Raw genomic sequence first — 72,089 nt, 5'->3', positions numbered from 1 at the left:
GTCCCCTGCTGGTCTCGGAGCGCTCACAGCGTATGTCCCCAGGCAGCACTCCAGTGTCTCGGCGTGTGCGTCCTCGCTCTCTAGGGCGCGCGCGCTCCGGGACTCTTAGATTCAAAGGACCAGTGCACCAGTGATTGGTGCCTGGTCCAAAGGGGTTATTAAGGGTTAAGGTTGTGAGAGGCAGTGCTGACTTAATTAGGCTGCACCTGTGCACTGCCCATTTATACCTTCTCCCACAGCCTTCTGCCGGATCTTTGTGCCTCAGAGAAAGCGTTCCCTATGATGTTAGTTTGCCTTACCTGTTGCCGTACCCGTTGCTACCGTCCACTCGCCTTTGAACCTTTGCCGCCTGCCCTGGCCGCTGCTTCGTCCGACTACGCTCTTGCCTTCTCCCTGTGTACCACGCCTTATCAGTTGCCAGAGAGGTTGAGTTGTTACTAGGGGACACGACCTGGTAGTTACCGCCGCGGCAAATCCATCCCGCTTTGCGGCGGGCTCTGGTGAAGACCAGTAACTGCTTAGAACCGGTCCTCTAGTACAACCCGCGCCATCGCCTCTCTGGTGCAGAGGATTCACTACCTGTCCTGCCGGTTCATGACACATGTCTTCTACCGGGGACGGTGACCGGGAGCCCACCAGAAAAAGTTCTGCCAAGAGGCGTCATCTCCAGTGCCATGATTGCCAGATTGTGCTGGAGGACAGCTACGCTTTTTCCAGATGCCCACCCTGTAGGGCCAAAGCACTCCCCCAGCAGGAACCGACGGTCCATGACATCGTCGACTTGGTCAAGGGCTACATGGAAACAAACCTTAGTCAAATAAACGCTTCTATAGAGGAATTGAAGCATGCCTTTGGCTCCAAACGCCGACGTCCTTCCTCTCCTCATCGGGCGATGGACATATCGGGGGCTCAGGATGTAAGAGGACGAGGATGGCTTTGCTTATTTTTTCCCTCCTGATAAAGCTCAGCGGCTGCTAAGATCCATCCGGTCCGGGGACCAGGACGTTGATCCGGGGGAAGCCTCATCGTCTGCCTTTAAGGGGCCCAGGGCCTTTAAAGCGGATAGTTCCCTACTTTCAGTAATGAAGACTGAATGGAAAAAAAAGATTCAAGGCGGTTTTTCCTTTAAAGGAGGATCAGGTATCATCCTGGGGGCCTGTCCCAAAGGTGGACATGGCTATTTCCAAGCTGTCAAGGAGGACTTTAATCCCATCGGACTACGGATCAAGCCTCCAAGATCCGATGGATCGGAAGGCGGATAGCGCCCTTAGGCGAGTTTATTCTTCAGCGTCTGCCTCTGCCTCAATCACTATTGCATCATCAGAAGTGGCAAATTTTCTTAGATCAAGGTTCGCCCAGATACAGTCTGACCTGGACCAGGGGGTTTCCAGGGATGACATCTTGGCCTCCTGTAAGACGGCCAGTTTAGCCATCAACTTCTTGTGTGACTCGGCTCCGCAACAATTGAAGTTGGCGTCCAAGTCCATGGCGCTTTCAACCGCGGGCAGGCGTCCGCTCTGGTTGAAGCCTTGGAAGGCCGATACTACCTCTAAGCATAACCTGTGCGCTATGGCTTATGAACCCGGCAAGCTTTTTGGAACAGAGCTAGACCAGATAATGGAGGGGCTGTCGGACAAGAAGGGCAAGTCCCTTCCCCAGCAGTCCTTTCGTGGTCGGGGCAAGAGGTATGGTTCCAGGCCAGAACCTCAACCTAGAACCCAGAGAGATTGGGGTTCCCGTAGAGGAGGAAAATCCTCTAGGGGATCTAGACCCCCCAAGAAGTCCTCGTCGCTCTGATTGCGGGCCTCCTCGAGGCTCTTGGTATTTAGCCGGTCTGACTGGATGTCCAATGCTCCCTGCTCCCCACATTCCTGTAGGCGGGCGCCTACAACATTTTCTAGATTTTTGGCAGGATCATATCCAGGACCAATGGGTCCTTCGCATTATTTCTCAAGGTTACCTTGTGGACTTGAGCAGTCCGTCCGCGGACAAGTTCGTCCAGACAAGGTTACTTCCCTGCAGCAAGCAAAGAGTTCTAGAGAGCTATGTTCTAGAATATCTTCAGAAGGGGGCTCAAGAGGAGGTCCGCCCCCTCCAAGAGAGGGGAGCAGGTATCTATTCCCCAGTGTTTCTGGTACCCAAGAATACCAGAGGATGGAGGATGATTATAGATCTGAGGTACTTCAATCGTTTTATCAAACGAAAGAAATTCCGTATGGAGACTATCCAGTCAGTGACCAATCTTCTCGTGCCGGGGGATTTCCTGGCAACCTTGGACCTCAAGGATGCTTATCTCCATATTCCCATCCACCCTGGGTCCAGAAGATTCTTAAGGATCGCGGTACAGATCGGGGGGGGGGGGGGGGGGTCTTAATACATTTCCAGTTTGTGGCCCTCCCGTTTGGGATTTCTTCAGCCCCACACACCTTTACCAAGGTGGTGGTGGCCGCTCTAAGGCTTCAGGGTCTGAGAATAGTTCCTTACCTGGACGATTGGCTCCTCAGAGCCCCTTCCCAAGCGTTCCTATCCCAACACATTCAACAGGCTGTCGCCTTCCTTCATCAGCTAGGATGGATAATCAACTGGGACAAGTCCCAACTTCTGCCAGCCACCTCGGTAAGGTTCCTGGGGTTCGTGGTGGATTCAATAAAGATTACTATTCATCTCACTCCCGAGAGAAGGCGATCCGTTCAACTAACAGCCCGTTCTCTCTCAGTACCACGAGAGGTAACAATTCGAACATTGATGAAGATGTTGGGACTAATGTCATCAACCGCAGAGGCGGTTCCTTGGGCATTATGGCATCTGCATCCGCTTCAGTCGGAGGTACTAGCCAAGTGGAATCACAGTCCGGGGGGACTCAATTCCGTGCACTCCCTGTCTTACCATGCCCGATCCTCTCTAAGATGGTGGTCTCACCTCGAGGACGGCAAGTCCTTAATCCAGCCCTCTTGGATCATACTTACTTCAGATGCATCCCTAGTAGGCTGGGGAGCTAATTTTCTGGACAAGACAGTCCAAGGAACTTGGACACCACAGGAGAAATCCTTGTCATCGAATCTCCTGGAGGTCAGAGCGATCAGACTAGCTCTTTTTCACTTTGCTCCCTTCATTCGACGGAAAGCAGTGAAGGTACAGTCAGACAGCATGACCTCTGTGCTGTATATCAACAAGCAGGGAGGCACGAGGTCACAAAGTCTCCTGAGAGAGATAGGGGTGATATTGGATTGGGCAGAACTGAACCTCACCCACTTATCAGTCGTTTGCGGATCGCCTGAGCCGAGGTCTTCCAACCGGAGAATGGTCACTTCATCCAGAGGTCTTCAAGGAGATAACGCTCAGGTGGGGCATGCCAGAGATCTATCTCATGGCAACGAGGTTCAACACCAAGGTGGAGAGGTATTGCTCCCTTTACAGGGAGGACAACCCGGTGGCAATAGATGCACTGTCAATCCCATGGAGGTTCAGGCTGGTCTACATCTTCCCTCCAATTTCCTTGATACCAAGGGTCTCGGTGAAAATCAGGCAGGACCAAACGTCAGTCATCGCCATCATTCCATACTGGCCAAAGAGAGCTTGGTTTACCCAACTCTTCCAGATGAGTCGGGGTCAATTTTGGAGGCTTCCCCCAGAGAGAGTACTGGTGTCGGGGGACACTCAGATCTCCTCAAATCTTCAAATGTTCAACCTGACGGCCTGGAGGTTGATCAGTCCCTTCCAAGGATAGAAGGGCTTTCAGGGTCTGTCTTGAGAACCTTAGAGCACTCCAGATCGGAAGCTACTAATAAGTCCTACTCAAGGATTTGGAGGATTTTTTTCATCATGGTGTTTGTTCTATGCATCAGCAGTCATCCACTGAAGCTTCCATTCCGGCAATTCTTCAGTTTTTGCAAGACGGGCTGGACAAGGGGCTGTCCCCTTCTACCCTCAAAGTGCAGGTTTCAGCAATTTCAGCCTGTCTCAACAGGTCTATTTCTCAAGAGCCCCTTATTAAGAGGTTCCTGAAGGGAGCTTCAAGATTAAAGCCTACAGTGATTAGACCGGTCCCTGTTTGGGATTTATCGTCGTGCTCAGGGGGTTATCATCTCCCCCCTTTGAGCCCCTAGAGGAGGTGGAATTCAAGTTCCTTACCTGGAAGATCACCTTTTTGTTGGCCATTACCTCTGCAAAGCGAGTTGGGGAACTCCAAGCTTTTTCCGCGTTTGAACCTTATACTAGGTTCCTCCAAGATCGGGTACTACTCAGATTTCTGCCTACCTTTATTCCAAAGGTGCCTTCTTTTGATAACATTAACCAGGTGATTTCCCTGCCGACTTTGGCTCCACCCCTCTCCTCTGAGGAAAGAGGGCTTCATACCCTCAACATTTCGAGATGTCTTAGGATTTACCTGGAACGCTCCAAGGTATTTAGGAGAGATGAAAAGCTCCTTTATCCTCTTTTCCGGTACCCACAAGGGGAGGAAAGCCTCTAAGCCCTCCATCAGTCGATGGATTAAAGAGGCAATTCGGGAGTCCTATATGTCTCAGGGCTCGGAGCCTCCTGAGTTTGTAAGGGCCCACTCCACTCAGGCAGTGGCCACTTCATTTGCAGAGAGAAGCTCGATTCCATTGCATGTGATCTGTAAGTCGGCTTCTTGTAGTTCTCACTCCACCTTTATCTCACACTATAGAGTGGATTCTAGAATTCATAGCTATTCCTGATTTGGCCGGACAGTACAAACTTCCGCCAGGCATGAGGACCCTTCTTCTTGCTAAATCCCCATCTGTGCCACTGGTTAGGACGTAAGGGAATCGTTAATTTCTAACGATAATTTGTTTTCCCTTAGTCCTAACAGTGGCACACAAATATCCCCCCCTTAGTTATACTTTAAAGTTGTTATTTTTCTACTTGTAATTACACAAGGGCCTGGGGGTCACGCCCCCTCTTTATTGGGGGAGGGAGGGTGTGTGTATGTGTTTGCTTAAATTATTAAAACTTCCACCTCTCCTAACCAGTCCACAGGGGCAGAATACCCCATCTGTGCCACTGTTAGGACTAAGGGAAAACAAATTATCGTTAGAAATTAACGATTCACCTCTCCAGCAGAACGAAATGGCCCAGATTTACTAATCCTATACTGGCTGACAGTGTCCAGCCCTGCAGCAGATTTATCACAGGGTTCTCAGGCTGGATGAGCAATGTGCTGCAGGAGGAGACACTTTACACTGATTGTACAGGAGCCATTGGTTGGCTTATTTTGAGACAGATTTTTATGCCAGAATTTTTGTGCAATTTTGGGCCAAAATGGCACCGTTTAGACCCCACTCATTTCCCACAAAGCTCCGCCCCATGTCAGAAAAGAGTGTAGAACCCTTGAGGCACCAAATTGTGCCGCTTTTTTAGGCAGATTTTTGGGATAGACACATTAGTAAATCTGGGCTATTGTCTTTAGTCTGTCATCCAAAAAAATGTTTGTTGTTTTTCAATTTAGTAGATTGATTGGCAGAACTGAAGACGAGGTCTGTCATGCAGCGTGTGGCAATCGTTTTCAGGCCTTGGAGCTCGCAAAAAAGGGCTCTCTGTTGCCTTAAAGGGATTCTGTCCTTAGGATTTCTGTCGTCGGAACTGCCTGCCGGATCCGCCGATCTGGATGTGACTGAAAGCATTTGTGAGACCTATCCGGATGCGGATCCGTCTCACAAATGCATTGCAAGAACGGATCCGTCTCTCCGCTTGTCATGCGGACAGACGGATCCGTCTTGTATCTTTTTTCAAATTTTAGACCGGAAGGTCGGATCTGGCATTCCGGTATTTTGAATGCCGGATCCGGCACTAATACATTCCTATGGGGAAAAATGCTGGATCCGGCATTCCGGCAAGTCTTCAGTTTTTTTCGCCGGAGATAAAACCGTAGCATGCGACGGTTTGATCTTTTGCCTGATCAGTCAAAAAGACTGAACTGAAGACATCCTGATGCATCCTGAACGGATTACTCTCCATTCAGAATCCATAACGTAATTCAATGCCGACCTGCCTAACGGAAAGCCATTAGAGGCATTCCGTTTTGCATGCTGTCATAATACAAGTGTATGGCCAGCAGAACAGAAACCTCGGGGCTGGCCGTACACTTGTATTATGCAGCATGCCGCCATTAAATTACGTGATGGATTCCGTGAGAACGGAATCCATTACGTAATTCACTTAAAACCCGAACTGGAACCTGCCAAAAGGCAGGTTTGCTCAACTTTAGTTTCCATAAAGTGGTTGCTGATGGAGCGCCATGTGACCAGACAAACAGCTCGGGCTACTACATATGCGTTTTGCATTCTGATTTTGAGATCCGGCAGAGGATCTCTAAACAGGGGCAAAATCCTTTCGTTTTGTCCCCATTCATTGTCAATGGAGACAAAACCGAACAGGGTGCATTCTGTACCTGTTTGTTCAGTTTTTGACCGGACAGAAAACCGCTGCAAGCTGCGATTTTCTGTCCGGTCTGCAAAACTGAACAAACCAGATCTGGCATGAAAATCAATGTAAGTCAATGTTGCCGGATCCAATCCAGCACCCACTGACTTAGGCCTCATGCACACGAACGTTGTTTTGGTCCGCATCCGAGACGCAGTTTTTGCGGCTTGGATGCGGACCCATTCATTTCAATGGGGTCGCAAAAGATGCGGACAGCACTCGCATCCGTTGCTCCGTTCCGTGGTCTGCAAAAAAATAATAACCTGTCCTATTCTTGTTCGTTTTGCGGACAAGAATAAGCAGTTGTCTTAATGGCTGTCCGTGCCGTTCAGCAAATTTCGGAACGCAAACAGACGCCATCCGTGTTTTGCGGATCCGCAATTTGCGGACAGCAAAACACACAACGGTCGTGTGCATGAGGCCTTACAATGATTTTCATGCCGGATCTGGTTTGTTCTGTTTCTATTTAATACAACCGGATCTGGACAAAATGGAAGCATTTTATTCAGGTTTTGGAACCTGTGCTGGATCTTAAAACCTGAATGAAAAACGCTGATGTGAAAGTGGCCTCAGTCTCCTCCATTCAAATGCACCGCATCTGCCATCTTCACTTGCATCCTTGGAAGTTCAGTGTTTAGAATGGAGGAGACTGAGTGATGTGTCTGGTCACATGACTATCAGTGACCATCTTAGACCTCATGCACACAACCGTATCCTTATTGCAGTCCGTAAACCACAGATCCGCAAAATACGTATACCATCCGTGTGCATTCCGCAGTTTTCTAGCTCCTATCAGTAGAAATGGCTACTCTTAGGCTACTTTCACACTTGCGGCAGGACAGATCCGACATGCTGTTCACCATGTCGGATCCGTCCTGCGGCTATTTCGCCGTACCTCCGCTCCGTCCCCATTGACTATAATGGGGACGGGGGCGGAGCTCCGGGCAGCACGGCAAAAGGCCGCCGGACTAAAATTACTGCATGTCAGGCTTTTTAGTCCGGCGTCAATGGGGACGGAGCGGCGGTCCGGCGAAATAGCCGCAGGACGGATCCGACATGGTGAACAGCATGTCGGATCCATCCTGCCGCAAGTGTGAAAGTAGCCTTATCCACAAAAAGAATAGGGCATGTTCTATATCTTTTGGAACGGTCGCCCAGCTTTGGCACAGATGAAACACTTTTTAAATTATCTTTAGTTTAATTTCAGCAAAATAGGGGTGATCTGAACTTTTAGACTTTTTAAAAAGATTTTTTTTTTACTTTTTTAAGTCACCTTAGGTGTCTATAACATCAAATTACTTTTTATGTTTAACAATGGGACTTAAACCATCGCCAAATGGTGAAATCAGTATATTCTAATGCACTGCTGCCACCTGCAGGCCTACACTGGTATATACCAGTGTTAGGCAAGTTTCGCACTAGCAGCAAGGAACTCCGGCAGGTTGTTTCGGCAGGTGAACAGCTTGTCGGATCCGTGCTGCCGCTAGTGCACGCGTGCCCCAGAACTGATTGTGCATGAGCAGACTTGCAAAATCATGAATCTATATACCCTATTTTTCTCCCATAAGACGCACCTAGGTTTTTGGGGGGAAAATAAGAAAAAAAATTTTTTTTAACCAAAAGGTGTGCTTTTGGTGGGTTTTAAACTAATGGTGGTCTGTGGATGACACTATTATGGGGGATCTGTGGATGACACCGTTATGGGGGCATCTTTGGATGACACTTATGGAGGGTGGATCTGTGGATGACCATGCTATGGGTGATCTGTGGATGACGGTGTTATGGGAAGGTGGATCTGTGGATGACACTGATGCCGGCGCATTAACCCTTCATGTGCTGACCGCGGCACGGGCGGGGATCGGAGCTGCCATCGGGTCCCCGTGCTGCTGTGACGGGGACCCGATGGCATGGAAGGCAGCCCGATGCATTCCTTATGCATCGGGGCTGCCTTCCGGTGGAGAGCCTGTGAGATCCAGCCCCCTGGATCTCACAGGCAGGAAGCTGTATGTGTAATACACACTGTATTACCCATACAGCCAATGCATTCCAATACAGAAGTATTGGAATGCATTGTAAAGGGGATCAGACCCCCAAAAGTTGAAGCCCCAAAGTGGGACAAATAATAAAGTAAAAAAATAAATAAAAAAAACTACAGGTTTCAGAATGTGGAGACACTAAAACATATTTTTTTTCTTCAAAAATGCTTAGTTATGTAAAACGGACATAACCAAAAAAGTAGTCATATTTGGTATTGTCGCATCCGTAACAACGTGCTCTATAAAAATACCACATGCCATCTCTCCCACGCCCTCCCCGATGTTCCCTGTCTCGGGACATCCGGACTTCCCGGCGGGTAGCTCCGGGGGACCGTTTGCACAATGGAGATCGAGCGGCAGGTGTCGGGCACCATTCTTTAGAACCTCCGGTAGGTGGCTCACTTACTCGGAACTATTAGGACAGACGGATCCTTGCCCTGTAGGTCCTTGGAGATCCAGGCAGCTCCACCACTTCCTTTCTTCTATCCCTCCCTCTCAGGGGTCTGATAGGGCACTCACTCCTTTTGAAAAAACATGTATTGGATCCGGACTTTATCGGCACTCTCTCTCAGAATTATACAAGGCATTGGCAACGCCGGGGTCGGACTATCTCCCCTCTTACTCAGCCAAATGGGCTCAGGACTTGCAGAAGGATATCTCCTCCGACCAGTGGCTTAGGATTTTCCAATTTACCCATAAATCATCCATTGCCAGTAAGTATCAGGAGGCCAGTTACAAGTTGCTGTCGAGATGGTATTATGTTCCAAATCGTCTCCAGAGAATGTTCCCGTCGGCATCTCCTCTATGTTGGCGATGCGACTCCCATCTAGGTTCACTTCTGCATATTTTCTGGCAATGTGACAAAATCAAACCTTTCTGGGAATCTGTTCATGAGACCCTGGCTTCCATTTTCCCCTTTTCAATACCTAACACACCAGAGTTTTTTTTACTCTTTCTCTCGGACTTACCGTTGATCTTATTCCGACGATCCTGTTTGCGCCACCTGGTTATAGCGGCTAGATCTTGTGTCCCTGCGAGGTGGAAGTCTGTCTCTCCTCCCTCCATGGGAATGTGGGTTCAGAAGGTTGAAGAGATATGGAGGAACGCACAGCCTCTTTGAAAGGTAGTAACAGAGCTTTTATTGCTATGTGGTCCCCCTGGTTCACCTTCCAAGATTCCTCGGAGCATCGGAATTTGCTGGCTTGAGAATCTCGTCTGGACATTCCTGTACACTTCACTTCCCCCCCCCCCCCGCTACCTTAATCCTTTGTCCCATTATTCCCTTTTGTATCCTTGTCCTGTGCTTCCCCCCCCCCATTCATGCTGTTGATTGTTGATTTTTTTTTTTATTTCATGCTGAGGCCATGTCTTCTTGGCCCTGTGATTTTTATATGATTTTTGTCAGATGAATCAAGGTGCTTTATTGTCACTGCAGGCTGAATATCAAACACGGACTTATGTGTTGTAATTGTTTGTGTATTGTTGGATTATGCTCCATGATGTCAGTCGGCTTGGGTCCGACTATTATTTCCTACTGTATGTGATTCAATATGCAATAATTTTGTTACTTTTGCAAAATAGAAATAAAGAATTAAAAAAAAAATAAAAAAAATACCACATGATCTAGCCTGTCAGATGAATGTTGTAAATAATAAAAAAATTAAACCGGTGCCAAAACAGCTATTTCTTGTTACCTTGCCTCACAAAAAGTGTAATATGTAGATTGTAGGCCCTCTCTCCTTCTGTACCAGTTTGTAACTCGTCTTGTTTATGATTAGTGCAATTTTCTGTATTATGTATGTATACCTCTTCAAATATGTACAGCGCTATGGAATGAATGGCGCTTTAATAATATAGACCAAAAATCATATGTACTCTAAAATAGTACCAACAAAACTGCCACCTTATCCCGTAGTTCTAAAATAGGGTCACTTTTTTGGAGTTTCTACTCTAGAAGTGCATCAGGGGGGCTTCAAATGGGACATGGTCTCAAAAAACCAGTCCAGCAAAATCTGCCTTCCAAAAACCGTATGGCGTTCCTTTCCTTCTGCACAATGCCGTGTGCCCGTACAGCCGTTTACAACCACATATGGGGTGTTTCTGTAAACTACAGAATCAGAGCGATAAATATTGAGTTTTGTTTGGCTGTTAACCCTTGCTTTGTAACTGGAAAAAAATGGATTAAAATGGAAAATCTGCCAAAAAAGTCAAATTCTGAAATTTCATCTCTATTTTCCATTCATTCTTGTGGAACACAAAGTTTGTAAAATCAGTTTTGTATACCTTGACGGGTGTAGTTTCTAAAATTGGGTCACTTTTTTGGAGTTTCTACTCTAGGGGTGCATTAGGGGGGTTTCAAATGTGACATGGCAGCTTAAAATTATCCCAGTGATATATGCTTTCCAAAAACCATATGGCGTTCCTTTCCTTCTGCGCAATACCGTGTGCCCGCACGGCAGTTTACAACCACATATGGGGTTTTTCTGTAAACTACAGAATCAGGGCAATAAATATTAACCCTTGCTTTTTAACTGGAAAAAATGGATTCAAATGAAAAATCTGCCAAAAAAGTGAAATTTTAAATCCATTTTCCATTCATTCTTGTGGAACACCTAAAGGGTTAACAGTTTGTAAAATCAGTTTTGAATACCTTGAGGGGTGTAGTTTGTAAAATGGGGTCATTTTTGGGTGGTTTCTATTATGTAAGCCTCACAAAGTGACTTCAGACCTGAACTAGTCCTGAAAAAGTGGGTTTGGGAAATTTTCTGAAAAATTTCACGATTTGCTTCTAAACTTTCAAGCCTTCTAACGTCCCCAAAAAATAAAATGGCATTCACAAAATGATCCAAACATGAAGTAGACATATGGGGAATGTAAAGTAATTACTTTTGGAGGTATTACCATCTATTATAAAAGTAGAAAAATAGAAATTTGGAAAAGAAAGACATATATGTGTGTATGTACGTTCTGCAATCACTCAAAAACGCAACCATCGATTTCAACGAAACTTGGTATACACATCCCTTGCTACCTGGAAAGAAATCTTGTGGGGGGGGAAGGGGGGCTGTCATAGCTCTCTAGGACGTACCGTTCCTGAGATATTCCCAAAAAATGACCTGCATTAGCCAATACAAGCCTGCAAGTCTCTCTTTTCATATCCCAACAGCCGTACGGTCACGTCCCTTATCAGCCAATAGAATCTTGCAGGCCCTTAGTCTCCACATACACACAGTTTTACTCCAGGTTTCCATAACAACCCAGCCATTTTTCTTCATTGCTACATAACGACAATAAGTCACAAGACACATAGGGCACAACTATACTGCTACATGTGTTGCGCGACAATTTTTATAATGATAGGTCTATGGTGTTGCACTGCGACATGTGACATGCTGCGACATTCGCAGAAAAATCCATCTTGGATGCATTTATTTGCAACTCTCGTGTCGCTGTCACAGCATGTCACAGTGCAACACCATAGCCTATCATTATAAAAATTGGAGAGAAAATGTTGCGCGGCACAGGTCGTCGTGTAGCCCTAGCATTAAAGTGGCAGGCCGCTGTGGGGATCACTGTTAAAGGAGTGAACATTGTGGAGATCACTGTTAAGGCTACTTTCACACCTGCGGCAGAGTGATGCGGCAAGCAGTTCCGTCGCTGGAACTGCCTGCCGAATCCTGCAAAACGATGGCATTTGTAAGGGTACTTTCACACTTGCGTTTTTCTTTTCCGGCACCGAGTTCAGTCAAAAGGGCTCAATGCCGGAAAAGAACTGATCAGTTATATCCCCGTGCATTCTGAATGGAGAGCATTCCGTTCAGGAATGCGCAGACCGAAAAAAAGGTGAATAAATAAATGCCGGATCCGTTTTGCCGGATGACAGATCTGGCATTTCAATGCATTTTTCTGACTGATCAAGATCCGGATCAGTCTTAGGCTACTTTCACACTAGCGTTGTTTTAATCCGGCGTTCAATTCCGACAGCGGAACTGCCCGCCGGATCCGGAAAAACATGTGAAAACGGATTACATTTGAATCCTGATCAGGATTTTGATCACAATGAAAAAATGCATTGGAAAAAACGGATCCGCCATTTATGGACTTTAACCACTTAAGGACCACAGGTTTATACCCCCCTAGTGACCAGGCCCTTTTTTCCAAATCGGCACTTCACAACTTTAACGGTTTATTGCTCGGTCATGCAACTTACCACCCAAATGAATTTTACCTCCTTTTCTTCTCACTAATAGAGCTTTCATTTGGTGGTATTTCATTGCTGCTGACATTTTTACTTTTTTTGTTATTAATCGAAATTTAACGATTTATTTGAAAAAAAATGACATTTTTCACTTTCAGTTGTAAAATTTTGCAAAAAAAACGACATCCATATATAAATTTTTCTCTAAATTTATTGTTCTACATGTCTTTGATAAAAAAAAAATGTTTGGGTAAAAAAAAAAAAATGGTTTGGGTAAAAGTTATAGCGTTTACAAACTATGGTACAAAAATGTGAATTTCCGCTTTTTGAAGGAGCTCTGACTTTCTGAGCACCGGTCATGTTTCCTGAGGTTCTACAATGGCCAGACAGTACAAACACCTCACAAATGACCCCATTTCGGAAAGTAGACACCCTAAGGTATTCGCTGATGGGCATAGTGAGTTCATAGAACTTTTTATTTTTTGTCACAAGTTAGCAGAAAATGATGAATTTTTTTATTTTATTTTTTTCCTTACAAAGTCTCATATTCCACTAACTTGTGACAAAAAATAAAAACTTCCATGAACTCACTATGCCCATCATGAAATACCTTGGGGTGTCTTCTTTCCAAAATAGGGTCACTTGTGGGGTAGTTATACTGCCCTGGCATTTTAGGGGCCCAAATGCGTGCGAAGTAGTTTGAAATCAAAATCTGTAAAAAATGGCCGGTGAAATCCGAAAGGTGCTCTTTGGAATGTGGACCCCTTTGCCCACCTAGGCTGCAAAAAAGTGTCACAGATGTGGTATCGCCGTACTCAGGAGAAGTTGGGGAATGTGTTTTGGGGTGTCATTTTACATATTCCCATGCTGGGTGAGATAAATATCTTGGTCAAATGCCAACTTTGTATTAAAAAATGGGAAAAGTTGTCTTTTGCCGAGATATTTCTCTCACCCAGCATGGGTATGTGTAAAAAGACACCCCAAAACACATTGCCCAACTTCTCCTGAGTACGGCGATACCACATGTGTGACACTTTTTTGCAGCCTAGGTGGGCAAAGGGGCCCACATTCCAAAGAGCACCTTTCGGATTACACAGGCCATTTTTTACACATTTTGATTTCAAACTACTTTGCACGAATTTGGGCCCCTAGAATGCCAGGGCAGTATAACTACCCCACAAGTGACCCCATTTTGGAAAGAAGACACCCCAAGGTATTTCATGATGGGCATAGTGAGTTCATGGAAGTTTTTATTTTTTGTCACAAGTTAGTGGAATATGAGACTTTGTAAGAAAAAAAAAAAAAACATCATTTTCCGCTAACTTGTGACAAAAAATAAAACATTCTAGGAACTCGCCATGCCCCTCACGGAATACCTTGGGGTGTCTTCTTTCCAAAATGGGGTCACTTGTGGGGTAGTTATACTGCCCTGGCATTTTAGGGGCCCTAATGCGTGCAAAGTAGTTTGAAATTAAAATCTGTAAAAAATGGCCTGTGAAATCCGAAAGGTGCTCTTTGGAATGTGGGCCCATTTGCCCACCTTGGCTGCAAAAAAGTGTCACACATGTGGTATCGCCGTACTCAGAAGAAGTTGGGCAATGTGTTTTGGGGTGTCTTTTTACATATACCCATGCTGGGTGAGAGAAATATCTCGGCAAAAGACAACTTTTCCCATTTTTTTTTATACAAAGTTGGCATTTGACCAAGATATTTATCTCACCCAGCATGGATATATGTAAAATGACACCCCAAAACACATTCCCTAACTTCTCCTGAGTACGGCGATACCACATGTGTGACACTTTTTTGCAGCCTAGATGCGCAAAGGGGCCCACATTCCTTTTAGGAGGGCATTTTTAGACATTTGGATCCCAGACTTCTTCGCACGCTTTAGGGCCCCTAAAATGCCAGGGCAGTATAAATACCCCACATGTGACCCCATTTTGGAAAGAAGACACCCCAAGGTATTCAATGAGGGGCATGGCGAGTTCATAGAATTTTTATTTTTTTTGGCACAAGTTAGCGAAAATTGATTTTTTTTGTTTTTTCTCACAAAGTCTCCCTTTCCGCTAACTTGGGACAAAAATTTAAATCTTTCATGGACTCAATATGCCCCTCAGCGAATACCTTGGGGTGTCTTCTTTCCAAAATGGTGTCATTTGTGGGGTGTTTGTACTGCCCTGGCATTTGAGGGTCTCCGCAGTCATTACATGTATGGCCAGCATTAGGAGTTTCTGCTATTCTCCTTATATTGAGCATACGGGTAATGAGATTTTTTTTTTTCGTTCAGCCTCTGGGCTGAAAGAAAAAATGAACGGCACAGATTTCTTCATTCGCATCGATCAATGTGGATGAAAAAATCTCTGCCCAAAAAAAAAGGAGGGGAAAAGCGTCTGCCAGGACATAGGAGCTCCGCCCAACATCCATACCCACTTAGCTCGTATGCCCTGGCAAACCAGATTTTTCCATTCACATCAATCGATGTGGATGAATAAATCATTGCCGTTTTTTTTTTATATATATATACAAAGTATTTGCCAAAGCATATGAACACCGCCGCCTCCTCAGCTCATATGCCTCGGCAAACGTATCTTTTACTGCAGAGGAGAAATCTCGTCTTGCAGCGCCGCATACACCAACTTTTGTGTAATCTGACAGCAGCGCAATGCTTCTGTCCGAATGCACATCAGTGCTGCAGCTAGTCGATCGGTTGGTCCACCTAGAAGGTAAAAAAAAAAAAAAACAACAGGCCGCAACGCAATAAATTTATTAACATTAACTTTAGAGAACATTAACTTTTATAAACTTTTGAAACAGAATAACTTTTTCGCTTACCGGCGATTTTTTTTTTTTTTTACCTTTATAGGAGAAACCTCTTCTTCCCCATGGGACAATGTGCAAAGCGCAAATCGCCCAGAGATGTGGCGAAGTACATTATGAACTTTGTCCCAGGTGAAAGGAGAGGTTTGTGGCAGCTCTGTGTGAAAGGGCCCTAAGACCCCTGTGTGCCTGTCCTGTGTACGCAATCCCTATGCTAATAGTGTACCTGAGTGTGGAACTTGCGGAAACACTCCCCTATGCATAGGGCAGGCTGGTCAGGACAGTCAGGACAAAAAAAAAGGTGGTGTCACACCTTATTCCACCCCTGCTACAGACACGACATCTTTTTCTTGGGGAACGTTGAGTTGGGGTACCAGGATAGACAGACGGGAAGTGTCTGCCATGTAGCCGGCTCACTACATCAGGGCCTTGGGGCACGGACCCTCCTGGATACAGGATTTCCGACAATATCTTTTCCTGGAATTTTAGGAAGGATCCTGTTCTCCCAGCCTTACTGTAGAGAACAAAAGTATTATACATCGCCAATTGAATTAAATAAACAGACACCTTCTTATACCAGCGTCTGGTGCGTCGGGAAACTAAATAGGGAGCCAACATCTGGTCATTGAAGTCCACCCCTCCCATGTGAAGGTTATAGTCGTGGACAGAGAGGGGTTTCACAATGACTCCAGTTGCCCGTTCAATTTGGACAGTCGTGTCTGCGTGAATGGTGGACAGAAGGTAAACGTCCCTCTTGTCCCTCCACTTCACCGCGAGCAGTTCTTGGTCACACAAGGCAGCCCTCTCTCCCCGTGCAAGTCGGGTACTAACAAGCCGTTGGGGGAAGCCCCGGCGACTAGGTCGCGCGGTGCCACAGCATTGAATTCCGACTAGATGTAAGTGCCGAAAGAGGGCCACGCTTGAGTAAAAATTGTCCACGTATAAGTGGTACCCCTTGTGGAGTAAGGGTGACACCAAGTCCCAGACAATCTTGCCACTGCTCCCCAGGTAGTCAGGACATCCGACCGGCTCCAGTTTTGAGTCTTTTCCCTCATAGACCCTAAAACGATATGTATAGCCTGTGGCCCTTTCACAGAGCTTATACAGTTTGACCCCATACCGGGCGCGCTTGCTGGGGATGTACTGTTTTATGCCAAGGCGCCCGGTAAAATGTACTAGGGACTCGTCTATGCAGATGTTTTGATTAGGGGTATACGCATCTGCAAATCTGGATGACAAATGGTCTATGAGGGGCTGAATTTTGTGGAGCCGGTCATAAGCAGGGTGGCCTCTTGGATGACAGGTGCTATTGTCCGTAAAATGCATAAAGCACGTGATGACCTCAAAACGTGACCTAGACATTGCAGCAGAGAACATGGGTATGTAATGTATTGGGTCTTTAGACCAATATGACCGCAATACATTTTTTTTTAGTTAGACCCATGCTGAGGATAAGGCCCCAAAAAATTTTTAACTCGGAAACTGTGACTGGTTTCCACCGGAAAGGCTGGGCATAGTAGCTTTCCGGATTGGCGGTAATAAACTGTGTGGCGTAGCGGTTGGTTTCTGCCACAACTAGGTCTTAGAGATCCGCGGTGAAGAACAGCTAAAAAAACTGAAGGGCCGATCCTAAATGAGCCGTCTCCACGCGAACTCCAGACTGGGCGGTGAAAGGGGGCAATACGGGTGCGGCGGAAGCAGGGGAGTGCCAATTAGGATTTGCCAGCACCTCTGGGAGACTAGGGGTTCTACGGGCCTGTGAACGCGGTGGCTGCGACAGGGGAGTTATTGCACGTGCCACCGTACCAGCTGGAACTGCCCTTCTGGTGCTCGCCACTTCACCAGGGAATACGGCAGTGCTGGTAGAAGGTCCAGGATGTGCTGCGCTGCTGGTGTATGTCGCACCATAAAAAAGATCAGCGCTAGCACCGCTCTGCTGCAAATGAGGCTCATCATGCGGGGTAGGCAGAACACTGACATGGGATCGGGTACGCCTGACCATAGCAGGGACCTCAACCTCGTCATCTTCGCTAGCAGTTAGAGTGCCACTGCTGTCTACAGGTTCATATTCTGAACCACTGGATTCAGCGGATGAGACGTCCCCATCACTTTCATCCATCACGGCCAGAATCCTGTAGGCCTCTTCAGTGGAATACCCCTTGTTTGACATTTTGGGTTCACAAAATTTAGGGGGTATTCCTCTGAGACTACCCGGGAAAAAGAGCAAACCTACCTAGTAAAAAGGAGTGCTTGCGAAGTAAAGCTGCGATCGCTTATAAAGATCCAAAAAGCTCAAAAGTGATCTTTATAGCGGCGCAGCGATTTTACCGTGTTTTTGCAGTGATCAGAAAAAAAAAATTTCTGTCACTGCGGTGGGGCGGACTGAACGCAAGTGTGCGCAAAAGATCAGGCCTGATCGGGCAAACACTGCGTTTTGTAGAGCCTAAGGTGACCCTAATGTACTTATATAGATCTGAATGCGATCAGTATTGATCACTTACAGATACTATATAGTACAAGTGACTGCGGTGCGGTGGGCTGGCCGCTAAACTAACTAGCAAGTAGCTAGGGGGGTGGACAAGGGGGTGATCAGGTGCTAAATAAGGGGTTAATAAATGACAGGGTAATGTGTAGTGTGGTGTTTGGTGCTACTTACAGAGCTGCCTGTGTCCTCTGGTGGTCGATCCAAGCGAAAGGGACCACCAGAGGACCAGGCAGCAGTTATATCAGACGATATTTTCAAAATAGCGTATGACATAACCATTTCATTAGTCGATTCAAAAATCTACAGCCTGCCAGCCAATGATCGCGGCCGGCAGGCTGTAGAAGAACTTGTGCAGTACGCGACCCTGTGAACTCGCGCTCCTGTGTGCGCGCGTTCACAGGAAATCTCGGCTCACACGAGATGACGCCAATCGGCGTTAGTGTGACCTGGGAGCGCCGCAGCGATGACGCCTTTCGGCGTTAGTGTGACGGTAAGTGGTTAACTTTTTTTTTACATTTTTCGGGTTTAACATGCAAAAGCCGGATCCGGTTTGACTGAACACACAGCGCCGGATCCGGCGTTAATGCAAGTCAATGGGAAAAAGACCGGATCCGGCGTTCAGTCAAAGTGTTCAGGATTTTTGGCCAGAGGTAAAAATACAGCATGCTACGTTTTTCTGAAAAGCCTGATCAGTCAAAAAGACTGAAGTGAAGACATCCTGATGCATCCTGAACGGATTACTCTCCATTCAGAATGCATTAGGATAAAACTGATCAGTTCTTTTCCGGATTTGAGCCCCTAGGATGGAACTCAGCGCCGGAAAAGAAAAACGCTGGTGTGAAAGTACCCTTACAAATGCCATCTGTTGGCATACGTTTTGCCGGATCACTCTGCTGCAAGTGTGAAAGTAGCCCAAGACTTATCAGGATCCTGATCAGTCTTAAAAATGCCTGATCAGTCAGAAAAATGCATTGAAATGCCAGATCAGTCTTTCCGGTGTCATCCGGAAAAACGGATCCAGCATTTGTTATTTTTCACCTTTTTTTGGTCTGCGCATGCGCAGACCAGAAGGATGCTTTCGGCATTCCGGTATTTTGAATGCCGGACCTGGAACAATTACATTCCTATGGGAAAAAAATGCAAGTCTTCAGTTTTTTTGGGCCGGAGATAAAACCGTAGCATGCTGCGGTTTTATCTTTGTCCTGATCAGTCAAAAAGATTGAACTGAATACATCCTGAACGGAATGCTCTCCATTCAGAATGCACGGGGATAAAACTAGGACGGAACTCTATGCCGGAAAAGAAAAACGCAAGTGTGAAAGTACCCTAAGGGGGCATGGGCCACCATTAAAGAGGCAACTGCTGTGGAGGTCACTGTTAAGGCAGCAGAATACTGTGGAGGGGGCAGGCCCCTGAGGAGGTCACTGTCAAGGGAGTGGGTTGCTGTGAAACTCACTGTTAAAGGGGCGGGCTGCTATGAAGGTCAAAGTTAAGGGGATATGCTGCTGTGGAGGTCCCATTTTAAAGTGGCGGGGCACTGTGGGGGGGGGTCAGTGTTATGGGTGAGGGACCGTGGAGTTCACTGTTAAAGGGGCGGACTGTAGAGGTCACTGTTATGGGGGATACTGTCGATATCTTTTAACGACACACACAAACATTAAATGAAATATATATGCGTGCGAAGCCGGGTCCTTCTGCTAGTATCCAATAATTGTGGATGTCCAATGTAGAAGCTTAAGCAATTTTCTCCTAGGACCAGGGTCATAATTAAAACACAACTAAAAGAAATGTATCAAAACTGAATCAAAGGAAATAGAAGCAATTACCCATGGTTACAGACTACAAACAAACCCTGTGTAGTCTGATCACACAGCTTCAGCAACAAACATTTTTCTAAAAAGTTGTGATATGGGGACAAAAACTTTTTTGCAAAAGTGTTTTTATTGTGCACAAAAAAGGTTTAAAAAAAAAAAAAAGACATAAATTTGCTATTGCCATTCTGACCTGCAGAATAATGGCAACATGTTCTTCATGCTTCCAGGTGAATGACAGGTGGGGGTCATCGATCAGCTGTTTGAGAAGTTAGCAGCGCTCGCAGTAGTTCCATGGTCTTCTCACAGCTTTCCCTAGGCCAGTGACATGTTTATCGATCACATGGCCTAGGAGCAGCTCAGCCCTATAGAAGTGAATGGAGCGGAGCTGTGATACCAAGCACAGCCGCTATACAATGTACAGCACTGTGCTTGTAAGCTGTGACAAGGCTGTGGCGCGCACATGAGCACCGATGCCTTCTCAAACAGCTGATTGGCGGGGGGGTCCCGGACCCCCGCAAATCACTGAGGAAAACCCTTTTAATAGTTCAGTCAGTAAGTTATATGTACCTCAATATGGAGCCAATGTAAAAACAAGCCCTCATACAGCAACATCAAAGGACAAAATGTGACAAAGAAAAAAAACTAAAATAAAAAAATTGCCACAACCTTAAAAATATTCAAATTTTTCAAACCAGCAACTGATACTGAATACTTTTGTAATTGCATGTAATAAAAAATTTAGTATATCCAGAGTGCTGTTCTTTTTTTTTTTTATTTCTTGTCCACCTCACTGAGGTGGTCACACACGCTCAGTTTAAATCTTCAACTGCCACCAGCCCTACATTCTGTTAGAAGCTGTGACAGTTAGAGGAAAAGAGCTACAGCAGAAAGGACATGCCCACTGAGCTGCCAGCCTGAAATAAATCTAACAGAACAATTGGAGCAATGAATGGGGAGATCTCTGAATCCATGGTCTGGTTCTAGCTTTGTTAGAAAGAGGTTGTCATGCACTTGATGATGTCCGATTTCCATTTTTTACATCAATCATGACATAACCCCTTAACGGGGTTAATGTCACTGATTTGAATAGAGAAACATATCCCAACACTAATCACAACCCTCAAACAGCCAGGCAAAAAGTAAAAACCACCAAGGAACCTGCAGACCACCTTTACTTCCTGTTTGGGCACCATGGACATCTCACTTCCACATAAAACACCAGACGCCACCAGAATCAGGTTTATATTTTATTTATTTTTTGTCTTTTTGTTTTATTATTTAAAACCATACACATCAATGAGTGGACTCCAAGAGCCTCATTCCCAAAACCTGAGGTACCCATTACTGCACAGTAATTGTCAACATTACCAAATTTTGAGAATGAGACCATCAAGTGAAAAAGGGCACCCTCTGCTCCCCCCTCCCCCGGCACGCTGAAGTACAGATCAGGGCGCAGGCATGGCTGTCACGAAAAAGGTAGGGAGGTAGGGGACGGGCACCATGATATTGGCCTTAAAACCTCTTTAAACTGTTAGGGTCCTTATTTAACCCTGATGAGAACGGAACCCTTCGCCACCCACCGACCACCGCAAGCTTCCTCACATAGAAGGTGGAAATGCCAGTCAGGTTTCTAGATCCGGTTCTTTACGGAGCTTTTTTTATTCCTGCCTGCTCACCTATTCATCCCCACCGAAGCCGTTCATTAATAAATACGTGCACTGTAAGCCTTGATCCCCGCACAGAGGAAGGATAGGGGTGGGGCAGATGGGGGCTGTTACGTAGACTAAGACAGAAGATAGGAGGACAGTCGCGTGTTTGCACTGTTCCCCGCTATCTCATTAAACAAAGACAACTCAGCTGAGCTTGTGGAAGTACACGCCATTTGACCCCAGAAAAAAAAGGCCTCAAGTAAACAGTGTTGGGGTCTACACATGGATTTGTCATACACAGTTCCCCCAGGCAATGGAGAAGAGCTTCAGCGACTGTGCACCCCCATCAAGAGCACATGGAACAGAGCGCCTCTACCAGTGTGTTAATATGGACGCTGTAAAGGAATTCAATCAATTTTTCTTTCTTTAATAAAATTATGTAGTCAGATCAGCAAATAAGACTCAGAAAACAAATTCTGCTCGAAAAAAAAAATAGTAAGGCCACCAAATCTGATGAAATGACTTATGGTGGGTCAAACTAAGGAAAGTCTCCCTGTCACAAACTCAAATTCAGAATTATTCTTGATGGCAAGAAACACTGGGGAACAAAAGCTGGGGACCATATATTAACCTAAGGAAATAATATATGTCTGCTCCATTACAGAAGGAAGAGCGCAGTGAAGTATCGCAGAGCCAGGTGGCAGCACGGTAAGTACGCAAGTTTCATGTGCACGCGGCGCTCCCTCCCAGAGGCGCGGGGACAGCAGCAGGACTGGGAGACGCTGGACCTTGCATAGGTCTTTCCATGTAGGGAGCTCAGCTTGGATATATATAACTTTTGTGGTGGTGGAGGGGGCCGAATGTAAATGGGGCGACACTTGGATAAATGAGCAACAAGAGGGAACATGGAAGAATGGGGAGGGATAGAGACAGGTGGGTCAGATGGATGGCGGGTTTCGCACTCAAAAGCTGCGTAGTTCTATTTCAGGCAGCGTTCAAAGTAGGTGGATCCTATGTAACCCCCCCGCATGGACCGCTGCACGTTCTGTTCAAACAGGCGTCTGTTGTTCTGAAGAACTTCGGCTGCTTCTTTATTTAAAGGGTCTTCAGGGTTCGGCTCCTAGAAGGGAAACCAATTAGAATCAATGAGAGTAAGGACAATGGTGACACCTAGAGGCAGAAAGAGGCATTACGCAGCCCTCAACAAAATAAGATTGATTCTATACAATATGTGTATAATTTATCGTCATTAAACAAACATTTCTGGCGCAAAGTTCCTGCAACTGCAAGAATCTGCAACTTCTCCGCGCTCACGCCAGGTCTAAAAAAGTGGGCAGGGAAAAGGACAGCCAGCAGAGGCCTGTCTCATTAACCATTTTCTACGCCTGTTTTAGGTGTAGAAAAGGGTCTCGGAAGCTGTCTTACATTTAGAAGTGGCAGAGGATATGGCGAAGTTATGTAGAAGCCTGCGCCTCTTCATAACTCAGGGGGATCCAGCGCACGGGCTTATTAAGACCAGTGTCTAAAACGCCGGTCTTAATATATAACCCCCATCATTTTTTTTTAACTTTAATTAACATGTTCCTACTTACCAAGAAAAGATACTGCAGGCCATATATTATAGAGTTTATTGTGAGTACAGGCTTCCAGTCTTCCCTATGTAAAACACCAGAAGGAAGTAGAAAAAGTTAAAGGGGTTTTCTGGGTTAATGCATTGTATGATCAGTCCTCAATATCAGATTGGCGACAGTCTGACAGCCCGCACCCCACCAATCAACCTCTGATGCCAGACGTAACATTTTGAACAGAGCCAGCCGTTCAGCTGCGTTCAAAGTGTAGTAGCCGTGCCAGGTTACTGCCGCTCAGATCCAATTCAAAGGAGCGTATTCTGCATCACTCGCACCATGGGTCGGGCCGTGGCACATGTGAGTAATAAGGATTCATAATACACCCAAAATACGCTCTTGAGAATAGCCGATAACTCCAATAGACTACAACTGAGAGGACAGCACGTAAGTGAGGCTAGGGAGTCCGTTGTGGCCTGCTATTGGCTGCCCAACCTGTGCGGGCATCGGAAGCGATGAGGATGCCAGGGAGCGGGATAAGTATAACCTGTATGAGGGGCATTATCGGGGTTGTATAACCCCTTTAACACACACAAAATAAAATGCCCAAAGCTTGATGTGAATGTAGCCAGAAAAGCAACCCACACCAACCAACCATCTCCACATGGGGGATCCGGGATTTCCCATTAGAAGACTCAGAAGTCCTGGGCCAGTTCCATACCTTAGAATATTTAGGCAGACATTTCCCTCTAGGTCTATGTTTGGATGATATACCATAGTGTCACACTTCACTTTTGGCGGGTCATGAGGGTAGCCCTGTCCAACCTGGAAAAGAACATATCCGATAAGAATCCTTAACTTCCTGCAAAAGGTGAATGCAATGACAGATTCACCAAAAAAAGCCCTCCATCCCACATACATTCCTGTGCTGTGTCTGTTCTGGAGCAATCCTCTGATGTGGGATGGTTAGTACTGCTGGAACATTAGTATCTGCAAGTTACACTATGGGCTGTCCTATTCCAGGCAGTGAGCAAACAGCACCAGGGTAAAACGCTCCCACCAAGGATGTCTATGGGTTCCAGTGTATAGAAAAGGCTATCCACCATAAAACAGCACATTCTGTATGCCTGGCTCATGACCACCATAAAACCGCACACTCTGCATGCCTGGCTGTCCACTAGTGTTGAGCGACACAAGCTTCGGATGCTTCATCTGAAGTCGCTTTGTTCAAAACTTCAGAATACTACTACACGGAGATCCGTCTCCGTACAGTATTAGAATGTATGGTCTCCGATGAGCCGAAGTAAATGATTTGCGAAGTTGCGCGTGACTAGTACCTCGGAACTAAAGCGGAGTTCAGTTTCAAGTTTTATAGTGGTTTTCCACTTTAACTACCGAAGTTATTCAACAAAGTCATGCACGAGTTTGCGAATAACTGACTTCGGCTCATCGGAGCCCATACATTCTAACACTGTACAGAGACGAATCTCCGTACAGTATTATTCAGAAGTTTTGAATGAAGCATCCGAAGCTCACTTCGCTCAACACTACTGTCCACCACAAAAACAACACTCTCCGTATGACTGGCTGCCCACCATAGAACAGTGTGTTTGGGACCCCAGGTGTATTATTTCCACAGCGTTATACACTTCTAAGCGCACAAACTACATCTGCTCATAGACCTGATCCCATCAAACCTCCCATAATATAATTATAGATGCCACAGACCACAGGTCCCCAACCTTTTCATTGATATTCAATTTTGAGTGATGGTCAGACGACACACTGAACTCAAAAATGGAGGACAGACATACTAAAATGGTTGTCTTTTTTTTTTTTTTTACTTTACCAGTGCTGGGAGCTTTGTTTGAGAATAAAAAAAAAAAGAAAACCCCTAACTTTCCTGCGCCATCACCGTCCTCTCCCGAGGTAAGCAGCAGTGATGGTCTACATACTGCAGCAGTCAATTACTGGCCTCATCGGGCTCGCGCCATGCGCTGCTGAGGCCAGTGATTTGCTGCAGCAGTATACAGGACGGCACTGCCATTATCTTCAGCCTTAGGAAGAGGACAGAGCGGCCACACAGGGAGAAGGTTTTTTTTTTTTTGTTTACCAGGCTTCTAGCACTATGGTAAAATAAATAAAAACCTCTGACAACCCCCTTTAAGAGTGTGTGTGTGTGTGTGTGTGTGTGTGTGTGTGTGTGTGTGTATTATGAATTTGCCAATACCTATATCAGTGTGACTAGTATTCTGCCATCCAAATTGATGGTTAGGATACATCTGCAGTACTTGGATTAGTAGAACTACAGGTAACAGCACTCTGCTAGTCAATTGCACAAAGATATAAGCAAACACTGAAAGAATAAATGCTTGGTGGTCATACTTACTGCAAATGCAGCTAGAAGCTCTAGAAGCTAGAAGCTCTCCCAGGCTGTGAGCCTGCAGTATGGGCTGGGTAGAATACAGCTGTACAAGCTATCTGATTAAAAGCACTTTTAATCAGATAGCTTGTACAGCTGTATTCTACCCAGCCCATACTGCAGGCTCACAGCCTGGGAGAGGCATGCGTAGGATACAGCTTGGTACTACTTTGCCCAGATTGTAGGCTGTAAGCCCAGGAAAGGCATGTTAGAGTAGGACCCATCTGATTAGAAGCTACCTTGACGACCGGTAGATGGGCCCGAAATATTTTTGATCAATTATATTCGCAAAGAGCTTCTAGCTGCATTTGCAGTAAGTATGACCACCAAGCATTTATTCTTTCAGTGTTTGCTTATATCTTTGTGCAATTGACTAGCAGAGTGCTGTTACCTGTAGTTCTACTAATCCAAGTGTGTTTTAGCCAAGGTAGCGTGCACCTGCGTTCTTATATTCACTTATTGTGGAGGTGCTGGTTCGTTTATTTTTCCCACATCTGCAGTACTGTCAGCTACTAGTAAATATGGCCATAACTCAGGACTCCTTTGGTGAGCTATACCGCAGGGAGTCAACAAGGCATTTGTGGCTTCTGAGCCACGGGCTGGAGATCACATTGTCAGTAACTCCCATTGATATTGGTAGGAACACCTAACAAATATATAACGTCCCTCTTCTGATAACATGAAGATTGAGTCAATGGATGTCGTACATCTTGACTTGATACTGTACCACATAAAAGGTTAGTATATAAAATGAGAATGCTCGGACTGGGGGAAAACGTCTATATGTGGGTAAGTAACTGGCTGAGTGATCGAAAACAGAGGGTGGTTATTAACGGTACATACTCAGATTGGGTCACTGTCACTAGTGGGGTACCTCAGGGGTCAGTATTGGGCCCTATTCTCTTCAATATATTTATTAATGATCTTGTAGAAGGCTTGCATAGTAAAATATCAATTTCGGCAGTAAAGTAATTAACACAGAAAGGGACAGTATACTGCTAGGGATCTGGATAGATTGGAGGTTTGGGAAGATAAGTGGCAGATGAGGTTTAACACTGACAAATGTAAGTTTATGCACATGGGAAGGAATAATGCAAGTCACTCGTACATACTAAATGGTAAAACACTGGGTTAGGGTATTTTCACACTAGCGTTTTTCTTTTCCAGCACAGAGTTCCGTCAAAAGGGCTCAATGCCGGAAAATAACTGATCAGTTTTATCCCCATGCATTCTGAATGGAGATTAATCCGTTAAGGATGCATCAGGATGTCTTCAGTTCAGTCATTTTGACTGATCAGGCAAAAGATAAAACCGTAGCGTGCTACGGTTTTATCTCCGGCGAAAAAAAAACTGTACACTTGCCTGAATGCTGGATCCGGCATTTTTTCCATAGGAATGTATTAGTGCCGGATGCGGCATTCAGATCCTTGCGCAGACTTAAAGAAAAAAAAAAAAAAAAGGTAAAATAAATAAATGCCGGATCCGTTTTGCCGGATGACACCAGAAAGACGGATCCGGCATGTCAATGCATTTTTCTGACTGACCAGGCATTTTAAAACTGATCAGGATCCTGATCAGTCTTACAAATGCCATCAGTTGGCATACGTTTTGCCGGATCCGGCAGGCAGTTCAGGCGACGAAACTGCTTGCCGGATCACTCTGCCGCAAGTGTGAAAGTAGCTTTTAACACTGACATGGAAAAGGACAGCAAACTAGCTGCAGAAACCAGTGTCAGGCAGCTGCTACCAAGGCCAATAAGATAATTGGTTGCATAGATGCCCGTGATGAGAACATAGTCCTGCCACTTTACAAATCACTGGTCAGACCACACATTGAGTACTGTGTACAGTTCTGGGCTCCTGTGAACAAGACAGACATAGAGCTGGAGAGGGTTCAGAGGAGGGCAACTAAAGTAATAACTGGAATGGGGCAACTACAGTACCCTGAAAGATTATCAAAATTAGGGTTATTCACATTAGAAAAAAACACGACTAAGGGGCGATGTAATAACTATGTATAAATATATCAGGGGTCAGTACAGAGATCTCTCCCATCATCTATTTATCCTCAGGACTGTGACGAGGGGACATCCTGTGTAGGTCTGGAGGAAAGAAGGTTTGTACACAAACATAGAAGAGGATTCTTTACGGTAAGAGCAGTGAGACTATGGAACTCTCTGCCTGAGGAGGTGGTGATGGTGAGTTCACTAAGAGTTCAAGAGGGGCCTGGATGTATTTCTGGAGCGTAATAATATTACAGGCTATAGTTACTAGATTTCTGGAGAAGGCTTGTTGAATGAGGAAACATGGCTTCCACCTCATGTTTTTTTTTATTTTTGCCTTTCTCTGGAACAACTCACAAGATAACAGGACTCTAGTCTTTCTTCAGCCTTACAAACTATGTTACCAACATCTCAGATAACGTACCTTAAAACCGAAGACAAATTTTCCACTTTTGTAAAAACCCTTGAAGAATGAAAACAGAATGAAAATTAGCACCACCATATAGATCAGATGACAGATGATACCTCCATCAGGAGGCACCGAGTAATAGCTTTTACATGGGCCAAGGATCGGAGCAATAACCGGAAACGAATGTTCCTATGAACAAACTTTCCCAGTAACTGATCCATGTAAAGATGCAGATGATCAGCTAATGGTCGACCAAATACTTGTTCGTTGGGTGTTTGCATCTTTCACGCGACACCTACAGCTAAATGAGCTGGCTATGATCAGGAACAATCAATTCACTGCAGATTACTGCCGGCCCGTGTAAAAGCACCCTTAAATAGTCAGAGCTTTACTTCACATAGACCTGTGTTTGAAACCTTGACAATGATATAACAAGCTTTACAGCAGCCGCCTGACCCTGAGCTTACAATTCAGGTGGCTCCATCCTGAAATATTAATGGCATCTTTATAAAATGTCATCCTTACAGTTACACAACAGAGTACAATATAATGCAAGTAAAGGAGATGGCTATGTCATGGGGAGGGGGTGAGCCTTGACGGCAATATAAAATAGACTGCACACGTGTCCCGTACACTCTAGATCAGATGCGCATTCATTTGCTGACAGCCTGGCTACCTGGTAGAAGGACCTGGAGTATATATACTATTCTTGTCCACAATTGAGGAAAAGAAAAAGGCATTTCATCACAGGGCCGGCCGTGTGCATGCTGCAAAATGTGAAACGCACACAGCCAGTATCAGTATTTTGCGGATCCGCAATTTGTGGACCGCAAAAGACATACGGTCATGTGAATGCACCTGTAGTGTAAAACCTGACAAAAAGAAAAAACCAAGGAGGTAGACCGCGCTCTGTCAGACCCATAGAAGCGAATGGAGCAGTGGACCAACATGTGCATTACTGCTACGTTCAGAAAGGGGACTCCTCGCTCTCGGGATCAGCAGGTTCTAGCAGTTGGACCCCTGCGATCTGATATTTTAGTACGTATCCTTTGGATAGGTGATAAGAGATTTTTGTAAAACTTACCAGTAAAATCTCTCTCACTCTTATTGGGGGACACAGGAACCATGGGTATAGCTATGCCTCTGGCAGCTATATCCCCTCCAGCCTGGAGAGAGAGCTTCAGTTTGTGCACAAGCAGTAGGAGAAGCAAGCCAACCAACGAAAAAAAAAACGTGGAACATCAGCCATGCCAAGGACCCAACGGGTTTCTAACCAGCAACTGCCACCACTGTGGTCAAACAACATACTGGGTGGGTGCTGTGTCACCCAATAAAGAGCGAGAAATAGATTTTACTGGTAAGTTTTACCAAAATCTTATTTTCTCGCCCATATTCATTGGGGGACACAGGAACCGTGGGACGTCCAAAAGCAGTCCACAGGGAGAAAAAAAAAAGAAAAAGACCCATGGAAGCAAGCGTCCCTGCAGGCATCTAAGAAACTGCCGATTGCAAGACCATGCGGCCCAAGGCAGCGTCCGCCGATGCATAAGTATGCACCTGGTAACATTTTGTGAAAGTGTGTAAGAAGGACCAGATAGCCGCCTTACACAACTGTGCAGCCGAAGCGTGATTCCTCCGAGCCCAAGATGCGCCCACCGCTCTGGTGGAGTGAGCCGTGACACCTAAGAGAGAAACCCTGCCCCGGGCGCGATATGCCTCCGCAATTGCAGCCTGAATCAAACGTGCAATTGCCATCTTGGAGGGCGCCAATCCCTTGCGAGGACCCTCCGGAATGACAAAAAGGGAGTCAGCACGGCAAAAGGGATCAGAGGCTGCCAAATAGATCTTCCGAGCTCTGACAACATCCAAATTGTGTAACTCTCTTTCCTTAGGGTGTGAAGGAGAGGGACACAGTGAGGGAAGGACAATTTCCTCTTTGATATGGAAGTCAGTGACCACCTTCGGAAGAAAGGAAGGAACAGGCCGGAGAACCGCTTCATCTTTATGAATAACCAGAAAGGGTTCTCTGCAATAGAGTGCCGCCAACTCGGACACCCGTCTGATGGAAGTGATAGCTACAAGGAAAACTACCTTCCAGGACAGCAGTTGGAGAGAAATCTCCCACAAGGGCTCAAAAGGGGGAAGCCTGGAGCGCTGAGAGGACTAAATTCAGATCCCAAGGCGCTAAAGGAGGACGGTACGGAGGAACCGTATGTGCCACACCCTAAAGAAAAGTCTTTACAGGCCCCAGGGGGCCAGAGGGCGCTGGAAAAGGATGGAAAGCGCAGGAGCCTGACCCTTCAAACAACTAAGGGCCAGACCAAGGTCCAACCCTGATTGAAGAAAGGACAGGACCGTGGGGAGAGAAAAACTAAGTGGTGGAATGAATCGGCTTTCACAGAAAGCCAGGAAGGACCTCCAGGTCCTGTAATAGATCCTGGACGATGCAGGCTTCCTGGCCTGAATCATAGTGCGGATGACAGCCGCCGAAAAACCTCTTCACGTTAGAATGGCAGTTTCAATGGCCACGCTGTCAAACGAAGAGACCTTAAATGCTGATGGAAGACCGGTCCCTGCGAAAGAAGGTCATCTCTGAGTGGTAGAGACCAAGGGACGTCTCCTAGAAGGAGAACGAGGTTGGCGTACCACGCGCGAGGGGCCAATCCGGGGGCGACTAGGATCGTCGAAATGCCCTCCATCCCGATTTTCCGTAGAACCCTGGGAAGGGGGGGGGAAACACGCAAAGGAGGGAGAACCTCTGCCAAGGGGAGATCAGGGTGTCCACACCGCAAGCTTCCGGATCTCTTGCTCAGGAGAGGAAGGTGGGAAATTTCCGATTGAGTATTCGGCCATCAAGTCCACGTCGGGGTGACCCCAACATAGACAGATCGCCTCGAATACCTCCGGGTGGAGGGACCACTCGCCCGGATCTATTGCCGTCCTGCTGAGGAAGTCCGCAGTCCAGTTCTCCACACCCGGGATGTAGATTGCTGAAATTTCCGGTACGTGGGCCTCCGCCCACCTTAAGATTTTGGCAGATTTCTGCATCACCGCGAAACTGTGTGTTCCCCCCGGTGGTTGATGTACGCCACCGCCGTGGAGTTGTCAGACTGGATTCTGACAGAGCGACCCTTCAGGAGGTGGGTCCAGTGCCGGAGGGATAAAAGAATCGCCCTGAGCTCCAGGACATTGATCGGAAGCTTGGACTCCAACTGAGACCATGTGCCTTGGACTGTCCTGGGAGGGAACGCTCCTCCCCAACCATGCAGACTGGCGTCGGTGGTAACAACCATCCAGGATATTGGAAGGAAAGACCTTCCCAGAACTGGATCCGAGAGCCACCACCAAAGGGATGACCTCACTTGAGGAGAGGGGCGGATGGGATAGTCCAGACTCTTGGACGATTTGTCCCAGGAGGACAGGATCGCTCTCTGGAACGTGCGAGAGTGGAACTGGGCAAGGGGAATCGCCTCGAAACAGGCGACCATCTTCCCCAACGTCCTCATGCAGAGGCGAATGGAAGGAAGCCTGCATTCGAGAAGAACTCGCACCGAGCGGTGTAGGGCCAGCTGCTTGTCCGGAGGAAGGCGAACTTGTGCCGCTTCCGTGTCCAGAAGAATACCCCAAAAAGACCAGTTGTTTGGAGGGAGCCAGGGATGACTTCTGCAGATTGACCAGCCATCCAAAACGTGCAAGGGCTTCCAGCATGATCTGTATGCTGCTCGACGCCTGAGCGAAAGAGGGAGCCTTGATGAGGATGTCATCCAGATAAGGCATAAGGAAGATGCCTCTGGAACGGAGCAGGGCGAGAAGAGGGGCCAGAATTTTTGTGAAGACCCAAGGCGCAGTCACCAGCCCGAACGGGAGGGCGACAAACTGGTGATGATAGTCTCTAAATGCAAACCTCAGGAAGCGCTGATGACTCAGCGCAATGGGGACGTGGAGGTAGGCATTCTGGATATCTACGGCAGACAGGAATTCCCCCTGTTCTAAAGAAGTAATTACGGAACAAAGGGATTCCACCCGAAACTGCTGGAGACGGAGGAACCTGTTCAGCAGTTTGAGGTCCAGGATTGGGCGCACAGAGCCCTCCTTTTTGGGGACCACAAAAAGGTTCGAGTAAAACCCATTGAACCTCTCTGCTGGGGGGAAGACGACAGGAGAGATGACTCCTCGGTCCAGGAGGGACTCTGAATGGCCTGGGAGAAGGCAGTCGCCCGCTCGGGGTCCCGTGGAGGACTGGATTGAAAAAAAAACAAAAAAAAACAAACACTGTCTGGGGGGAGGGACAAGAACTCGATCGCTTATCCTGAGGATACAATCTCGAGTGCCCAAGCGTCGAAGACGTGGGTCCGCCAGACGTCTTGGAAGAGGAGGCTGCCCCCCACCCTGAAGCTCTCTCTCCAGGCTGGAGGGGGTGTAGCTGCCAGGGGAGGAGCTAACAGTTTTCCTAGTGTCAACGCCTCCTAGAGGACATAGCTATACCCACGGCTCCTGTGTCCCCCAATGAATATGGGTGAGAAATACTTTTTCATGGGTTCTCCAGGACAGAAAAGCGATGGCCTAACCTTAGTTGGATAAGGCTGCGCCAGAGCCACATGTGAATTGTGGTAAAATTATGGCATTACAGGCAGAAATCGGTGTAACAGATGCAATATCGCAAAAATAAAGGCAAAAGTATAAACACATTAAAAATTCTGGGTATCGTTGTCTACTGAAGAGCCTGTCTCCTATAATCTGAGGTTCAGCGTCTGGTGTCCTAGATAAGAGCCAGTAAACATGTCGTGTGTCTGCTTCCTATTAACCTACTTAATCAACTTTTCCTCGCCAGTTAACAGATTGCTGATCCAGAAAATTAAAAAGTAAAAATCCTGCGTATTCCAGAGAAGCAGCTGCTGCTCCTATCATAGTGCAGGCCACGCTCCAAAAGGACAACTATCTGTATCAGAACCTGACGGCACAACAGAGCGGGGAAGGGTTTGTTTCCGCTGCAACCCAAGGCTAGGTTCACATGGTACCAAGTTTTTCTATCCTGATGAAAGTTGAAAAAAAAAAAAAAACACACAGGATGTATACCAGGAATACCAAGATGTGTGTCCCGCACCATCCTATTGACACAGAATTGCATTGTACAAAAAAATAAAAATATCGATCTGGCAAGAGATTGTTGTTGGTCCTGCTGAAAAAAGTCCAACCAGAGGCAAACAAACCCTTTTAACCATGATGAAAGCTCCATTGGAAACCTATGGACCGTCAAATTCAACTGTTTGGGGGAGGGGGGAGAGGTTTGGAAAGGATAGCCAAAGATGACGTGAACCTAGCCTTAGATGTCATAGGATAGGTCATGGTGGAGAACTCCTTTAAGTTGCCCACTGATGACACTGGTTCAGTCGCCAGCAGGAAAATGATCCCAGTCATTTAGCCCTCAGATGCGGCGATCGCAGCATCAGTAGGGTTAATCTAAGAGAGGAGGCTAACTCTGTCTTCCAATTGGAGCCCCGGCGGGCAAAATCGCGGGCTCGGATCTGTTTACATGACAGCCTGGCACGGCTTCTCAGCCAGAGTATCAGAATCCCAAAGACCACAATAGTATTCTATTACAGTCAGGTCCATAAATATTGGGACATCGACACAATTCTAACATTTTTGGCTCTATTCACCACCACAATGGATTTGAAATGAAACAAACAAGATGTGCTTTAACTACAGACTGTCAGCTTTAAAGAGGACCTTTCACCTGGCAAAACATTGTGAACTAAGTGTCATGATCTGTACAGCGGCGCCCAGGGATCTCACTGCACTTACTATTATCCCTGGACGCCGCTCCGTTCTCCTTCTAATACCCTCCGGTATCTTCGGTCACATGGTTATAGTAGGCGGAGACTTCCCTTGTTCTGCTGGGCGTCTCCTTCTCCTAGGCTACAGCGCTGGCCAATCGCAGCACAGAGCTCACAGCCTGGGAGTTTTTTTTCTCCCAGGCTGTGAGCTCTGCGCTGCGATTGGCCAGCGCTACAGCCTGGGAGAAGGAGACGCCCAGGAGAACAAGGGCAGTCTCCTCCTACTATAACCAAGTGACCGAAGATACCGGAGAACAGAGCAGCGCCCAGGGATAATAGTAAGTGCAGTGAGATCCCTGGGCGCCGCTGTATGTAGCCTGATACTTAGTTCACAATGTTTTGCCCGATGAGATTATAATTCCTACACCGTTCACCTGATTTGGATGTAAATACCCTCAAATTAAAGCTGACTGTTAAAGCACATCTAGTTCGTTTCATTTCAAAACCAATGTGGAGGTGTATAGAGCCAAAAATGTTAGAATTGTGTCGATGTCCCAATATTTATGGACCTGACCATTTGTCTATGGGATATGGGATCAGAAGATCACATGTCAAAGTCTCATATGAGGACTAAAAATTTGTGGGGGGGGGGGGGGGGGGGAGTTAAAGTTAAAAACACTAAAATAATAAAAATTCTAAGAACTCTCCTTTCCCAATCTTACATATAGAAATAAGAAATAAACATAACAGGTTATTGCCATGCCTGAAATATTTTTTGCCGACAGAAAAAAAAAAAAAAAAAGGGAAGACGACTTTGGTCACCTTATTCCCCCCATAAAATTGAATAAAAAGATAAGTGATCACCCCAAAATGGTACCGTTAAAAACAGCAGTTCGCCTTACCTAAAACAAGCATTCCTACAGCTATGTAGACAGAAATAAAAATGTTATGCCTGTCAGAATATGGCGAACAAAAAAATTATAATTTTTTTTTTTTTAAGTAAAACATAAGAAAACTAAATAAATTTGGTATCACAGTAATAGTTTGTCATGTTACTTTTAGTTAGTGTAAAAAACACCAAAAATAAATAAAACTTAACAGAATTGCAATTTTTTTCCGATTTCAACCCACAAAGAAATGTTTTCCCATTTTCCAACACAAGATGTGGTAAAAGAAAGTGGCATTAAAGGATAACTGTCACACTTAGACCCTAATTTCAATTTTCATATATGTAGTTACTAATAACATGATATTCCAGAATCAGTTACTATTAGACTGACTTACCCCATATTTAATAAGATTCAGCCCTTAGCAACCAGTCTGCATAAAACTGCAATTTCACTATTCAGATAAGATGGCCGCCACTGCCCTCACCCTGAGGCTAATCCCGCCTGCCCTCACTAGCCAGTAACAATAGCCCCCCAAAAGTGTCAGTAAACAGAGCCCTCCCCCTAAAGGGTTAATCTCCTGCAGCACAAAGGGGTCCTCTTACCACATGTTGCTTTCATTTATACACTGAGCAGATGGCAGATCTCCCTTCCCTGGTCTGCGCCGATTCAACTCTGCATTCTCCAGCTCTGCTGAGTGAGGGAGTGTCTGCCAACCGCAAGGACAGGGAGAAGTGCACACAGCCCAGGCACTGTTATCAGCTGCTGGGGAGGACCTGGCTTTAAAGGGCTTCTGTCACCCCACTAAAGTGATTTTTTTTTTTTTGGGCTAGTTAAATTTGTTATATAGCGATATATGAAAATATAATTGTGTTACTTACATTGATCCAGCAGTTTATTAAAAAAACGAAGTTTTATAATATGCAAATTCGGTCTCTACCAGCAAGTAGGGCGTCTACTTGCTGGTAGCTGCTGCAGAAATCCGCCCCCTCCTCTTGTTGATTGACAGGGCCAGCCGGGATCTCCTCCTCCGGCCGGCCCTGTCGGCATTTCAAAAATCGCGCGCCTGTGTTGATTCGGCGCAGGCGCTCTGAGATGAGGAGGCTCGTCTCCTCAGAACTCCCTCAGTGCGCCTGCGCCGATGAAGTCTTCTATTTTGGTGATGTCATCGGCGCAGGCGCACTGAGGGAGTTCTGAGGAGACGAGCCTCCTCATCTCAGAGCGCCTGCGCCGAATCAACACAGGCGCGCGATTTTTGAAATGCGGACAGGGCTGGCCGGAGGAGGAGATCCCGGCTGGCCCTGTCAATCAACGCGACGAGGGGGCGGATTTCTGCAGCAGCTACCAGCAAGTAGCCGCCCTACTTGCTGGTAGAGACCGAATTTGCATATTATAAAACTTCGTTTTTTGAATAAACTGCTGGATCAATGTAAGTAACACAATTATATTTTCATATATCGCTATATAACTAATTTAACTAGCCCCAAAAAAAAAAAATCACTTTAGTGGGGTGACAGAAGCCCTTTAATCATTTACTTACAGTCCCTGGCTGTCAGTAATGTGACCTTGCACTCAGCCTGCTTCTGCGTCCTCCGTCTATCAATAGATAGACGGACCATGCCTAGCAACCCTATTTTAAGCACAGGTAAAAGTAGGCAGTACAGGGAACAAAAATGTGGAATTAAGGGGTAATTGAATACACAGTAAAAAGTTGAAATAGGGCCACTAAGGAGATATTAATCACCACAATCCAATACTCCAAAAAATATAATAAATAAATATATATATATATATATATATATACATACATATACACACACACACGACAGTTATCCTTTAAAAAATACAAGGCCTTATACAGCTATGTGAACAGAAATCTTAAAAAAATTATAAATAAAAGGAAAAAATTAAAACAAGGTTCTGTCTCAAAAGGGTAAAAAAATAAATAAAAATATGTCATGTTTATAGATCCCATGAGGCAGATTTATCAAAACTGGTGTAAAGGAACACTGGCTTCTATGCCCATAGCAACCAATCAGATTCCATCTTTCATTTTTCAGTGCTCCTTTAAAAAAAAATAAAAGGTGGAATCTGATTGGTTGCTATGGATAACTTAGCCAGTTTTCCCTTACACCAGTTTTGACAAATCGTACCCTTATGTTACCTGCACAAGTTGCAGAATACGTGCTGTCTGTCCATGCAGATTCTGAAATTCCACTTTATGTGAAGTTCTGGCTGCTCCTCAACTTCATTTGGCAGAGGCTGCACAGGTGCCGCATCTCCCCCCCTCTACCCATGACTATGTCTCACATGAAACCCGACAACCTGCATGGTGGCCCGACTACTCCCCCCCTTTCTCTGCACTCGCATGTGTCACAGGTGTACCTCTTGGGGTGGGGGCACACAAAGGAAGAGGAGACAGAAGGGGCTAGCAGAAGGAAAAGCAAGTCACCTCTGCAATTTGGCTTGTGTCAGAAGAGTCACCTCGGCTCTCATGACTCTGGATGCCAGAGGTGATAAGTATCCAGGCAGTGTGGCTGGTTTATAGAGGACCACAAGGGCGGCCTCCACTCTCCATGGGTGACATGTAGGCAGTGAAGTTACTGGAGCCCCTCGAGGAATCTGTTTAATGGAGGCCAGTGACAGATGCCATGCAGCATCTATTATAGCCTCCATTAACCTAATACTGGGCATCACAATATTTTGACTTATACCTGCCAAATAGAGGCCAAAACCAGTGTATTACAGTACTGCGGCGGCAGCAGGAAGCGCACGGCGTCATAGCAACCAAAGATGCCGTGCGCTCCTGCTCTCAGCAGGAATCCAGCCCGTGTTGCAAGAGAATCAGTTCACAGACTGCTGCTGATTACAAGAGCTGTTCTTTATTTGCAGGAACAGTGCCACCCTGAGGCTGTATCTAGTACTGCAGCTCAGCCCGAATTAGTTGCAGGTCCTTGGCCAGTCCATGGACAGTTGTATTGTTTCTGGTAGGGAAGTTTTTTTCTCATTTTTATAAGTCCCTTTTAAGAGCCCAATTAACTCCTTAAAGGGGTCTTCCCTTCCAGGACATTTTTAACATAATCTATAGGATATCCCGCCGCTGTTATCTCAAGAACAGGGATAGAAGTCAAGGGATAGAAGTCAATGGACAGCTAGCAGCATGTGTGACCACCCTACAGGACCTCCGAAAATAACCTAACGCTGGCTCAGCCATTTTTGAACATCTCAGCGGTGTATGGAGAGGATGGTACACGTGCGCGGTGTGCTCTCCGCTCACAGCGGGCTCTATTCTTGATAGAGGAGCGGGTCAAAGACATATGCTATTGATATGCCAGAAGGGGCAACTCCTTTAACCTCCTAACAGTCACGTTAAAATTGGAAAAACCCTCCCAAAAATGTCACACATTTTTATTGTAGATAATTAATGTGTCTGCAGTAAATCTTGTTGGCGCACAACCCAGGGGACACTGTTGCATTTATAACCCCTTAGTGACATTAATTTTAGCCTTAGGAATCAATATTTTCCCCCTTCGTGTTCTAGCAGTCATAACTTAAAAAAAAAATATTTCTTCTACATTTTTTATTTTGCGGGATTGGTTATAGGTTTTTTTAGGAACCATTTTGGGGTATATATGGTGTATTAAATAACTTTTTATTATTTTAGTTTTAAGGGGAAAGATTAGAAAACAGCAATTTTTACATTATTTTGTGGAATTTATTTACGGTGTTCACTGTGTGGTAAAAATATTTTATTATGTGGGTCTGTACACTGATTATAATACCACATTTCTACATATTTTTACTCACTCATTCTCCTCCACACTCACAGGGAGGGGAGGGGGTCTGCTTTATCTGCTCATATCTATGGTTTGGTACCAGCAAAAGATATTGTATTGTTTGAAAGCTGACATTCCAAGCTTTCAGACAATACCAGAATGAGAGCAATATGTTCAGTACAGGGGAAGATATCACTGATAGAATTCAGGATGCTGTGAATGAAGCTGAAAGTAAAAGCAGGTTTTAACCGCGATTATTCCGGACTTGATTTCTAACAGTGATTTCGCCTCTGGTGCTTGGATTCTGGTCTTCTGAAATGTCAGCTTTCAAACAAGACCAGCTGCATGTTTCTAGCGGCTACCATGCAGGAGATAGCAGCATTTAAAGCAGAACAGTTAGCTGCTTTTCCCACTGCCCGAGCTGGACTCAGGCAAAACAGTTAGGTGGTTAAGGACAGAGTCTATTTAGATTTCCTCTTTTGCCTTCTGGTGTCATAACTGTTATGTCGGACTTGTTATTTAACGGGACAGGTTGTACTTTATGTGCGCTCCATTTTCTGGTACACATACAGTACACTGGCATTTTATTTTGCAGAGGAGAAAAAAAAAGCTATTTATTTTTACAGCATACACCGATAATCATGAATATTGCTATAAATTTATTGTCCAGGTTATTGCAGTCGTGAAGATAACAAATATGTTTAGCATTTAATTGTGGGACTTATTTTTAATGAAAGGGGTTCACTGAGACCAGGAACCCCTTTTCATATACCATGTTTCCTGCACTAAGCTCCCTTCTCCTCTGCTTCTGGTCCCCGCTGGACCAGATGTGTGACATGCCATGGACATGCACGACACTGCTGCCAGCGAATCAATGGCCTGATTCACTGACTGACAGCGGTGATATGTGTGGAAGGGAGCTGGAAACAGAGCACCGGTGACAGGCGAGACTTGTGCACCCTGGCACATGAAAAGGAGTCCCAGGTCTCGGAGAACACCTTTAAATTAAAAACGTCATTTTTAATGAACCCTGGCTTTCTGCCTTTACAAGCTACGGGCTCTGAATGCGACCACCACAGTTAGGGTCCATTCACATGACCGTATGAATGGGTCCGCATCCATTCCACTTGCGGACCAGTCATTTCAATGTAGTTCTGTTTCGAGTCCCGCAAAAATATAGAGAGAGTCCTATTCTTGCATTTTCTACATAGTGCTGGCCATGTGCGGTCCACAAAACGTGGAAAGCACATGGCTGGTACCTGTGTTTTACGCATCCGCAAAACACTTCCGGTTGTGTGAATGTAGCCTTAGACGTTGCTTTGTGTGATCAGCAGATAGTCCGTGCATCGACTTGTAGAGAACGTGACCCTGAGACACTCACCTCATCGGGGCAGATGACTAGTTTGAAATTTAGGAGGTCGTCGTGGTCTGAGAATTCTATTTCACACGTCTTCGGCAAATTCAGTTCATTGATATCTGGAACACAAACAGCAGCTTTGTGAATAAGAACGGCATGTTACACAGGTCCACGTGCGGCTCCAGCCATGACCAACGCTGCCTCCGTCAGAATGATCAACCCTATTAAACCAGGCATATTCATGCTTAGTGAAATTATATATTTTTTTCCTCTAGGGTGAATAGTTGTGGAGATTCCAATTATGATCCAATACACCCTTCCAGGTGAGCTCGTTTCAGAGAAACCAATCAGAAAGATTATGAGGGATGCTGCTGCCCTCCGACTTGTCCTCTCAGCAATGTGACTGATAGGTAGGACGTCAGCATCACAGAGGTGGCATTTGTGCTGTTAGACTTGGGGGGTGCAGCAGGCAGTCACTTCATGGACATCAGATCCCCAGCAGGACACCACCGAGGGCTAACAGAACTAAATGAATAGAAGAACATAGAATCGGATCTGTCAACAGCAGCTTGTTGGCGGTTTCTACACTGCAATGAAATAAAGGGGTTAATATGTTATTGTTATATAGATAATATAGTAGCCAAAGGAAGAGCTTCACCGGACAATCCAATTATTTAATCCAGTCATTTTTACCAAGAACTGTGCCAGGGGGCACACCCGCTGCAACTTCTTGGCTCCGATCTCAGAGGACCTTTCACCACAAAATACAAAGCAATCAGCAGGTTACAGAGCAGGAGGAGCGGAGCAGACTGATGTATAGTTTTGTGGGAAAAGGTTGTAATTTATCCATTTAAAGAGGACCTTTCATCGGTCCAAACATTGTGAACGAAGTATCATGACATATACAGCGGCGCCCAGGGATCTCACTGCACTTACTATTATCCCTGGGCGCCGCTCCGTTCTCCCGTTATGTCCTCCGGTATCTTCGGTCACTTGGTTATAGTAGGAGGAGACTGCCCTTGTTCTGCTGGGCGTCTCCTTCTCTCAGGCTGTAGTGCTGGCCAATCACAGCGCAGAGCTCACAGCCTGGGAGAAAAAAAACTCCTTGGCCAGCGCTACAGCCTAGGAGGAGGAGACGCCCAGCAGAACAAGGGCAGACTCTGCCTACTATAACCAAGTCCCCGAACATACCGGAGGACATAACGGGAGAACGGAGCGGCACCCAGGGATAATAGTAAGTGCAGTGAGATCCCTGGGCGCCGCTGTATATGTCATGATACTTCGTTCACAATGTTTGGACCGATGAAAGGTCCTCTTTAAATCTCTGCTCTTTCTGAATTCAGTTGTATCCGGGGAGGTGTTATCCATGTGCAAGTGTGTATACAGAGAGTCGGCAGTCATCGATAGCTGGAGGTCTTAAAGGCTATGAACACCGTCGGGGCAATTTTTTTTATGATTGCATTTTGCTCATTTTGGGCTAAAAATCTTTATTTCAAGGGTTCACGGTTTGTCTAGCTGTACTTTTATTTGCTGGGGCTCTGACCACAGGGACCCACATGGATCAGGTAAATAGGAGCGCTTGTTCAGACGAGCTCTTAACAAGCTCTGCCTCTAATGCCACCACATGTAAGGCCGCTATCCTATAAGTCAATGTTCAGTTGCTGGCATTAGAGGCGGAGCTTGCTAAGAGCTCATTTGCATCCCTTTCTTCCCAGAATTCCAGAGGAGCATGTATGGCCTATAAGTCTCCTCACGCCGGTTAAGGCGTTCTCTGCCAGGACAGCTAGTACCCCCCAAATCCTGACTTTGGCCTCTCATACAGTTAAGCCAGTACTCTCTGCTCTGCACTGATGAGGGACAATCACCCTGCAGATGAGGTGCTGGCTTATTTAATATCCAAGTCATGTCTCAAGGCTTATTTAAAGAGCTGAACACCGACTTATAGGATAGCTGCCTAAAGGGTACTTTCACACTAGCGTTTTTGTTTTCCAGTATTGAGCTCCGTCACAGGGGCTCAATAGCGGGGAAAAAACTGATCAGTTTTATCCTAATGCATTCTGAATGGAGAGCATTCCGTTCAGTATGTATCAGGATGCATCAGTTCAGTCCCTCTTACGTTTTTAGGACAGAGAAAATACCGCAGCATGCTGTAGTTTTCTCTCCGGCCAAAAATACTGATCACTTGCCGAATCCGGCATTAATTTACATTGAAGTGTATTAGTGCTGGATTCGGCATTAAGTGTTCCGGCAAAACAGACCTTTAAAAATGCAAAAGAAATTAATACCGGATCCGTTTTTCTGGATGACACCGGAGAGACTGATACGGTATTTCAATGCATTTGTCATACGGATCAGTCTGACAAATGTCATCAGTTTAAGTCCGGAATGCTGAATCCGGCAGGCGGTTCTGGCGACGGAACTGCCTGCCGGAATCCTCTGCCGCAAGTGTGAAAGTGCCCTTACATCTGGTGGCATTAGAGGCAGAGCTTGTTAAAGGGTTTCTGTCATGAGAAATAACGTTATGTAGCGGACTGACATTAGCGGTCAGCAGTACATAACAGTGTGCTTTATAACTCCTGCCTGCCGCCGTTCTCTTAAAATATGCTAATGAGCCTCTAGGTGCTATTAGAGCGTTGCTTCAGCACCTAGAGGCTCGGTGTACGCACCCTTTGGCACGCCCAGGTCTAGCTGATTGACGGCTGCGTTCTCAGTGTCCCGTAAATCCCACGCCTGCGCCTTCCCTTTTAGTATTCAGCGCAGGCGCAGTGAGTGAAGGCTTCCTCACTGCGCCGAAGGAAGGAAGTCGGCAGCAGGAGCTCGTCCTTCACTCACTGCGCCTGATACTAAAAAGGACGGCGCATAAACGGGATTTACGGGACACTGAGGAGAACTCAAAAGTCAATCAACTGGACCTGGGCCTTGCCAAAGGGTGCGTACACCGAGCCTCTAGGTGCTGAAGCAACGCTCTAATAGCACCTAGAGGCTCATTAGCATATTTTAAGAGAACGGCGGCAGGCAGGAGTTATAAAGCACACTGTTATGTACTGCTGACCGCTAATGTCAGTCCGCTACATAACGTTATTTCTCATGACAGAAACCCTTTAAGAGCTCATTTGCATCCCTTTCTTCCCCGAATTCCAGAGAAGTATGTATAGCCTATGTCTCCTCGCGCCGATTAAGGCGTTCTCTCCCCAAGGAGTGATAGTACCCCCCAATCCTTGTTCAGACCTAATGGAGCGCTGGTCATGCTTGTCTATAGGACTGGACTATCCCCATCAGCCCTATAGAGGCAGCAGTCAGATACTTAACACCTATCCTGTGGACGATGGGAGTATCGCAGGTATAGGAGTGACAATGAGATGAGGATTCAGGATCTCCGGTAAACCCCTCCCCCGATCAGTATGGACCAGGATATGTGACCCATTCCTCCCACGACTTGAGGTTATCTAGAATCTTGGACATTCCAGCTATTTGCGGCTGACAACCACTTTCCCGGGATCCTGACAAGTAGCTGATGGCAGGTAAGTCTGGCTGGAGGAACACCCCCTACCGGTATAAAGCCCCCCAGACAAGGATTACAATGTAACGAGTGATATGCTGGGAGCCTGCAGCGGGTGTTGCTGGTGCCTGTGTACAGGAATGTGAGGGGCCGGCAGCACGGGGGCTGCTCTGGGAGCCGAAATCAACACATCAATTGTGAAAAGAGACGCTTGTGATGGACCAGGTCCTGCAGACCACACAGCGGTCAGTCAGGCTAGGTCCAGTACCGACGGGTGATCTGGTCATTTTCAGCAGGATCTGTGCACAAGGAATCGGGGTCGAGGGTCAGATCATTACATGTTCAATGTGTACGGCTACTAATCCCCCCTCCCCCAAAAAGATCAGTGGGAGCAGCACGTATGTAATGTATATCTGCCAACGAACCCTATTGTTTTCTGTTATCAGCCGCTGCTGGTATGGCACCGGTGACAGTGACAACCCCCGAGAAGTCAGGGAGCCATGTGTGCTCACCCGCCATTCAAACACCTAGATCTTGGTGGCTATACTGTCGCTAACAGGTGGGGGCTCCCCGATTGCTCCTAATGATGTCCATGGAGTGGACAATCCCTTTAAGAGGCCATTTTCTGAGTTATACAATAGAGCTGAATCTACCAGTCAGAACCCATGTTTCTTCTTCCCACCACATTTCAGGAGCTGAAAGCTGAACTCTGATTGGTCGCTATGGACAAAGCGGCCGCGCTCAGTGACCCAGACCCTTTGTGGCCCCCTGATAACCATTATGGTTGCCGCTGCGATTGCCAATCTTTGGGATCTGCTGCATCTGATTTGTCGTCTTTTGGAATGTCCAGAAATGAAGAGGGTTTTATGATGATGCTTAGGATCTCAAGCAGAAGGGGAACTACAAGTCCCAGCATTGAGGGTAAGCAGAAACTTGTGGTACTGGGTCAACTAGGAGTTGAAAAATTCCCTCCAGAGCGCCCCCCTTCCCCAGGTCCAGCAGTGTGGCACTAGCGCCCCCCACAGGCTGAGTGCACGGCTGCAGCGCCCCCCAGTGGCCGCCCAGCATGGCTGCAGCGCCAGGCCCTGCTCACCTTTCTGGATGCGGAGCTGTGCGGCGGACGCCTTCTTGCTGCTCCCCTTGGTGCCGCCCGCAGATTCCTCCTCCTTCTTCTGCTGCTTTAGGGAGAAGAGTTTGATCATGATGCTGGATTCCCCCGCGGGCCTCTCTCTTTCTCTCACCCGGTACCTCCGGCTCTCCCTGTGTCCCGCACCGGGGGAAGCTCCCGGCCTCCCTCCGTCCCTTCCTCCGTCTGCCTCACGTACAGGCCAGGCCGCAGCCGGGGATGCCTCCGCCGAGAGCGCTAGTCAGGAGGCCGGACGCAGCAAACACTAGGCCGGCTCTACCCTGAGCCCGGCAGCGGAAACACTATGCTCTGCGGGCGCTTCACTCTGGCTGCTGCTACTGCGCAGATTCGGAAACGCTTGTCCCGGCACTCGGCAAGTTCCGGAAGCAGAGAACCTGGCTTTCGGAAGCCGGCCCGAATGGCTTCCGATTCCGAAACTTTCGTCGCGTCAGGCGGCAAATTCCGGAAACGTTCGGAAAGAGCTCGAGGTGCGGAAGTGACGCATGGTGTCTGCATAGGATTGGATCTTTGTAGTCTCTGCGTAGTTGCCAGGGGTTACTTTCAGGAGAGATTGCTTTTGATTTCTGTCACCTTTTTCAGAATGGGTATGCTGCCGGTCCTGCAGGGGGATACCTGTCACCGGGGATTGCTATATAGCGGTGAAGCCATTGAAATAATTGGGGTTGCAACTTGCAAGCTGAGGCCAGTGAGAGCCCGGAATTGCAGGGAAAACAATTCAAGCCTTCTTTATTTTTTTTATTTTTTTTTTATCATTATGGAGTGGCAAGACGTGAGGGGTTCCAGTTGAAGTTTTCTTTATGAGCGACACACTCTCTGATTTATTCCATACAAGCATACATTTCTATAACACTACAGATAAGCATAGACAAATCTGGCACACCACCAAAGGGGTGGAAAGCGAAACTGATGATTTGATTGGTTATTCATTAAAGGCAATACTTCCGCACCATACTAACAGAATTAGTATTTAATGGTTAAAAACTTCTAATAATTATAGAAAGTTTCTGCAGCATCTTATCTCCGAGTTTAGTATTCATTAGCAGCGCATCCCGAAACTCAGAACAAACAGAACTGTCAAATTCTGATGAGGAAGGAGAGAGCTGCTTACCTTGGAAACTCCCTACGTCCTGCTGCTGACTAATCACTTTGTCCACATATGCTCAAGATGGAGGACATGTTTATACAAAATGGATTCTCATCCCTCACAGTCTCACCGCCAACCCATTCATTTCTATGGCTGCACTGCTACACAGCGATCCTCGGTCGTGGATGTCGCGGTCAAAATTGCTATGTAGCCCCGGCCTTAAGCAGTTGTCTCACTTCAGCAAATAGCATTGATCATATAGAGAAAGTTAATACGAGGCACACACTAATGTATTGTGATTGTCCATATTGCTTCTCTTGCTGGATCCATTTTGACATCAAATTATACACTGAGGCCAGATTCCCTCTCAGGTATTGATGCAGTTCCCAAGAACTCTCAATAATCTTGGTAGTTACTCCTTTTGGTATAGAACCTGTTGGTGCACATAAACATACGTTTAATCACAGCATATACTACTACCCTGTTTCCCCGGAAATAAGACAGTGTCTTATATAAATTTTTGCTCCAAAAGATTCGCTAGGTCTTATTTTCAGGGGATGTCTTATTTTTCCATGAAGAAAAATACGGTACACATTTATTGTTGAACAAAAAAAAAAGGAAATCAGGGTGGGGAGGGGGATCACTTAAAATGGCACAGGGTGATCAGAGAAGGGAATCAAAATGACACAGGGGTATCAGGGTAGGGAGGGGGATCACTTAAAATGACACAGGGGGAATCAAAATGGTACAGGAGAATCAGAGGGGGGGATTACTATAGCATTTTAGTACCCCCTTCTGATCACCCTGTGTCATTTTGATTCCCTCCTCTGATCACCCTGTGTCATTTTAATTACCGTTTTTAGTCTCCCCCCCCCCCCCCCCCATCTTCACCAGACATCCCCCACCTTCCATCAGATATTCCCCCCCCCCCTACCTGTCACCCCGTCCCCTGTGTGTCCATGCCAGCCAAGTTGTGAGACTCCATCAGGGCAGAGCGAGCAGCGGGTGGAAGAAGGCGGCAGCTTGTCCTGGCGGCGGCTGCGGCCAATCAGTGAGCTCCTTACATTCTGGGGTGGCTTGCTTTATAATCGGGGAGGCATTATGTCCGGCCGATGCTTTATAATCGGGGAGTCATTATGTTCGGCGGATGCTTTATAATCGGGGAGGCATTACGGTATGTTCGGCCGATGCTTTATAATCGGGGAGGCCTTATTTTCGGGGGATGCTTTATTATCGGGGAGGCCTTATTTTCGGGGGGATGCCTTATATTACAGCGTTAGGCAAAACTAGAGGTAGGTCTTATTTTCAGGGAAACACAGTATTATAATCAACATTACTTGCATTATTGTTTGCCTTGCCATCAGGGAGCCTCCACCCACCCTGCTATGGGGAGAGGGACTGCAGTGGAGTTACCCCGGGTTCACACCTGAGCGTTCTGAAAGAAGCGCTCTGTATGCGCGATTGTACGGGCGTTTACAAGCGCGCATACAGAGACAAGCGAACACACATTGTCGCGCGTTCCCGAAAGTCTATGTACAGGAACGCGCGACAAACGCCCCAAAAAACGCTCAAGTACTTGTTTGAGCGTCGGGCGTTTTACAGCGCGATCGTACGCGCTGTAAAACGCCCAGGTGAGAACCATTCCCATAGGGAAGCATTGGTTTCTCCTTGTTGTGCGTTTTACAGCGCGTAGGAACGCGCTGTAAAACGCTCAGGTGTGAACTTAGGGTTATACTTTTGATCATCAGGCTCTGGTCTTCTTTGTGAGACAAACTGCCAACAAAACATATGAATAAGTTCTTTAAACGTCAAAGGGATTGCCAGATAAGGCATAGTTCTTGAACTCACGGGACTGTGAGTACAGATCCAGCAGTCTTTAATTTTACTGTCAGTGTCATTAAGTCCTCTAAACAGCACCTGGTGGTCTCGGATAAGTGCATTGTCCCAGTTATCCTTTAGTTGTTGGTACAGTGCCGTTGTTCCCAGGATTAGGGTGGCCATCAGCAGGAGGATCCTCATCCTTTGGTGTCAGAACTTTCTTGCAGTGAGAAGCGTGTATCCAGTTAGGCTTTCCTTCAACCTTTACTGCTGTATGAGTAGTCAACAGGACTTGGAAAGGACCATCAAATCTGGGATCCAGGCCTTTCCTCACATATCTTTTTATCACCACCCAGTCTCCTGGTTGCAGACTGTGTGTTCCTTCTTCTGGATCTGGAGGGAATCAAACACTTGTTTATGGGTGTGCTCAAGCCTCTTTGTGAGGGCCCGCATGTAGCTTGTTAGGCTATTGTTTGGGGGAAAAAACAATGCCAGATGAGTAGTGGTTTCAAATTAGAAAAATGTGTGTGCACTCACAGAGAATAACTGATACGCGCGATGCTATGTACCAAGTTTTTATCTAAACTTTATTAAAAGAAACCACATTTCGGGATCATTTCCAACTGAAGACGTAGTTAAACATTTACATCATTAACTCATTAAAGCCACAATCTAAAAATTGAGCATCTCTTGGCTATACGCCCGGAGCGTCTCTCTAATCCTAAGGCCTCATGCACACGACAGTGTTTTTTCACTGTCAGTGATTTGGCTTCAGTGGTCTGTGTCCGATTTTGCTTCAGTTGTGTTTCCTTGTGTCTTCCTTTTTTTTTTTGTCTGACAGGGGAAAAAAAAGGAAGGTTAATGAAAAGTGTAATTTTATTGCACCAAGGTCTTGTAGAAAAAAACGGACGTGGACACGGATGACATACCAGTTGTGCATCCGTTTTTTTTGACGGACCCATTGACTTGAATGGGTCCGTCCTCCTTTTTTTCACTGACAAGAATAGGACAGGTTATATTTTTTTGACGGACTGGAATCACGGACGCGGAGAAAAAAATGGAGGACTATCAGTTTGTTTTCACAGCTCCATAGAAATGAATGGGACCTCCGCTAAACTGTGAAAAATGACGGAACGGACGGGGATGCACACAACGGTCGTGTGCATGAGGCCTAAGTGTGGGTGTTAATTACGTACCAGTCTTTTTAGCAATTATAGAAATTCCTTACCAGACCAGGTGGTGGGGGCTAGGAGTGACCTTGAGGTTATAGTAACTTTAGCAAAGAAGTTCACAGTTTATAACATAAAATGGCAGTAGTAAGCACAAGATGGAATCTGAAGGCACAACATGGAGTTTCAACCCTCACAATTCCCCTATTTTGAGATATTCACTCATCACAGGTGACAGATATACATACTTCAGCCGGACATTCCCCTTGCTGCTGGTTTCCCAGAGTCTGCATATCTGTGCCTGAATGAGGGATCATCTCAACATGTCTCATAGTCTTTTCTACTTCTGTTCTTGTTACACACCCTGCTCAAACACATCAACATGAGCTTGATTACAATTTAAATGAATGCAATAATTAACAAAATCTGTATTATTCTCTGTACTATGCCCATACTCGAACAGTTCTATTTTTCAGGGCAGTAATATTGGCTTGCCACCAGGGGGCCTCAACCCACCCTGTGATAGGGAGGGGAACTGCTGTAGAATTGAGGTTAAGGCTATCACCATATATCAAGGGGAGAAAACCAGAACTGGATTGCACATCTACAATGCTATCACTTAAGGCTATTACCTCCTGATCGATAAGAAGTCATTGCAGTTCATGTTAACTAATTCTGACTACGGTTCCGGAATGGCCAGATAAGGCATAGTCTTTGAACTCACAGGACTGTGAGTGCAGATCCAACAGTTTTTATAATTGTCCGCATTTGTCATGTTTTTCAACATAACCTGATAATATCTAATAAGGGCATTGTCCCGGTCACTTTTCAGGTTCACATACAAAGCTTGAATGCTCAGAGCCAGGGTTCGCAGTGCAAGAATCCTCAGGGTTAGGCACTTTCTTAGTGGGAGGCGTGAATCCAGTTAGGCTTTCCTTCCACCTTTATAGAGGTTGCAGTTTTCAACAGGACTTGGAAGGGACCATCAAATCTGGGCTCAAAGGTCTTTGTCACATGCCTCTTTATCACTACCCAATCTCCAGGCTCCAGGCTGTGCGTGCCTTCTACTGAATCAGGGTCTAGAATGGAAGCAAACATCTTGTTTATGAGTGTGATCTAGTCTTTTTAGTAAGGGCCTTCATGTAGCTGACCATACTATCATTAGAACCAACATGTACCTCAGATGTAACAATATGAAATAATAGGGGGGCCGAGACATACTAATTGCAACTCCTATCCAGACCAACCCAATAGCCCCCATGAATAATGCAAGGTATTTCACATATAATATGTAGTAAATCTTTATTCATAAAAAATGTATATAGACAAGGTGAAGACAACAAAAGGAGGAGGAGGTAACCAGATCCCCTCACTCCTGATAACCCCTGATAGGGGAGACCACACAGGTATTCAGCTCAATATGACGATGGTATAAATATCCATGGGTAAAAAATATGGTACATGTAGCCCAAGGATTGCACAATGAAGAGTGGTGAAACTGTCTGTGCAAAAAGTAAAAGAAAAATAGAGCTACATACCAACCATGAATGGGGACCATGAGCACGCTGGAACAATGTCCAGTCAAAATTACCACACAGAAGATTATCAATGGGTCCTCATATCAGAGTATGTATGATAGGGCTACAAGTAACAGCAATTACTAGCTAAGGCGACCATTATTGCATAATGCCTGATGAACAAAATGCCCACAATGAATCCATCATTATACATACAGCACAAGTAAGAACTGCATGTGAGTGGTTTGTGGAGGCCAGTTACAAGTCGGACCGATATCCAATCACCAAGTCATTGCCGTAGCACAATGATGGATCCACACACCACACATACAGTACAGACCAAAAGTTTGGACACACCTTCTCATTCAAAAAGTTTTCTTTATTTTCATGACTATGAAGGCATCAAAACTATGAATTAACACATGTGGAATTATATACATAACAAACAAGTGTGAGACAACTGAAAATATGTCATATTCTAGGTTCTTCAAAGTAGCCACCTTTTGCTTTAATTACTGTTTTGCACACTCTTGGCATTCTCTTGATGAGCTTCAAGAAGTAGTCCCCTGAAATGGTCTTCCAACAGTCTTGAAGGAGTTCCCAGAGATGCTTAGCACTTGTTGGCCCTTTTGCCTTCACTCTGCGGTCCAGCTCACCCCAAACCATCTCGATTGGGTTCAGGTCCGGTGACTGTGGAGGCCAGGTCATCTGGCGCAGCACCCCATCACTCTCCTTCATGGTCAAATAGCCCTTACTTGCAAAGTTTTCCCAATTTTTCGGCTGACTGACTGACCTTCATTTCTTAAAGTAATGATGGCCACTCGTTTTTCTTTACTTAGCTGCTTTTTTCTTGCCATAATACAAATTCTAACAGTCTATTCAGTAGGACTATCAGCTGTGTATCCACCTGACTTCTCCTCAACGCAACTGATGGTACCAACCCCATTTATAAGGCAAGAAATCCCACTTATTAAACCTGACAGGGCACACCTGTGAAGTGAAAACCATTTCAGGGGACTACCTCTTGAAGCTCATTAAGAGAATGCCAAGAGTGTACAAAGCAGTAATCAAATCAAAAGGTGGCTACTTTGAAGAACCTAGAATATGACATATTTTCAGTTGTTTCACACTTGTTTGTTATGTATATAATTCCACATGTGTTAATTCATAGTTTTGATTCCTTCAGTGTGAATCTACAATTTTCATAGTCATGAAAATAAAGAAAACTCTTTGAATGAGAAGGTGTGTCCAAACTTTTGGTCTGTACTGTATATACTAAAATTGCATGAAATTAACACTATAATACTGTGAAAAGCATTGGTCATTTACCCATGATGAGCGAAGTACCTGAGGCACACATATATGCTAAAAGCGAAGTACCCGAGGCACACATTTTGCCTCGGGTACTTCGCTCATCATGGATCCATCATTGTGCTACGGCAATGACTTGGTGATTGGATATCGGTCCGACTTGTAACTGGCCTCCACAAACCACTTGCATGCAGTTCTTACTTGTGCTGTATGTATAATGATGGATTCATTGTGGGCATTTTGTTCATCAGGCATTATGCAATAATGGTCGCCTTAGCTAGTAATTACTTGTAGCCCTATCATACATACTTTGATATGCGGACCCATTGATACACTTCTGTGTGGTAATTTTGACTGGACATTGTTCCAGCGTGCTCATGGTCCCCATTCATTGTTGGTATGTAGCTCTATTTTTCTTTTACTTTTTGCACAGTGACAGTTTCACCACTCTTCATTGTGCAATCCTTGGGCTACATGTACCGTATTTTTCGCCCTATAAGATGGACCTGCCCATAAGACGCACCTAGGTTTTTGAGGAGGAAAATAAGAAAAAAAATATTTTGAACCAAAAGGTGTGCTTTTGGTGGGTTTTGAACTAATGGTGGTCTGTGGATGACACTGTTATGGGGAATCTGTGGGTGACACTGTTATGGGGGATCTATGGGGGATCTGTGGGTGACACTGTTATGGGGGATCTGTGGGTGACACTGTTATGGGGGATCTGTGGGTGACACTGTTATGGGGGATCTGTGGATGGCTCTTATTGGGGTCTCTGGATGGCACTGTTATGGGGATCTGTGGGTGACACTGTTATGGGGGGGATCTGTGGATGACACATATTTAGCATCTTATGCTATGTGTCATCCACAGATCCCCTCCATAACAGTGTCCCTGTAGTGTGAATGACCCCCAATACAGGGGGTGGGGGTCGCATCTGGTTTTATAATGACATTTTATTTTTGGGGGATGTTACAAGGCTTAGAAGTTTAGAAGTAAATCTTGAAATTTCTCAGAAATTTTCAAAAACCAACTTTTTAAGGACCAGCTCAGGTCTGAAGTCACTTTGTGAGGCTTACATAATAGAAACCACCCAAAAATTACCCCATTCTAGAAACTACACCCCACAAGGTATTCAAAACTGATTTTACAAACGTCGGTAACCCTTTAGGTGTTCCACCAAACAAAACTCAATAGTTATGGCCCTGATTCTGTAGTTTACAGAAACACCCCATATGTGGTCGTAAACTTCTGTACAGGCACACGGCAGGGCGCAGAAGGAAAGGAATGCCATACGGACATATGATTTTTGGTTGCTTTATATTACACTTTTTGTGATGCAAGGTAACAAGAAATAGCTGTTTTGGCACCGTTTTTATTTCTTGTTATTTACAACATTCATCTGACAGGTTAGATCATGTGGTATTTTTATAGACCAGGTTGTCACAGACACGGCGATACCTAATATGTATACTTTTTTTTTTATTTATGTAAGTTTTACACAATGATTTCATTTTTGAAACAAGAAAAAATCATGTTTTAGTGTTTCCATAGTCTGAGATGCATAGTTTTTTCAGTTTTTGGGCGATTATCTTGGGTAGGGTATGATTTTTGCGGGATGAGATGACGGTTTGATTGGCACTATTTTGGGGCGCGTGTAACTTTTTGATCCCTTGCTATTACACTTTTTGTGATGTAAGGTGACAAAAATAGGCTTTTTTTACACCGTTTTTTTTTTTACGGTATTCATAAGGTGACAAAAAATGGTTTATTTAGCACAGTTTCTATTTTTATTTTTTTTACGGTATTCATCTGAGGGGTTAGGTCATGTGATATTTTTATAGAGACGGACGCGGCGATACCTAATATGTATACTTTTTTTATTTATGTAAGTTTTACACAATAACAGCTTTTTTAAAACAAAGAAAATGATGTTTTAGTGTCTCCATATTCTGAGCCATAGTTTTTTTAGTTTTTGGGCGATTATCTTAGGTAGGGTATAATTTTTGCGGGATGAGATGACGGTTTGATTGGCACTATTTTGGGGTGCGTGTGACTTTTCGATCGCTTGCTATTACACTTTTTGTGATGTAAGGTGACAAAAATAGGCTTTTTTTACACCGTTTTTATTTTTTTACGGTATTCACCTGAGGGGTTAGGTCATGTGATATTTTTATAGAGCCGGTCGATACAGACGCGGCGATACCGAATATGTATACTTTTATTTATTTATGTAAGTTTTGCACAATGATTTCATTTAAAAAAAATAAAAATCATGTTTTAGTGTTTCTATAGTCTGAGAGCCATAGTTTTTTCAGTTTTTGGGCGATTATCTTGGGTAGGGTATGATTTTTGCGGGATGAGATGACGGTTTGATTGGCACTATTTTGGGGCGCGTGTAACTTTTTGATCCCTTGCTATTACACTTTTTATTTTTTTACGGTGTTCATCTGAGGGGTTAGGTCATGTGATATTTTTATAGAGCCGGACGATACGGACGCGGCGATACCTAATATGTATACTTTTTTTAAATTTATGTAAGTTTTACGCAATAATAGCTTTTTTAAACCCAAAAAATGATGTTTTAGTGTCTCCATATTCTGAGCCATAGTTTTTTTTATTTTTTGGGCGATTGTCTCAGGTAGGGGCTAATTTTTTGCAGGATGAGGTGACGGTTAGATTGTACTATTTTGGTGGGCATACGCCTTTTTGATCGCTTGCTGTTGTACTTTTTGTGATGTAAGGTGACAAAAAAATGGTTTATTTAGCACAGGTTTTTTTTCGGTGTTCATCTGAGGGGTTAGGTCATGTGATATGTTTTTAGAGCCGGTCGATACGGACGCGGCGATACCTAATATGTCTCCTTTTTTCCCCCCTATTTTTTACCAATTTTTTTTAACTTTATTTGGGGAAAATTACGTTTTGGTTTATTTTTACTTGAAACTTTTAATTTTTTGGGGGGAAGACTTTATTTTTTCAACTTTATTTTTCACTTTATTTTTTGTCCCACTTTGGGACTTCAACTTTTGGGGGTCTAATCCTTTACAATGCATTCCAATACTTCTGTATTAGAATGCATTGGCTGTATGAGTAATACTGTGTGTATTACTCATACAGCTTCTGGCCTGTGAGATCCAGGGGGCTGGATCTCACAGCCTCGTCACCGGAAGGCAGCGCGATGCCTTCCTTAGGCATCGCGCTGCCTTCCATTCCATCTGGTCCCCCCTACAGCCCCATGGGGACCCGATGGCACCGCTGACCGCAACCCGCCGCCGCATGTAAAAGCCGCAAACCGCAGGTCTGAATTGACCTGCGGTTTGCGGCGATCGACGACACGGGGGGGGGTTACAGGACCCCCCTGGGCATTGAGCCAAGGTGCCTGCTTAATGATTTGAGCAGACCCCTTGTTCCGATCACCGCCCACCTTGCGGCGGTAATCGGAAATACACATGACGTACCGGTACGTCATGTGTCCTGAAGAGGTTAATCATGTACTTGGGTGACCCCTAAAGCCTGCATCACTGCTCTCATTACTTCTGTGAAGTGGGGACCCCTATCTGATTCAATAACTTTAGGGACACCGTACCTGCACACCAATTCACTGACCAGCTTCTTTGCTGTGTTCTTTGCATTTGCCTTTGCTACTGGGAAGGCTTCCGGCCACCCTGAAAAGAGATCAACACACACAAGGACAAATTCATATACTTCTACCTTAGGCAGTTGTATATAGTCTATCTGTAGGGTTGAGCGAACTCGAACTGTAAAAGCAGCCAATCAACAAGCGTCATACTACTTGCCCCAAGAGGCCATCACAGCCATGCCTACTAATGGCATGGCTGTGATTGGCCAGAGCAGCATGTGACCCAGCCTCTATATAAGCTGGAGTCACGTAGCACTGCACATCACTCTGCTGTTACAAGTGTAGGGAGAGGATGCTGCTGGACTTGTGATTTCAGGGAGAGAATAGGAGAGAATCTAACTCAGCGATCTACCTAGAAATAGTTGTGTGGGTGCAGTACACAATCGTTTTACCCTGCCCTGAGGCCATTGACCAAAAATATATATATATTTTATAATTCTGTTAGGTGGGGTTTGAAAAACACTTCTTTTTTTTTTCAAAAAACAGTATTTTCCAGATCTGCAAGTGTTAAATTCAAGTTTAATATATACAGCTTTCATATTCTGTTTCCAAAAAAAGACTTTTTTTGGCAATCTACAACATCTGTATTAGTCAGTGTGCAATTTAAGCTAGAAATACACCCATCATTTTCTGGGGTTTGAAAAACACACTTTTTTTGACAAAAAAAAACACTTTATTCAGGCCTTGCAGCATCAGCACATGTAAAATTACAGGCTTTTATACTGCTGTCAAATTCAGTTGTTAAACAAACACTCGTTTGGGCACAAAACAATTAGTTGGCAGCCTTTGATGCAGATGTCATTGTGAGATACACCCTTAATACAGTCCTGACCAAAAGTTTTAGACCACTTGAGAAATGGCAAAAAATCATATTTAGCATGGCTGGATCTTAACAAGGTTCCAAGTAGAGCTTCAACATGCAACAAGAAGAAATGGGAGTGAGACAAAAAAATTTTGAGCATTCAATTGAATGAAAATAACAATTAAACTGAAACAGGCTGTTTTTCAGCTGATCAAAAGTTTTGGACCACATGACTTTAAAAGGCCAAATCTGTGGATTCGTTGTCATTTTCTGTCAGGTAGTCACACGTTGTGATGGCAAAGGCAAAAAAACTCTCCCTTTTTGAACGTGGTCCGGTTGTTGAACTGCATAAGCAGGGTCTCTCACAGCGCGCCATTGCTGCTGAGGTGGGACGCAGTAAGACAGTCATTTGAAATTTCTTAAATTCTTAAATGATCCTGAGGGTTATGGAACAAAAAAGTCAAGTGGAAGACCCAAAAATATTTAATCAGCACTGAGCCGTCAAGACACTGGACGATCCTCGACCCAACTTAAGGCCCTTACTGGTGCTGACTGCAGCCCCATAACCATCAGATGGCATCTGAGACTGAAGGGCTTCAAAAACAAAAAACGTCTTCAAAGACTTCGTCTCCTTGAACGCCACAGAACTGCTCGTTTGAACTTTGCAAGAGAGCACCAAACATGGGACATTCAAAGGTGGAAGAAAGTTTTATTCTCTGATGAGAAAAAATGTAACCTTGATGGTCCTGATGGTTTCCAACATTACTGGCATGACAAGCAGATCCCACCTGAGATGTTTTCTACGCGCCACAGTGGAGGGGGCGCCATAATGGTCTGGGGTGATTTTTCCTTCAGTGGAACAATGGAGCTTCAGGAAGTGCAGGGGCGTCAAACGGCCGCTGGCTATGTCCAGATGTTGCAGAGAGCATTCCTCATGACTGAGGGCCCTCGTCTGTGTGGTAACGACTGGGTTTTTCAACAGGACAACGCTATAGTACACAATGCCCGCAGGACAAGGGACTTCTTCCAGGAGAATAACATCACTCTTTTGGTCCATCCTGTGTGTTCCCCTGATCTAAATCCAATTGAGAACCTTTGGGGATGGATGGCAAGGAAAGTTTACAAAAATGGAGTTTTTCAGACATTAGATGGCCTTCGTGCGGCCGTCTTCACCACTTGGAGAAATGTTCCCACTCACCTTATGGAAACGCTTGCATCAAGCATGCCGAAACGAATTTTTGAAGTGATAAACAATAACGGCGGAGCTACTCATTACTGAGTTCATGTTTGGAAGTTAGATTTCTGTTTTGGGGGGGTTTAGTTTTTTTTTGGAGGTGTGGTCCTAAACTTTTGATCAGCTGAAAAACAGCCTGTTTCAGTTTATTCGTTGTTTTTATTAAATTGAATGCTCAAAAAATGTTTTGTCTCACTCCCATTTCTTCTTGTTGCATGTTGAAGCTCTACTTGGAACCTTGTTAAGATCCAGCCATGCTAAATAGGATTTTTTGCCATTTTTCAAGTGGTCTTAAACTTTTGATCAGGACTGTACATTTGGGTACATTCTGAGATTTTAAATACCATTTGGTGCACCAATATTGAATTCAGGCCGTGTGAGATACCCCCTCTACATACAGGGGTTTGAATCAGACATTAGAAATACAGCCATTTGGGGCAAAGAAATATTGAATTCAGGCCTACAGTGGTTCAGACCGTGTGAGATACTCTGTCAGGACTCGAACCTGTGGCCAGTCATGTCCCAGGCGGTAGCTCTAGCCACTAGGCTACCGTCTCTCCTTGGACTGTTCTCTAGCTAACTGCTAACTTCTAACTACCTCTCTTGTCCTTGCCTTGACCTGCTGATTATTCCAATCTCTTGCACCTGCTACTTCCCTATAAAACCCAGCCCTTGAACCCAGCCTTTTGCTGGTTATTGTGCCTCTAAGCCTGTAGCAAGCTTCCTCTCTGCTCCTCCACCGCTATTGCTGATTTACCATCGTTGCCAACCCGAACCGTTTTGACCTCGCTGAATTGCCGCCTGCATTGACTCACTACTTACCACCGACCACGTCTCCGTCTACTCCTGCCGTTATCTCGCTGCCATCTCTGCTGCCGACCCGGACTGATCGACCACGCTACCTGCCTCCTGCTTCTGTGGGCGTCTGCCACTGGACTCCATACTTCCAGCTCGGGTGTCCTCAGACTCAGGTGAGCCTCGATTGACACTACTTCATAACATACTACCTCTACATACAGGGGGTTTGATTCAGGCATTTGAAATACAGCCATTTGAAATACAGCCATTTTGCGCAAAGATATACACTGCTCCAAAAAATAAAGGGAACACTTAAACAACACAATGTAACTCCAAGTCAATCACACTTCTGTGAAATCAAACTGTCCACTAAGGAAGCAACACTGAGCGTAGTGTCCAGAGCATGGAGGCGCTACCAGGAGACAGGCCAGTACATCAGGAGACGTGGAGGAGGCCGTAGGAGGGCAACAACCCAGCAGCAGGACCCGCTACCTCCGCCTTTGTGCAAGGAGGAACAGGAGGAGCACTGCCAGAGCCCTGCAAAATGACCTCCAGCAGGCCACAAATGTGCATGTGTCTGCTCAAACGGTCAGAAACAGACTCCATGAGGGTGATATGAGAGCCCGACGTCCACAGGGGGGGGTTGTGCTTACAGCCCAACACCGTGCAGGACGTTTGGCATTTGCCAGAGAACACCAAGATTGGAAAATTCGACCACTGCCGCCCTGTGCTCTTCACAGATGAAAGCAGGTTCACACTGAGCAGACGTGACAGAGTCTTGAGACGCCGTGGAGAACGTTCTTCTGCCTGCAACATCCTCCAGCATGACCGGTTTGGCATTGGGTCAGTAATGGTGTGGGGTGGCATTTCTTTGGAGGGCCGCACAGCCCTCCATGTGCTCGCCAGAGGTAGCCTGACTGCTATTAGGTACCGAGATGAGATCCTCAGACCCCTTGTGAGACCATATGCTGGTGCGGTTGGCCCTGGGTTCCTCCTAATGCAAGACAATGCTAGATCTCATGTGGCTGGAGTGTGTCAGCAGTTCCTGCAAGACGAAGGCATTGATGCTATGGACTGGCCCGCCCGTTCCCCCAGACCTGAATCCAATTGAGCACATCTGGGACATCATGTCTCGCTCTATCCACCAACGTCACGTTGCACCACAGACTGTCCAGGAGTTGGCAGATGCTTTAGTCCAGGTCTGGGAGGAGATCCCTCAGGAGACCGTCCGCCACCTCATCAGGAGCATGCACAGGCGTTGTAGGGAGGTCATACAGGCACGTGGAGGCCACACACACTACTGAGCCTCATTTTGACTTGTTTTAAGGACATTACATCAAAGTTGCATCAGCCTGTAGTGTGTTTTTCCACTTTAATTTTGAGTGTGACTCCAAATCCAGACCTCCATGGGTTGAAAAATTTGATTTCCATTTTTTTATTTTTGTGTGATTTTGTTGTCAGCACATTCAACTATGTAAAGAACAAAGTATTTCAGAAGAATATTTAATTAACTCAGATCTAGGATGTGTTATTTTTGTGTTCCCTTTATTTTTTTGAGCAGTGTATATCTTTGCCCAAAATGTCTGTATTTCAAATGCCTGATTCAAATGGTATACAGCCATTTTAAATACAGCCATTTTGTGCAAAGATATATTTACTTTAGACCTACAGTGGTTCAGACCGTGGTAGACAAATTTTGTCCTTGTTTCTCCAAATTCCATGTTCATCAGGTTTGGCCCCTTGTTTTGCCCAAAGTTCTTTTTCCTCAGGAGGGACTTGTTCGAGCATTTTTTGAAATGTACTTACAGAAATGTCCTCAGGTCTCAAGGCTCTTACCGGGGTGGCTTCAGCTTTTAGTGGCCAGAGTGCAGCTTGTTTGGCTGCCTTGTCTGCTCGATCATTGCCTTTTGCTTCCACCGTGGTACATCTTGTATGAGCCTTTACCTTAATAATAGCAACTTCCTCTGGTAATAACAAAGACTCATAAGTTCAAGTACAGAGTCTTTATTTTTAATTGTCTGGCCTGCTGATGTTAGAAAGTCTGTAGCCCACCATATTGGTCCATAGTCATGTGCAATACCAATAGCATACCTTGAGTCTGTGTAGATGTTCACCTTCTTCCCCTTGGCCAATTTACACGCCACAGTGAGTGCCTTCAGCTCCGCCTCTTGTGCTGACATGTGAGGTGGGAGTGGTTCAGCTATCCCTACCTTATGCTGTGTGAACACTGTATATCCAGTGTGGAACTGGCCGTCCTCTCCCATGAACCTGCTTCCATCTTCAAAATAGTCAAAATCAGGGTTATCAAGGGGGTTTTCATGTACATGATTAAATCCTGACATTTCTTGCTGCATTAATTGTACACAGTCATGGGGTCATGTTTCATCATGTCATTTAGGAGGTTGCCTGTACCTTCTATGCCCCCTTCCCCCATTTGTGAATCTGTGATTGGTAACAAAGTAGCAGGATTCAGAGTAGTACACCTTTTGAAAGAAATATTAGCAGGCATGAGGAGTGCACATTGGAGTCTAAGTTGCCTGGCCATAGAAATATGCTTAGGTTGAACCTGTGTTAATATGTCCTGTATGTCATGAGGTGTTTGTACAATCACCGGGTAGTCTAACACAATTTCAGACACCGGAGGGGGCGCCTCTGACGACAGGATCTAATCTGGCTGAAAAGTACGCCACTGGCCGCTGGCAGTCACCATGTTTCTGAGTCAGTACAGCCGTGCTATGATCCTGCATTTCTGAACAGAACAGGTTAAATTCCTCGTCATATTTTGGAATACCCAGGGCTGGGGCCGAGGTTATGCACAGCTTCAATGTATGGAAATTATTTACTGCATCTTCTGTAAGGTGAAATGGGTCAGATGACAGACAATCATACAGAGGCTGCATTAACATGGAGGCATGTCTAATCCAGGGGCGACAGTATGACACCATCCCCAAAAACACCTTTAGGCCCCTTGCAGACGAGTGTGTGCGGATTAGGTCTGGACGCGTTGCGAATGCGTTCAGTGAAAAAATGCACAATTTCGCAAAGTCATTCGGTTTTATCTACGATCGCGTTTAGTTCAGTTTTTATCGCACGGGTGCAATGCGATTTAATGCGTTTTGCACTCTCGTGATAAAAAACTGAAGGCATACAAACAACATCTCTTAGCAACCATCCGTGAAAAACGCATCGCATCCACTCTTGCTTGCGGATGCGATTTTCACACAGCTCTATTCACTTCTATAGGGCCAGCGTTGCATGAAAATCGCAGCATGTTCTATATTCTGCGCACAAGTGATGCGTGAAAACCAATGCTTATGTACACAGCCCTATTGAAATAAATGGGTCCAGATTCCGTACGGGCACAATGCGTTCACATCACGCATTGCACCCGCACGGAATACTCGCTCGTGTGAAAGGGGCCTTAGGCTTTGTGCTCCTTTGGGCACTTGTATCCTTTCAACAGCTTCCTTTCTTTCTGGGGTTAGGTGGCAAGCTCCATGGGAGAGACAGTGTCCTAGAAATACAACCTTGTTTTTACAAAACTGCAGCTTCTGTTTTGAGGCTTTACACCCATTCTGATGTAGGAAAATTAAAAGAGATATAGTTGTCTTACAGCAAGTCTCATTGTCTTCAGCACACAGGAGCAAATCATCCACGTATTGTAACAGGACCACTGAGCCGGGCGGTGCCCAGTCTGTAAGGACAGATTGCAGAGCCTGTGAATAGATGGTCGGGGAGTTCTGAGCTCCCTGCGGCAGGACGGTCCAAGTATACTGGTTACCCTTAAATGTAAAGGCAAACAGATACTGACGGTCTTGGTGCAAAGGGACACTAAAGAAAGCATTTGCCAGATCTATCACTGTGAAACACGTAGCAGTGGATGGAACTTGTGACAGTAAAGTATGTGGGTTTGGCACTATTGGAGTTTGTAAAACTGTCACCTTGTTAACTTTTCTAAGATCATGAACTATCCTGTAACTGGTTTCTTCTTTATTGGGAACAGCAGGGTATTAGCGGGAGATACTGTTTTTACCAATACACCAGTCTGGAGAAAAGCATCAATTTGACTGGCCACTGCTATCTCCTGGGCATGACTGAGGGGGTACTGCTTCACTTGAGGGGGCTGACTTCCTGGCTTAAGATGCACAGTGACCGGAGACACAAGGAGTTTCCCTATGTCTGTTTTTGATGTTGCCCTTAAATCCTTCAGTACCACCTCAAGAACAGCCTGGTCTACAAGGGTTAATTCTGATGGTTCAGTCTCAGGCAGGGCCAGTGTCACTATTAAGGGAAAAAATACTTCCTCCGAGGCCCCAAAATCTACACAGGTAGTGCCATCGGGGTAAAAGTGTATGTGGGCTCCCAGATCTTGCAAAACATCCCTAAAAGAGGTTCTGGCAGTTTTTTTTTAACTAACAATTGGGTAACAACCGTACTGTCTTTTATCTTTAGTTTAACTGGCTCAGATTCATGGACAAAAACAGTTTCTCCTGTGAATCCCACAGCTGGTCCATAATAAGGGGTTAACTGATGAGGCTGCAAGAAACTCTGGTCTACTACTATTTTGGCTGCCCCCTGTGTCGACCAGGAATGGTACTGTCTTTCTGTTTCTGAGTATACAACAATCTACCTCGTACAACTTCTCCTCTCCATCCCTCAGTTTAAACCTCACAAGCTACTTTTATCCATATATCAACCACTTCTTTACATCCATGATCCTTTATCCAACCACAATGTGTCCTACTGAATCTTTCCCAGACCTCTAGGTTATGATTCCTATACTTCATCCCTGCCTTCTCTAACACTCTGTCCACATTGTTAAGACCCTCCTTACCTCCTCTTTCCTTCACCAATGTTTTGGCTGTCTTATAACCTTCGGGTATCCTATTGCTCTTCAACTGTACCAGAACAACTATAGAAATTAACAAAATTCAGATGTCTGTTTCCCCTCAGTTTCCACAGAGCTTCCCCATTATATTCACCTAGTGTACTCTGTTACTGAGCCTCAGTTTCCCCAGAGCTTCCCCACTATGTCACCTAGTGTACTCTGTTACTGAGATTTCCCTTTCTATAATGTTCTTCAATTTTCCAAACACAGTAAAGAACAAATATAACGTATACCGTGACTCCTAAAGCCAGATCAAAAACATCCCAAAGTTACTCATGATCAGAAACTAAACCCAACAATCATAGGTATTTTCAACTTTCAAGGTTCTTTATCAATATGGACTCGACTGTAAAAGGACTTTATACGTACGTTCCTTCAACAATCCCTCGAGCCAGGCAACCGGTCAGGGAGGCACAGATATGATGTAAGATAAAGTCTCTTACCTTGCAGCACTGTCTTTTATATCTGTCCGTCCCGGATTATCCAAGTTGATTGGGAGATCAATGAAGTGTCCTTTAGTCGAGCCCCTTGTTGATGCACCAAGTTTTGTTGGGGCAAAACCCCCACCTCTATAATTGTTGGGGTTCCAATTGAAGTTTTCTTTATGAGCGCTCGGAGATCTGACACAGACACACTTGCTGAATCAAATTCTCTCTCTCTCTATGATTTATTCCATACAAGCATACATTTTTATAACACTACAGATAAGCATAGACAAATCTGGCACACCACCAAAGGGGTGGAAAGCAAAACTAATGATTTGATTGGTTATTCATAAAAGGCAATACAAGGCACTTACTAATGTATTGTGATTGTCCGTATTGCTTCTTTTACTGGCTGGATTAATTTTTACATCAAATTATACACTGGTCGTTACTATGGTTGCGACCACCCTTCAGTCCAGCAGCGGTGGCCATGCTTGAGCACTATAGGAAAAAGCACCAGCCTATGCACACTCCTGTGATCCTAGCCACTTGAAATGACTGCACTTTTACCTATAGTGTGCAAGCATAACCACCACTGATGAATTGCAGGGTGGTAGTAACCATGGAAATGAGCAGTGTATAATGTGATGGAAAAAGGAATCCAGCCAGGGAAGGAGGCAATATGGACAATCACAATACATTAGTAAGTGCCTTGTATTAACTTTTTCTGCATAATAAATGCCACTTGCTGAAGTGAGACAACCCCATTAAAGTGACATATCACAAGTTTAGTTTGCTGGGTTCTCGGCGCTCAGCCCCCCACGATCCTCACTGCAGGACAGGAAGTGAAATGGACTCAATAGAAAGTCTATGGGCTGTGTTCTGCAACGAAGAGAGAGCGCTCTAAGAGCATGTCTCTCTCCTTGTTCTAGAGATCGGTGAGGGTCTCAGCGCTCAGACCCCGACTGACCTAAACTGTTGATATGTCTCTATGGCATATCAAAAGTTTAATGAAAGTACAGTGCACATGCAGTATTACAGAGATATTCTCTCCTAGAGGTGGTTTCAAAGGGAGATTTAGGCTGGGGCTACACGGCAACATGGAATCTAATGAATGGTGTTGCAGTGCAACACACAACAGTCGCAAAAAATCTGATGGATTTTGTATTGCAGGTGGCACAACTTTTATTAAATTGACTGTAAAGGGGTTGTAAAGTGCAATGATACGGTCATCAGTATCAGATCCACAGGGGCCCAACTCCCAGCACCCCCACCGATCAGCCGTTTGGAGGTGTAGTGGTGCTACACTGTGCACAGGAAATTTTGAGGCAGATAAATTTTGAGGCACAAGAACTCCAAAAAGCTGATCGGTGGTGGTGCCAGGAGTTGGGCCACTCTGGATCTGATATTGATGATCGTATCTTTGCACTGCACAACCCCTTTAGGGCTCTTTCACAGGAGCAGATGCCGTGCGTGGAATCCGCTGCGTGAAAGAGAGACAAGCAGCGCTCTGGACAGCAGAGACAAGGAGCATTAACATGATTGATAATGCTCCGTACCTCTCTGATCTTTTTACTACAAAATCACAGTTAGATAAAGTTACAAAGTCCAATAGGTCGGCACTGCTGGTTAAGTAGTTTGTGGTGCTCGCATCCTAGGATTGGCATCCCATAAAGCAAGAACAGAAAGGACCGGCACTCACTGAAGTCGTCTGCAAAACTCTTGTTTATTGTCACATAATTCTATATCCTGTGACGCGTTTCGACACTCGCAGGTGTCTTTGTCAAACAGCAACAGTGGCGTAGGGATCGCCATAGCAACCATAGCAGTGGCTATGGGGCCCTACGCCACTGGGGGCCCGTCCCGTGCCACCTTCTGTTGATTTTTGAATTTTTTTTATTTACACACACACAGGCAGCCAGGCGCGGGGTGCGGGCGGTCCGGGGCGCGGGCCTGGCTGGGGAGAAGGAGTCAGGACTGGAGCAGGGCGCATGCGCAGCAGATGAGGTAGGCGGTGGAGAGGGCCGGGACGGGGGCGTACCTGAGGGACGGAGCCAGCCACCAGCGCCGCAGGCCCGCAGCGCAGGAATTCTAAGTTCCGGATCTTCAGTTGAAGCCGCGGCGGGCGTGTGTGGGGGGTGGGGCCTGCTGCCGGCGACTTGCGGCGCCATTGTGAGCTGCAGGGCAGGCTAGGGGAGGCCCGAGGGCGGGCACAATTAGTGGGCGGTTCGTCCGTGGCCCAGGCCGGCTCGGGCCTGGCTGGGGAGGAGTCAGGAGCAGTCAGAGCAGCACAGATAGAGGTAGGCAGTGGAGGGGGGCGTACCTGAGTGGAGGGAGGAGGGTCTGGAGCCAGCCAGCCACCAGGTTGGAGAAGCAGCAGAGGGAGGTGGACTCAGGCGGTGGAGGGGGCCGGTCCTTTTCTCTCTGCTCGGTGCTCCTGCCTGCTCCTAAACTGGTCTCCACTCCAGTCTCCAGTCCTGCCAGTCTGTGCCTGCTGTGATTAGTGTGCTCTAAATAAAAGTAAGTGAAAGAAAGTGAGAACTTATGATTTATGAGATACTTGATCTGAATACTGAAGTTAAAAAGAGCTGCCAGCAGAGTGGGGCCCCCAAGAGAAGCAAGGGGCGCCCTCCTTATCATTGCAGGTCTGCAGGCAGCTCGTTTTAACTTCAGAATTCAGATCATCAGACTCTCACTAATTACAAATTTACAGCACACACACCCCTGTAGTGTCCACCATCAGACAGGGGAGGGAAGAAACCCCAGAACTAGAGTGTGCCCCCCAACTTGGGGGGCACACTGACACTCTAGTTCTGGGGTTTCTTTTCTTCCCTCCCCTGTCTGATGGTGGACACTACAGGGGTGTGTGCTGTAATTAGTAAGTGAGAGTCTGATGATCTGAAGTTAAAAAGAGATGCCAGCAGTGATAAGGAGGGCGCCCCTTCCTTCTTTTAGGGGGCACACTCTAGTTCTGGGGTCCCCCCCCCCCCTTATATGACAGACTAAGGCTATTTTCACACTAGCGTTCGGGGCTCCGCTTGTGAGTTCCGTTTGAAGGGGCTCACAAGCGGCCCCGAAAGGATCCGTCCAGCCCTAATGCATTCTGAGTGGATGCGGATCCGCTCAGAATGCATGAATTTGGCACCGTTTGTCCTCCGCTCAGCAGGCGGACCCCTGAACGCAGCTTGCAGCGTTCGGGTGTCCGCCTGGCCGTGCGGAGGCAAACGGATCCGTCCAGACTTACAATGTAAGTCAATGGGGACGGATCCGTTTGAAGTTGACACAATATGGCTCAATTTTCAAATGGATCCGTCCCCCATTGACTTTCAATGTAAAGTCAAAACGGATCCGTTTGCATTATCATGAACAAAAAAAAAAAAAAATTTTTTTTTTTTTTGTTCATGGTAATGCAAACGGATCCGTTCTGAACGGATCTAAGCGTTTGCATTATAGGTGCGGATCCGTCTGTGCAGATACCAGACGGATCTGCACCTAACGCAGGTGTGAAAGTAGCCTAAGTGTACTTTTACACTTGTGGCAGGACGGATCCGGCATGTTGTTCAGCCTGTCGGATCCGTCCTGCCGCTATTTCGCTGGACCGCTGCTCCGTCCCCATTGAGCGGTGGGAGAACTAGGATGGGTGTTTAGGTGGGAGCTCTGGAAGGGGTGGTGGGAGGCCCGATAGATATGTGGGGGGGGGCCATACATTTTTTTTGCTATGGGGCCCATGCATTTCTAGCTACGCCCCTGAACAGCAATACACATATTACAAAACCTGCCAATAAAGGATCTAGTGATTCTCGATAAATCCTACTATCTCGCAGAGATTATGAAACAACTACAGAGTGGGGACACATATCGTGTCTTACAGTCAGATCCCACAGGAGATATTAAACGCATGCTCTTACAAGTTGTGGAACAATATAGAGAGAATGGAACGATAGACACCAAATTGGGCGCATTTTTAATTAATCAACATCCGATCATACCGGTGTTTTATACTTTGCCTAAAGTTCATAAATCTATGACTCATCCACCAGGTCGCCCCATAGTGGCTGCTACCGATTCGATTCTCTCTCCCCCAGCTATACTCTTAGATAAGGTACTAACACCCTGATCAGAACAGCACCTTCATACTTGCGGGATACTCAACACTTTTTGTCTGAGGTAAAATCGATACAGCTTGATGCGGATTGCATCTTGGCTACATTCGATGTTTGTAGTCTTTACACGTCGATCACACATACAAAAGGTTTGGATGCAGTGCGGGATATACTAGAGGTTAGCACATACAAAAAGGAAGAAAGGGATTTTTTTGTTTCACTCCTCACTATAGTATTGGAACAGAATTATTTTCTGTTCCAAGACACGTTTTACCAACAGCAATGCGGGACCGCGATGGGGTCGAGTGTCGCACCGCCATATGCAAATTGTTATATGGCGCAATTTGAACGCGATTTTATTAGCATCCATTATATATACAGTATTGCATTTTTTGGCGTCGATTTATCGACAATGTGTTTTGCATATGGCGGTGCGACATAGCGACCCTTAAGCGATTTTCTGAGTCCATCAATTCGGTGTGGCCTGAACTTCAATTTACTTTACAATTTGATGGTAGCGGAATCTCCTTCCTGGATACGTGGGTGATTAAAAGTGCAGAGAATAGGATTGTAACTGATCTATATACAAAGGACACAGATGGTAATAGTATATTGTTTTATACCAGCAATCACCCCACTAATACAAAAAGGGCATTACCATATTCTCAATATCAACGGGTGAGACGTATTGTGGGGGATCCCGAACAATGGGAAATCAGATTAAATGAAATGTCAGCTAGGTTTGCAGAAAGAGGATATCCCTCACATTTACTTAAACAACAAAAAAATTGAATCCCACAGACTAAAGAAGGAAAAAATAAAAAAGCTGTTTATCCCTTGTAAAGTATCATCCATGGATACAAAAAGTTCGCACTATAGTGAATAAGCATTGGCATATTATCAGTGAATCGTATCCTCTGATAGAGGAATTCCAACAACGGCCGATGGTATGTTACAAAAGAACAAAAAATATTCCTGATAAAATCGTAAGGGCCGATATTGGGGGTGATACAAGGGAGTTGAAACAGAAAACGCTTGCGTCTCCAAGACAGGGTACTTTTCCCTGCCTCAGGTGTGTACACTGCTCGAGTGTCATCAAAAGCCCTTACATGACCCATCCTAGATCAGGGGAGCATATCCCTATCAAAGGCTTCTTTACATGCGATAGTAATTACGTCGAATACATTTTAAAATGTCCATGCAGTCTTTTGTATGTAGGGGAAACGTCCACAAGAATGAAAGATCGATTCCGTAAGCACAAGTCTACGATCAGGAAGGCTAATCTGCTACTACCAATACCACACCATTTTCATCAAGCGAGACACAATATATCGCAGTTGCGATTTCAGAACATTGAAGGGGTTAAACAACCCAGGAGAGGCGGTGACAGAAACTTAATACTGAGAAAAAGGGAGGCTTATTGGATCCATAGGCTCCAAACTTTGGAACCTATGGGTCTGAACCGTGACTATGAACTTAACAGCTTTTTATAAAAGGATCGTCTTTTGTATAGATGTTTTTTTCAACAATTTTTCTTTTAATAAAGTTTTCAAGTTTTTTTTATGTGGTTTTGCGATTTAAGATGATCAAATTGAGCTGCTACCAATATTCGTATGAAAATATGGATGAATTCTATGATGGTCATACTGATACATGCTTCTCTGTAGGCGAGATGATGCGATGTTGTGTGGCAACTTATGGATATGAACAGGAGAAGACCATATTCAAGTTGAGATTTATTATTTTGTTTAAATGAATATTTGTTTAAAGTGCGTGTCTACACCTGTTTTTAGGAGGTGTTTCTTATGACATCACGATCATGTGATGTGCACACCTTAATGAAGGGCTGGGCTATTTAATGGTGTTTTTTTGTAATATGTGTATTGCTGTTTGACAAAGACACCTGCGAGTGTCGAAACGCGTCACAGGATATAGGATTATGTGACAATAAACAAGAGTTTTGCAGACGACTTCAGTGAGTGCCGGTCCTTTCAGTTAGATAAAGTTGTCACCGTGATTTTGTAGTAAAAAGGTCACAGAGGCACGGAGCATTATCCATTATGTTAATGCTCCGTGTCTCTGCTGTCCAAAGCGCGGCCTGGCACTCTTTCACGTAGCGGTTTCCACGCAAAGCATCCGCTTGTGTGAAAGAGCCCTTACAGTCAGTGGAGTAAAACTTGTGCAACCTGCAATGCAAAATCCATTAGGTATGGATTTTTAGTGCAACTGTCGCATGTCTCTACAACACCATTGACAATCATTAGATCAATGTAGCCCCAGCCTAAATCTTACCTCCTGAGGATAGCTCATCATTATCTTTGCAGTGCACAACCTTCTTAAAGGGATTGTCCCACGAAAAATATTCTACAGTTTTCAAACCAGAACTTGGATCTGAATACTTTTGATTACATGTACGGTAATTAAAAATTTAGCATAGCCACTGAGTTATTCAATAAAATGTATTCTCCATAGCGCCACCTGCTGTTATTTTTAATTTCTTTGTTCTGCTCACTGAGATGGCCGCACATGCTCAGTTTCAACCTTTAACTGCCTCCTGAGCTGTGATAGGGAGAGCATGGACACGCCACTCCTTAGCTGCAGCAGAATAACCACTCCCCTTAAGCTGTCAGCTTGATATAAATCTAGTGGAGATCTCTGGATCCATGTGAGCTGGTTCTCGCTTCGTTAGAAAGAGATTGTCATGCACTTTGTGATGTCTGATTTTCATTTTTACATTAGTCATGGGATAACCCCTTTAATGTAAGACTTGCCTGCACCGTATCTGTGACTTGGCTGTTTTTACAGCCAAATCACAGTTCTGATGTTGTCACACGCACTCAAGTCCCTTGGGCAGACCAGAGGAAATTATTCTGAGGGCTCACCCTCTATATATACAGGTATATAGGACCTTAAGGGCCCTGTTTTATTAGTGGTCAATCATTGTCAGACCTTGGGCCCTCCGGAGGATCCGCTGGTGGGCTAACCCAACCCTTGTCACACGACAAATGTCGCAGTGTAGCCCCGACCTTAGGATGAGTGCACACTGTAATGTCTGCACCAAATCTCCACCAAAATCTGCATGTTACTTATGGATTGTGATGCGGATTTGCCCCAGATTTCACCCTGTATTGCAAAGGATGAAATGTACAATGAAAATCTCCAGAAACAATTGACAAGCTGCAGATTCCAAAATCGGCACTGCAGGTCAATTTCCATGTGGAAAATTTCTGCACCGTGTACATAAAATGTTGAAAATCTTATCTACTTAGCTAGTACTGGTACAAAAATCTGCATGGAAAATCTGTAATACGTAATGTGAGCATATACCCGAAGGGTATTATCATCTAGTAGGAAACTGTAGCCAACTACGGCAGCCAGTACCAAGACAACAGTATATATGAGATTTACCAGGTGTATGTACCGTTTTTTTCGGCCCATAAGACGCACTTTCCCCCCAAAGTGGGGCAAAAATGCCACTGCGTCTTATGGGGCGAATACTAATGAAGGCTTCCATTATGGAAGCACTCATTAGTACCAGAGGACTGGGAAACGGTGAATGCAGAGCTCCCCGGGCTCTTTACTCGCCTCTTCCTGGTACTCTGCTCTCGACTGTGCTGTGGCTGCGCACAGCGGGAGGGCGCTCTGTGACGGCAGAAAAAAAGAGAGACCACTGGAGGTGAGGAGCGGCGGTATGCAGAGCAGGAGAGAAGTTTTTATTTTATTTTATTTTATGTGATCTGAGACATGGGGACTGAGCTATCGCTGAAGGCATGGGAGGCTGATCTGTGGCTGAGGCATGGGGGCTGATCTATGGCTGGAGGCATGGGGGGCTGATCTATGGCTGGAGGCATAGGGGCTGATCTATGGCTGGAGGCATAGGGGCTGATCTATGGCTGGAGGCATGGGGGGCTGATCTATGGCTGAGGCATGGGGGGCTGATCTATGGCTGATGCATGGGGGGCCTATCTAGGGCTGGAAGCATGGGGGCTGATCTATGGCTGGAGGCATGGGGGACTGATCTATGGCTGGAGGCGGAGGGGCTGATCTAAGGCATGGGGGTCTGATCTGAGGTCTGAATGGGGGGTCTTATTTATATTGGGGCTCTTATCTGAGGTCTGATTGCGGTCATTCACATTGGGGTCTGAGCTGAGGTCTTATTAACATTAAAGGTCTGATTTATGGTCTGATCTGAGGTCTAATGAAAAATATTTTTTTATTATTGTCCTCCTCTAAAACCAGGGTGCGTCTTATAGGGCAAAAATACGGTATGCCAAACATGGGCTGAAATCGCAGTGTGAACACAGCCTTACTGCCACAGTACCAGGAATCCCGCAGTTCTTCAAAAGTGAATGACAAAGACCAAAAAAAAAATGGAGCCAAGCAATGGTGCTTCTAGTGCATTTCCCCACACCCTTTAACATCATACAGGCATATTATCTGCATTCACCAGAAAGGGTTGTGTAATCAGGCACAACCCTGGGAAATGTGTAACTAGGCCACTGTCTCCCGATCCAGTTATCTCATAGAAGTCACATCGCTTGCAATGTATAAGTGAAGGATTGTAATAAGTTAAATACAGGCATGTAACAATAGAGATACAACCCGAATATTTAAAACTGGAGCTCTGTTTTTGTATTTGTGATGTCATATCCAGAGCTCTGACATTATATAGCCGGGGCTTGTATCTTTATTGGTAGATACCTGAGGAAGAGAGCAAACTGCTCTCAAAAGTTGTCACATATATTTTCAATCAATGGAATTTTCCACTGCCTTGTTTTAAAGAGGTTTTCCAAGAGTTTAAAGGGGTCCTCTGGTATTTTTGTACATCTGGCCATTCTTCTAACCTGTGCTCGGCCGCTGCCGCCATCCCCACATCACTTACACAGGCTGCAGGCTCTTCCGCTCGGGTCCCGACTGGATGTGTGCGCTTCTTCTTAATAGCAAATTCAGCTGAACAGGAAAAGAAGTGCACACATCCGGTCAGTTCCCGGGTGGAAGAGCCTGCATCCTGTTTGA

The 72,089-nt window shown here is 45.6% G+C and overlaps 1 protein-coding gene across 1 annotated transcript; it reads right to left on the bottom strand.

Moving 5' to 3' along the window:
- Window positions 1-21,031: 21,031 nt before the first annotated feature.
- Window positions 21,032-44,653, bottom strand: UBE2M (ubiquitin conjugating enzyme E2 M). The gene is made up of 6 exons (XM_040430086.1): window positions 44,234-44,653; window positions 39,666-39,760; window positions 27,860-27,898; window positions 23,733-23,836; window positions 23,039-23,102; window positions 21,032-22,566 (listed from the first exon to the last, which is right to left on the bottom strand). The coding sequence occupies exons 1-6, from the start codon at window positions 44,340-44,342 to the stop codon at window positions 22,426-22,428; spliced, it is 552 nt and encodes a 183-aa protein (XP_040286020.1). The 5' UTR covers window positions 44,343-44,653; the 3' UTR covers window positions 21,032-22,425.
- Window positions 44,654-72,089: the final 27,436 nt, after the last annotated feature.

The sequence above is a fragment of the Bufo bufo genome, chromosome 1, assembly GCF_905171765.1.
Source record: "Bufo bufo chromosome 1, aBufBuf1.1, whole genome shotgun sequence".
In the NCBI taxonomy this organism is placed as follows: domain Eukaryota; kingdom Metazoa; phylum Chordata; class Amphibia; order Anura; family Bufonidae; genus Bufo; species Bufo bufo.
Note: the sequence above shows the minus strand (reverse complement) of the source record. Positions and strands in the feature narration are given on the sequence as shown.

Excerpts from the sequence above, each read along its gene's own strand:
- UBE2M (XM_040430086.1), bottom strand. The coding sequence starts at position 44,342 with ATGATCAAACTCTTCTCCCTAAAGCAGCAGAAGAAGGAGGAGGAATCT. Across the intron at positions 39,761-44,233 it reads ACAGCTCCGCATCCAGAAAG|ATATCAATGAACTGAATTTG; the intron begins GTGAGCAGGGCC and ends TTTGTGTTCCAG. Across the intron at positions 27,899-39,665 it reads TAGTCATCTGCCCCGATGAG|GGTTTTTACAAAAGTGGAAA; the intron begins GTGAGTGTCTCA and ends TCATTCTTCAAG.